Source organism: Cynocephalus volans, chromosome 8 (assembly GCF_027409185.1).
Source record: "Cynocephalus volans isolate mCynVol1 chromosome 8, mCynVol1.pri, whole genome shotgun sequence".
NCBI lineage: Eukaryota > Metazoa > Chordata > Mammalia > Dermoptera > Cynocephalidae > Cynocephalus > Cynocephalus volans.
The window spans coordinates 22,176,224-22,247,329 of NC_084467.1; the positions used below are offsets into that span (position 1 = coordinate 22,176,224).

General features: G+C 43.5%; 3 protein-coding genes and 1 pseudogene across 3 annotated transcripts in view; 3 read left to right on the plus strand and 1 right to left on the minus strand.

Annotated features, from left to right (window-relative positions):
• Positions 1-6,936: 6,936 nt before the first annotated feature.
• Positions 6,937-30,466, minus strand: DNAJC8 (DnaJ heat shock protein family (Hsp40) member C8). Its single transcript, XM_063105351.1, has 9 exons — positions 30,358-30,466; positions 27,362-27,463; positions 18,976-19,032; positions 15,772-15,838; positions 15,154-15,248; positions 13,479-13,550; positions 9,694-9,785; positions 8,521-8,596; positions 6,937-7,418 (listed from the first exon to the last, which is right to left on the minus strand). The coding sequence occupies exons 1-9, from the start codon at positions 30,433-30,435 to the stop codon at positions 7,296-7,298; spliced, it is 762 nt and encodes a 253-aa protein (XP_062961421.1). The 5' UTR covers positions 30,436-30,466; the 3' UTR covers positions 6,937-7,295.
• LOC134383871 (large ribosomal subunit protein uL18-like) lies at positions 25,985-26,876 on the plus strand (annotated as a pseudogene).
• A 2,530-nt stretch (positions 30,467-32,996) lies between the features above and the next one.
• On the plus strand, positions 32,997-35,060 carry ATP5IF1 (ATP synthase inhibitory factor subunit 1). The gene is made up of 3 exons (XM_063106707.1): positions 32,997-33,131; positions 33,223-33,314; positions 34,807-35,060. Exons 1-3 carry the CDS (start codon positions 33,045-33,047, stop codon positions 34,946-34,948), a joined length of 321 nt encoding a protein of 106 aa, XP_062962777.1. The 5' UTR covers positions 32,997-33,044; the 3' UTR covers positions 34,949-35,060.
• Positions 35,061-58,132: 23,072 nt separating this feature from the next.
• The window catches only part of SESN2 (sestrin 2), a 17,351-nt gene continuing 4,377 nt past the window's right edge, over positions 58,133-71,106 (plus strand). The window contains exons 1-8 of the mRNA XM_063105005.1: positions 58,133-58,551; positions 65,000-65,065; positions 66,874-67,071; positions 67,457-67,639; positions 67,749-67,961; positions 68,674-68,824; positions 69,354-69,472; positions 69,840-70,030. Of these exons, the coding sequence (XP_062961075.1) occupies positions 58,462-58,551; positions 65,000-65,065; positions 66,874-67,071; positions 67,457-67,639; positions 67,749-67,961; positions 68,674-68,824; positions 69,354-69,472; positions 69,840-70,030 (1,211 nt within the window). The 5' untranslated portion in view covers positions 58,133-58,461. The remainder of the gene's footprint in view (positions 58,552-64,999; positions 65,066-66,873; positions 67,072-67,456; positions 67,640-67,748; positions 67,962-68,673; positions 68,825-69,353; positions 69,473-69,839; positions 70,031-71,106) is intronic.

Consider the following 71,106-nt stretch of genomic DNA (forward strand, 5'->3'; position numbering starts at 1 on the left):
AGCATGTTGAGAAGAATAAATATAGCATGATACTTGTTCTTAAAACTTTATAACTTTATTATGTTGGAGAACACAATACTTACACATCAATATATAAAGGCAAATTCAGGATATAATTAATTACCTCGGAGGTGGGGGGTAGGATTACTGAGGAGACCCAGGAGACTTCTATTACATCTGTAATAGTCTATTTAACTCAGCAGTGAGTACACAGGTATTTGTAATATTATTCTCTATATGTTCTATATATGTATTTTATATTCTATGTGCAACATATATCTATGTATCTATTTCTATACATAAAAGACATGAGCCTGAGATTAGCCAAGATAGTTTGGAGGCTGAGAAGATGAGAAGTTCAAGAACATGCTGTATCATATATCCAGGCTTAAAGTTATAGTAATTAAAACAGGGTGGTATAAGCACAGGGCTAGACAAATAGTGCAAAGGGACAGAATAGAGAGTCACTGCAGGAAGGGGACTACTACATAACCAGACCTCAGAGAGCCCAAAATAACTCAGGCAGCAGGTTCCCGCTGAGACCCGTCCAAGCCTCAGATTCTTCACGTGTAAAGCACCACCACCCTCAGGGTGGGACTAGGTGTGCGAAGGACAGCACGTGGCTGGTGGCCCTAATTCTCCTCTCTCTCCTCTTCCTCTTCTCCCTCGTCCTTTCCTCCCTGGTCAGGGCTGAGTCCTGCCCGCTCTCCAAGAGCTTCCCCCTCAGCTCCTCACCTGGAGAGATGGAGGCCACTGGCCTTGTCCCTAGGCAAGGAGAGGGCCTGGGCAAGTCCCCAGAGGCTGGGCACTGTTCTTAGAACCCTAAGACTAGAACGCCATGTCAGCAGCATGGAAATGTCATGAGAGATCTCTAAGAAGTAACCCGGATTTCTTCCAGAGAGAGAAATTGGGTGGCTGGAGAACAAGGATAGGAGGGCATCTTTTCACTGTGTACTCTTGAACTTTGCTAGTTTGTTACCTCTTTAAAAAAGTAAAAAATAAATAAAAATTAAAAAGAGGTGGACTCTGGGACCAGACTCACCTAAGTTTAAATCCAATAGCTGCCTCTTAGGTGTAGCACATTGGACAAGTTTCTTAACCTCTCTGAACCTATTTCCATAGCTACAAAATGCAGATAATAGCACCAACTTCATAAAGGTATTACCTACATAGGTAAGATAATGTCTGTAAAAGCGTTTAGCATGGTGTCTGGCTCCAGTAGGCATGTGATAAATGCTAGCCAGCTGTTCTCACTATGAGATTGTGCTGAATCCTGGAGCCGCAGGAAGCAGCACTCAGACAGCTAGGAGAGGCGGCCTCTCCTATCGTGCCCCATGATGTGACTGGGACCCTTGGCTCTGTTCCTGCCCCTCTTGCTCAGCTGTGCCACCCTGGCTGCCTGCAGTGCATGAGCAGCACCCAAGGGGAGGGTGAGAAGTAGGAAGGGTCTTGCTGACCACCAGTCCCTGCCCCTGCCCTGACTGAGCAGCAGCACCCCAAAGATCTTGAGGACCTGTTTGCAGGTGAGGGGAGTCCTGTGATATGTACAGGTGGTTGCATTGATGTGTGGGTGTGTGTAAGGGACATGTTTGTGTGACCATGTCTGTTTGCAGTGAGTGAGTGGAGGGTCTTCCGTGTTGGGAGAGGGGGTGTGTCTGTCAATGCAGTTGCACATGTTGTGTAAGGATGTGTTTCATCCTGTCGCTTCTGATAAGCATCACGTGAGGGGATATTGTGTCAGCTGGTGACAGTTTGTATATGGCCAGTATCTGTGGATGACAAGGGTGTGTTCTGTGTGAGGTGTGTGAGGGAATGCTACGACTGTTGGTGTGTGTTAGATGTCTGTGAGGGGTGAGAGGATGTGTGCTGTGTCTGTGGGTGACAAATTGTGGTTGTTTGTCCATGAGGGGGGTGCTGATGGGAGGGAAGTCAGAAATAACCCAGCTCTGCGGGCCCCTCCAGAGCCTGACCAGCCTCGAGACTTCTGCAGGGAAGCTAGACAAAGCAGCCAAACCTGACCCTCTTACCAAGGCCACCAGCCTCTTACCTGAGAAACAGCAGAGATGGTGGTCAGGGAGGTGACAAAGAGCCTGAGGAGGAAGGGAGCCACTGAGAGCATGTTTCCCGGACAACTTCTCAGGAACACAGGAAGCAGGGCAGGGACGGGGAAGGAGGCAGAAGGCAGGCCCAGACTCAAGTGTGAATCACTTTACGCTCCAATCACCATTAGGCAGAATTAGGGAACGCCTGTGGGCTCTGCTGGCTGGGCAGGGCATCTGAGGTCAGGAAGCCAGCTAGCTCCTTGGGTGAGTCCCCAACCCCAAGGTCACTGGGAATACCTGATCCAGCCAGGGAGTCTCTAGAGCACAACAGGTCTGCCAACAATACCAGGCTGGTCCCATCCGATGCTGAGCCCCTGAGGAAGGGCTGGGCCTGGGCTGGCAGAGGAGGGAGGAACTAGGTCCTTGTCTGAGGGAAGATGGGCTCTGACCCAGAGAAAGTCCCAGCCCTGTCCCTCAGGAGCTCCCAGTCTGGGGGAGTGAGGGGGATACAGCCCTGTCCTCAGGAGCCCAAGCTTCAGTGGGAACAGCCCCAAATCCAGTGTGACCCAAGCGGATGGAAAAGACCCAAAGCTGCTTTCAGAAGACACCCCTGTCTGAGGGGACCCACCCCTGTCTGAGGAAACCCACAGCCAGTCTTGCCCAGAGGAGGTAACAATCCAATGGGTGTGACACAGCTCTGCCCACAGGTGCCCCCAACCAAGGAAGAGACAGCCCTGCCTTCAGGAATGCCCTGTCTGTTGGAAAAGAGAAAATGCTGCTTTCTGAAGCCACCTCCAGCTGAGAGGGAGAAAATGCCATCCCCTGCCCTCATAACCCCCAGTCTGAGAGAGAAGACAAACCCTTGGCCTGACCAAGGCAAAGGACCACAGTTCTAGCAAAAGCCTAGAACTGCACTGAAAGGTGCTCCTTATCTCGACCTCCGCACCACCCCTCCCCCAAATATCTGCTTGGGCTTAACAGGACACATAGGCCACAGAGGAAAGCAAACTGGGCTATGGCATAGGTGGACATTCTCATATAACAATTCTAAGAATCCACTAGAGTGGGGTTTGACTGCTGCCTCTGGTCCTTGGCTTGAGCCCTCCATTGAACATCGCTGCTGAGCCTCAGTTTCTTGGGTCTGTAACATACACACACACACACCCACACCCCACCATGAATCTGGCTTCAGAGAAACCAGAAAATGTCTTTTTTTTTTCTTTTTGGGCTGCTGGCCGGTATAAGGATCAAACCTTGAACCTTGGTGTTATCAGCACCACACTGTAACCAACTGAGCTAACCAGCCAGCACAGAAAATGTCTTCTCAACAATATGTCAGGTGTCCGAAATCTTCAGGTCTTTCACCCAATTCTTAGAGCAGGGAACATCATGCTGCGGGACTGGGACAGGGCAGAGCGGCTACTCTGCACGCAGCTGTGCTGGGCATCTGGCTTCCCTGATCTCCTCAACCCTCAAGAAAACACATGTGAGAGATGAGGAAGCTGAGGCTCAGAGAAGTTTCAAGACTTGCACAAGGTCTCCCAGCTCATAGTGGAGCCAGGATTCACACTCCAGTCTGTCTGACACCAAACCCAGGCCTGTTGCCTCCATTTGCCCGGCTTGTTCTTTTTACAATAAACAGAATCTCACTAGAGTTCACAAAACAGGAAGGGAGGAAGGGTTTTGACCCTCATTTTACCAAAGAGGCAGGACCTGAAGTCCAGAGAGGGCAAATGACTTGCCAGGGTCACAAAGCTAGTGAGTGGCAGAGCAGATACTCAAGAAGGTGACTCCAAGCCCCTCCTGGGTTCATCCCATGATACTCTTTTAGATCTCTGAGCCCCTGATTCCAATGGTGAGAAGTGCTGATAATCTCCAGCAAGGGGGGGCAGAGATGATCCAGATGTACTAGGACAGGGTTAGGAGAGTGGGGAAGGAAATGGAAAGGAGCAAATCTTGCTTCTCTGGGATTCCACCCTCAGAGCAACTACAGAAACATCTACAGCCTCCCACATACTTCCTCTTACCTCCACTGGGGCTTCAGGAAAGCCAGAGGAGCCAGAAGGTCAGGCCTGGCTGTGGCTGCCCCAGGAAGCAGGTGAGAGGCCACAGCCAAGGGGTGGGGGATTAAGGTGACTAGAGTGCCAAAGGTGACTGATGCTTTTGGTGGATACACTTGGTTTTAAAGGTACAAGTGCCAGGATTCTAACCCTACCTGACTGGCGCCATTTACCTCACCTCTGCCCACAGTAGTCCCCTGGGCAGCGATTGTGTGCAGTGGGAGGTGCAGGGGTGATGGTTATCTGCCCCATCATTTACAGCAAACCACAGGAAGAAGAGAGAAGTGGTTCATCCAGCCTTTCTCTCTGGGCCCTGGCTCTCCACCAGCAATCCTTTCCTGCACGAAGAGCTTCACAGATGAAGGGGCTGGAGAGGCTGCCACAACCACCACCACCACCCCGCTCTTGAGGCCAGTGTTGACTATGCTGCCTCTCAACTCAATGCCCAATGCACACCGCTCTCCCTAGCTAGGTCATCACTGAAAAGATTGAATGGAGCAGGGTTATGAGAATGGACTGGGACCACTGCTGATCTTCCAAGTGGGTCTGTGGCTAAAATGTACCAGAAACGATATAGGTAGACTTTGGTCCATTTGGGAAAATAGAATATCCTGATTAAAACCCAAATTCTGGACCAACCCTGTGGCGCACTCGGGAGAGTGCGGCGCTGGGAGCGCAGCAGTGCTCCCGCCGCGGGTTCGGATCCTATGTAAGGATGGCCGGTGCGCTCACTGGCGGTACCGCCGGTCACAAAAAGACAGAAAAAAAAATAAAATAAAATAAAATAAATAAAATAAAATACCAAAAGCCTTTAAAAAAAAAAAAAAAACCCAAATTCTTTAATATGACTTTATGATCCCGCTGGTCTCACCTCAGCCCACTTCTGTGCTCCAGGTATAACAAAGAATGTTCAATTCCAAGAAAGGGCTCTTAGCACTAGGCTTTTGCGCATGCTGTTCCCTCTGACTTAAACCACCTCTGTAGTCCTACCCATCTGTGCCACACACTGTTAGTTGCTCCCAGCAGACATTCTCCCTTTCTTCCTTGCCAACGAAACTTTATTAGAAACAGTTGGTGCCCAGCCCCAAGTAACAAGGCTTGCTCTATGGCCTGTGTATTCGCCTTTGCTGCTTTCCCAAACTTAACATTAGGTGTCCATGCCACCTGTTTTCTGACCAATGACATTTTCTAGGGAAAAACTTCCTTCCTGGATGACTTTTTCCTGCTTGGCAGTTATTATGAGGTGTGGTTCTTCCGCAGCCTTCTTGCAGCAATGGTATGATAAGCCCTCCAGAGAGGATGGAGGGGCAGCACAGTAAGAGCCTGCTTCCTTGGTGGTACTGTTGAGCCCATGAACGATACTTGAAACTACCTGCCTCCAGACTTATGTGAACAAAATATTCCCCTATTTATTTCTGCCAGTTATTCCTTGCAGCTGGAAACATTCCTAACTGATGCATCAGCCTCTAGGTTACAAATTTTAAAAAGATTACTTTCTCCAGGAAACAATCTCTGGCTGCTAAGAACACGATCAAGGGCCGCCTCCTCAGAGCCATGGATGCATTGTTCACTGGCCCAGTGCCCCAGTTGTGAAGTGGGCAGCAGGGGTCCTCTGGCGTTCACTATTTTATTTCTAAACCAGCATATTTGTTGAATGAATAAGCACACTTGTAGCTGATTGCTGGCACAGCCCCCTTAAATGCAGATGAGCTTGCAGATGGTTCAACTGAATGACCACCACCTACCCTTTAAGGAAAGGGTGGGTGTATGTACTCACATGCTGCAGTGAGGTGGGTGTCACTTTGCCTGACTAGTAAAGATCGCTGTTGCTCCCTGCACAGGACAGTCTGCATTATCTCATGACAAGTATCAATTCTGCAGGGTGACTGAACATTTCCCTCCCTCTGCCTTGGTCCCATTTTAGCCAGAGTGACACCCTCCCACCCACCCCTGCACTCTAATTCATGTGGTTTGGATGTGCTCACCTATACTTGGAAGAACAGTAAGACACCAAAACTTCTGTTCCCTCCCACTGAGAAGCAAATCAAAGTTGCAGTATCTCCTGATACCATAAGACACTGTGTCTTTCATAATCAGTATAACTGTCTACTTGTCTACAAGACATTGCAAAAAGCAAAAAGTCTAGTTTCAAGTCACCCAGTTTCTCATAGCTTCGCATTTCACGTGTCACCTTTTGGGGGTGGGGGGGCAGCTGGCCTGTACAGGGATAAAACCCTGAACCTTGGTGTTATCAACACCATGCTCTAACCAACTGAGCTAACTGGCCAGCCAGAGTTACCTTACATATGCCATGGCTAATCCTCCCTAAAAGCTACCACAGTAATTTATATTCCCATTTTGTAGATGAAGAAACTAAGGTGCAGCAAGTGAGTGGCAGGGAACCAGTTCGGTCCAACCCCAAAGCATTTTGGGGTTGAGCCAAGCCAGACAAGGGACCCACCCTTGGAATAATACTTGAGGGAAGAGTACATCAATGGTTTGAGTATAAAAATTTATTATATATCAAGAATATTGCCACTAACAAATGCAGACAGGCTAGGACATAATGGTAGTGGATAGAGGATGGATAGCTCTTTGGAAAGTGAACAGGTTTTGGCTCAGAGCCTCATGCCACACTGATTGGTCAGTCAGACGGAAGAGCCCATGCCAGCCACCACAGGGTGTGAGGGCATCAAGTGACTGCTCTGTGTGCCCATACTGCCTTCCCCATCTGACCTGGGGCTTCCAAGGGTGGCACACCCAGAAGCAAGCAACTGAAGAAAAGGGGATTCCTAAAGTAGCCCAGGCTTGTCTCTGAAGTCACAGCAACACCATTTTAAGCAATATGTTTAATTGGATGATTTCCACAAACTATACACGAAGTTTCTAACCATCACAATTCAGCGAAGTACAAAACATTAAGTTACAGGCCGTAGGAAGAGAAGGCAGCACCAATGGTGACACCTTCCAATCCCGGTTGTTTAGGGGTAGGGGGTAGGGATGGTCTTTTTTAAACTGAGCCCCTTATTTCAACGTACAAAAGAATTACTCTGATCGATATTAAATTGTATTGAAAACAAAATGAACTAAAAAGCAAGTACTACTCTATGTTGGGGTGGAAGTGGGAGAAAAGAATGAGTCCTTCAAAGCAGGAAGGAAGATAAGTGGGGGAAGGTTGTGTGACCCCAGGTGGTCACTCACGCTGCTCCATTTTTACTTTTGGGGGTCTCAGGAAGGTCCGATTTTTCTTCTCTTTCTTCCCCTTTGTATTTGCTTGGAAGTTTCGCCAGCTGTCAACACGACCATCTCGACTTTCCTAAGCACAAAAGAAGTTTGAGGTGAGGAGACTAATTAACAAGAGGAAGGGACTGAACCTGCCCTGCCATCCACCCACCGTCCTATAGCCCAGCCCTTTTCAGCCCTCCAGCATAATCCAAGAGTAGAACACAGCAGAGCTTTTCTCCCACTTCCAGAGGCCCAGGGAAGTGTCACACCATCCCTAGAAAGCAGGATGGCTGCAGGTTGGAAGAGGAGGATAAAATGAGTAATACTCATCACAACACGAGGCCCCATTTGTTGGGAATCTCCGGGCTAGATATTAAGCATATGTTATTTGTTTCTAATCTTCACAAAAAGCTGACCATGTTGTGTATGCCACCAGCACTTCACAAACGATGACACTGAGGCTCAGAGTAGCTAAATTGTTTTCTCAAAGCCATACAGCTAGCCAGCAGTAGAGCCACTCTTTCCACTACACCTTCCTATTCCCCCGCCCCCAACCTTGGATGAATGACCCAAAGCCAGTATAATGCCAAGCCAGTTGTGCTGATAGGGCCGCTAGGATCCCTGCCTCATTTATCATCAAGCCTACTCATTTTCTCTCTTCATACATGAGGTTAAACAGAAACAAAAAGTCATCAACTCTGGTTAGCCGACTTCTACCCTGAGTCCTAAATCCTATAGAAGAAAAGACCAAATGTTGCTACAATCCAGAAATGGGCCTAGCACCTGAAGGATGTAATCAGGGCATCAAAGAAGAGCCAAGTTCAAAAGTCATTAACTCTCTCTCTAGGCAGGATACTGGGGTCACAAGAACTCAGTGGGGTAACAAACCTCTAAGTAGGGCGTTACTCCACGTTTACACTATAAACTAAAGGTGTAATCCATTTTTCTTGAGCCCACTTGACAGCTGTGCTTACTACAATTTCTAAAAAACCATTCAGGGATCCACACTGCCCTTGCTAAGCCTATGGAGCTTATAGGAGGCTGAGCCAGACCAGACTCATTCTTTACAGCTCCCACTCTTCCCCACATACCCCATTTCTCTCTGACTGTCTGCCCCAGTCAGTCCTGGGAATGCCCCAGCAACTAAGTTTCCTTAGTCTGGGATAAGAATCCCCAGCCACCCTGGAAATTACCTCAAAGTTCTTCTGCCACTCCCTTTCTCGTTTGGCTTTTTCTTGAGCTTCAATCTCTTCTTCCCTTTGTCGTTTCCTAGAAGGAAAACCAAACAATACTATTTATATGATACTTATAGGTTGTGTTAATAACACAAGTTATGAAGGCATCTCTACACAGAAGCTAGCATATAAAGTAAACCAATTCCCAGAGGAGAATCTGTCTCACTCTCTCTGCTCTCCCTGCTTCCACCATCTTGCAATGTGAGACCCCTGGGTCACTGTTGCCACCACCAAGACCCTCATCAGACATGTTCCCTGAACACTGAACCTCCTAGCCTCTAAAACTGTAAGCAATACATTTTGTTTTTTCTTTATTAAATAAATAAATAAAGTAAACCAATTCCCTAGAAATCTATGAAGATGGTTATCTGCAAAGGGCTCAAAGCACTTTCACAATGGTCTCATTCTAAAACATGCAGATGAGACCGTGGGCAGGGATGTGGGAAAAGATATAAATATCCCCATTACACAGATACACAGATAAGGTAGTTAAGGCCCAGCCAACAGTGGGGTTTGGGGCTCAGTCAGTGAAAAAGCAATGTCTAGAACACAGGCCACCTTATTTCAGCAGTATAACCATTATAATAACAGAAGTCATAACCCAAGAGGATCTCTGGACAAACCTTATCCCAAAAGAAGGACATTTCATACAACAACCTTAACTAGCAAAATATAGTTATTGCTAAACACCAATCAACAATACAAAATACACAAACCAAACTAACCTCAATATTTCTGATAACCAAGAGAAATCGTAATTTAGAATAAACATTTTGTAAGTGATTATACTGTACAATATTTACCAAAGCTGCAGCCACTAGTCCCACAAAAGGTTCTGGCCAACAATGGCCTCAATAACTCCGCCTACTGCATGCCATGAAGTCAGGAAGAAAACATGCAGCACTTCTGATTATAAATAAACTCCCTAAGGACAGGTCTATCCAATATTTCCCAAAAGTCAAAGAGAAAACTTCTTACCCTGATGATTCAAAAGCCTGGCTGTTTCAGAATAACTATTTTATCCAGTCTCTTAAATAATATACTACATAACTCCTTTGTTAGGAAAATCTCCAAAGATCAATGTTAATCTAGGTATTTAGATATGGTTTAAATGAAATCACTGATATGTACCTTTCGTGCATCTCTTTGGCTTCTCTCTCTTTCCTTTTAATTTCCAGCTCAGCAAAAAGTTTCATGGTCTGTTTATACACTGCTTGTTTGAACTATAAGAAAATTAAAAACAAAAAAAATTAAATATTTTACTAGCAACTTGAGTCAAGTACTTTCAGTTGGATCTCAACACAAAAGCAGATTAGAACCCAGCAAGAAAAAAAGATTCTTCAGAGAGAACCACTAAATGATGTTGTCTCTCTTGGGAGATAAAAAACACATCCACCTATGATATCTTTCCACTTTCACCATGCAGATGACACACAGGAACCTAGCTCTAGTAAAAAGCACCAACAAGAAAAAAATTCTACACCCATCACCACCACTTAAGATTTCGGAGGGTGCTTTCCTCAAAAGAGCTTGCAAAAATAACTTTCATTCTTTCTTTCACAAATATTTTATAATTATCCATACTGTGCCAGTCACTGAGTTAGGAACTAGGAATATGAAGTTGTTATCTAGCAGACCAGTCTCAAGGGTCTACTGACTGTGGCAGAGCTACTAGCTGTCCCCTCTACTATAACCCCATATCTTAAGGCACAAGCAACCCAACATAAAAGGCTGTATTTCCCAAGCTTCCTCATAGCTGGGTGTGGCCATGTAACTTAAGTTTCAGTCAATGGGATATAAAGAAAAATGAGGTATACAACTTCTAGAATGTTCTTAGAGGGAGAAGGCTTATTTCTTCTTCCTCCTTCCCTCTATTCTCTTTGGTACATGGATGAGGTAATGAGACATCCTGGACAATAAGGATGAGGGCAACATCCTCATTGGCAGAGCCACAGAAAGGAGTAGACTGGGTCCTTGGATAACAAATGGTACAGAGCTGCCATACCAGCAGCCATCTTCCCAAAGATTTTGTGTGTGTGTGTGTGCGTGTGCGTGTGCGTGTGCGTGTGCGTGCGTGCGTGCGTGCGTGTGTGCGTGTGTGTCTCTCTCCAATAGGGGGATCCGAACCCTTAACCTTGGTGTATTAGTACCACACTCCCCAAAGACTTCTACGGGAAAGAAAACACAAATCTCTTTCTTGTTCGAACCACCATCATTTTGTGTCTCTGTTGCATACATCTGAACTTATACTCTAAACACACTAACAGAAACAGGTAACACAGCATTAGGTAGAAAACAGTAAGGCAAAGAGCCTTTCTTAAAGTGTATTATAAAACAGTCATTCAAAGGTAGCTAGGAGGCCGGCCTGTGGCTCACTCGGGAGAGTGCGGTACTGATAACACCAAGGCCATGGGTTCAGATCCTATATAGGGATGGCCAGTTAGCTCACTTGGGAGAGCGTGGTGCTGACAACACCAAGCCAAGGGTTAAGATCACCTTACCAGTTAAAAAAAACAAACAAACAAAAAAAACAACAAAGGTAGGTAGGAATGGAGGTTATTATTAGAATTTGTAAGAATTACAGAAAAATAAATGAAGATAACTGACCTAGCTTCTATAATACAAAGTTAATAAAATCACCACCAGCTTTTAATTCTTTACATTCAATAGAGCTTATACTCTTGCTCTATCTTTAAAACTTTTTTCCCCAGATAAAAGGGGTTCTTTTGTTGGTTTTTTTTGGTAACTGGACAGTACAGGGATCCAAAACCTTGACCTTGGTGTTGTAACATTGCACTCTAACCAACTAAGGTAACCAGACAGCTCCATAAAAAGTATTTTAAATATACATGGAAATACAGAAAATAATCCATCATGCAGATTTAGTAGGGCCTATATCCTAAAATCAAACACTAGAGCAAAAAATGATGTACAGAAAAAAAGGGAAATAAAGGAGCCCCCAAATTTCTATCACTTCTCTTTAATACTACTACCAGCCAGGCACCGTTCAGTGAAAGCAATGCTGACTAACCAAATAAGTACAAACATCAAAGGGGTGAAGGAGTCTGTAAAATATTTCAATAGCTCTAAAAGTTCCAGACTCTCCTTGATGGACAGATACTGGCTACTTTTAATTTTTTATATTTTGCTGCTTGTTCAAAATTTTCTGTCATTAACAGATGTTCCTTTATAATAAGGAAAAAGCGCAACTAAAAAGTGTTAAGTTTCTTAACAACTTAGGATGATCAAGGAGTATTCGTAAACATCTTCAGAAAGACTGAGGACAATTAAGGAAAGGGAAAATAGGATTGAGGAGATAATACTAAAATAGTGGAACAGAGTAAACCCAAATCAGGTGGCTAGCAGAAAAGCTGACCTAATTGTTCTCAAGCAGTATCACCATAAAGAAGATGAGACTATTCACTGTTAGCAAAGTCACTGCAGCAAGAAGCTGCAAGGAAGTTTCCCTAGCAAGACAGCCTGTCCTTTATAAATCTTTAAAACACAAGATAAGGGGCCGAGCCTGTGGCGCACTTGGTAGAGTGCTGCGCTGGCAGCGCGGCGACACTCCCGCCGCGGGTTCGGATCCTATATAGGACTGACCGGTGCACTCACTGGCTGAGTGCCGGTCACGAAAAAAAAAAAAAAAAAAAAAACGACAAAACACAAGATAAGTATGTGATAAGATTTAAGATGACTTTAAATTTTTCAGGGGGAGGGATGTTATGGAGAAATTGGGTAAGGGACACAAAAAATAATTACAATTTATAATAATGAACATGCTAATAATATTGATTTGGTTATTACATATTGTACATGAATACTGATAGTCAACTCTGTACACAATAAATGTGTGTAATCAATTTAAAAAAGTATCACTCCAAAAAATAAATAAATAAAATAAAAATTTCAGGCTAGTAGGAGAAGGGTTCAGATCCCCATACTGGTCAACTGTAACACCAAGGTCAAGGATTCAGATCCCCTCACTGACCAGCCATCCCCTAAAAAAATTTTTTTAGGCTAGTGAGACAATCAGATAAATAATTAAGCAGAATCTCTCTCAACTAATCTCCACTAAATAACCCAAAGGATTAATCAATGCTCTCCATTTCCTCTGTAAAACATCACCTGGAGCACGATGAGCTATCTGTTTACCAAGAGCCAGCTGTGTTGTTCCCAAATCTGTCTATGTCAGTTGCAACTACTATTATAGTTAAGTAATTTAATTGGTAAGTGTGGTTATAAAAATAAATGTTTGTTGTTTCTTTGAAGATTCGACAGACAAGAGTCCCTAAAGATAATTGCTATTGAATTAGTTATAGGTGAGACATCTGGAAAAGACTGAAAAAAGAATGATAGAGCTGGCCAGTTAGCTCAGTTGGGAGAGCATGGTGCTGATAGGAGCAAGGTCAAGGATTTGGATCCCCATACCAGCCAGCTGCCAAAAAGGAAGAAAAAAAAAAATCATAATCCAGGATTTTGCTCTTGGTTTGCTTCACAAGTACCTAAGTTTTCAATGTACTTCAAAAGAAATTCCAAGTAGAAACTATAGGGGCTAACCAGCTCAGTGGGTTACAGTGTGGTGCTGATAACACCAAGTTCCAGGGTTCAATCCCTGCTTTGGCCAGCCACCACCAAAAAAAAAAAAAAAAAAAAAAAAGTAGAAACTATAGATAATATTTTATGTATGGCTTATAAAATAGTCAACTGCAAAGTTGTTTACTCAAAGAAAAGGCCATAGCCCTACATCAAAAAGAGAGTAAATGAAAATGAAAAACGGTGAATGAATGTACATTCACATGTTTTAAGTTAAAATGTTTATAGCATGTATTCATCATTCTTTAGGCTTCCCTCTGTTTAACTCACCAATCAGTGGACCCAATCACACAAGGTGGCTTTTCACATATTTAACTTACCAGCTCAGGGTCATCCTCCTCTACATTTGTAGGTTTTCCTTCCTTCTTTAATTGTTTTTTTCGCTCTTTCACCTAAAAAGAATTTTTTTCATCAAAGGATGAGCACCCATACTTTGACAATAGCGACTGAGCAGTACACATATGATATGTGCACTTTTCTGTAGGTAATTCTATAACAAAAAGTTGCATTAAAAAAAGATGAACCTCCCCTCCACCCCCCAAACAGCAATGCAATCAAGGAAAACTAGAACTATGTGTCCTTTCTCTAACCGCATCTAAAATCCAATATACCAGGAAGGATGAAAGGGGACCAGTTGTGGGTTGTTCCCAACTCATCAGATCCTAGCCAGATTCAAAGAGCCTTTGATACATTGACCAGATCACCCAATTATCTTTTTCTGCTTGTGGTTATGTGTTTATGGTAAAGAAAATGTATTTATCAAGTTTTAGAAGATGCTACAGAATTTGTGGCATTAAGTATAAGTAGTGTTTTTCTAGCATATCTACAACTGCATTCTTGATAATTTTCATTGTGAAACACTCATAAACCAATAATTGTCACATCACATTAACTGATATTTTTAATCAATTTGATCGTAACTGAGATCCAAAAAATTTAAATACACCCATTCACACAAGAATGACACTACTCCATTAAGTAACCAGTCTACATCAGCAAAAAGCCAGGTTTCTTCCAAGCTCAGAAAGGCTCTGCTGCCACCTTGTGATCAGGAAGCCTAAAGATGACTTCCTTACAAGCAAAATATAGAGGAAGGGTAATTGCCACAATGATTTAAGGAGAAAGTGTCAGGCAGTTTTCTGAATTCTACCAGGATTGAACCTACAAGTGCCATTTCCAAAACATGACTGGCAGAACATAGGTATAGCCCTGTCTCCTCTTTTTACTCATTTTCCTCATCTAAACTGAATTAATTACTATTATTGACTACAAAGTTCTGTTTTAGATTCCAAAACTCTTCAAATGAAAAGTCACATCCACATTCACTCCCGATTGAAAAAGCTCTTATAAATGGCCTCAAGATTCTTGTCCCAGCAAGTAAAAAATTAAAACAAAGACCTTTCTTACCTCAAGCAAGCCATCTTAACATTCTCCACTACTTAGGAGATTTATGTAATGCCCCAAGAACAACAATAACCACGAAAACACCAGCTATAACTAAATTTCTTTCCACTGAGTCCTTCCCAACCCTGTTGTTAATATGGACACATACCTCCTATTTTTAAAAAAAATTTACTCACTTCCCCTTGCTAGCCTTTCTCAAACCTACGTTCCGAACCTTTCACAAGGATAAGAGTAAAAATCAAGACACGTGTCACCACAGCTGCTTCACTTTTCCATTCTCAGAATGGGGTAATGTGGCAGTCTGTGATAAAAGGGCAGCAAGAGCCCTCTCTTCACAACACAGGACTGGTAGGGAAAGAGGTAAGAGCAGTGTCCCAGTGTCCTAGCACTCCTCATCCTGAGCTCTTCTCTTAGGGCTGAATTATAACTTTAGGCACACACTATTTATGACCACCAAAGCAAAGTGGTGGAGACCATATATGCAGTCACAAGTTATGCCAGTAGGCATTACTATGTTAATATTTCCCTCCTACAAGGTGCCCAAGGCTTGCTGATACTTCCTGTAAATACAGCAGCACTATAAATACTTACAGTGTGTTCCACGTATTCTTTTCCTGCCTGAATTACATCCAGGGCCCTCTTCTTTTGTTCCTGATCCAGTAGCAACTTGTAAGCTTTGTCCACAGCTAATGCAAAACATTGAAGTTAACTGTTTCTGCAAACACCCTCTAAAAGTCTGAACTATACTATACTCAGGCAGTGCAAATGGACTTGTGTCATCTGAAAGCATTCCCTACTTTGTTAATTTATTTACTGTTGATAAGGTAATTAAAAAAAAAAAAAAAAAACTCATAGCAATGACTTTCCTTGAGAGCCTTAAGAAAAATTAAATATGCACTCAAGGCTAAATATACAACATCTAGATTTAATCCGGTGATACAATATTTCCAATATTCTTTATGTTCAAAGAAATAATGATCCTATGTAATAACAGTCTTTGTTGGCACACACAAGTTTTAACAAAGCAAAGTTAAGGTCTACTTAAACAGCAACATTCTGCTTTGGAAGGACAACTGTTCTACTGAAAACCACAGCTTCTTCATGACCAGAACATAAAACTAATACATTCTTTTCTTGATCTAGGACAAGGACCAGTTAGTCCCTAACACTGACAATATACTACTCAGAAGCAGGTAAATTTACAAATACCTTCAAAAGCTTTTTGTGCTCTGTCAGCATCATCTTGATTTTTGTCAGGATGCACCAATATGGATAACTACAACAAGAAAAGTTAGGTTTGTTAATAAGAGAAACACTTAGTAACTCCTAGCCTGTACTGTCTCTCTTTACAACCAAAAGCTCTAGGACACTATGGCAAAAAAAAAAAAAGACTTAGCTAGAAGCATTTTTTTTTAATTATTAAATCTCGGGCCAGCCCCGTGGCTCACTCGGGAGAGTGTGGCGCTGGTAGCACGGAGGCCGTGGGTTTGGATCCTATATAGGGATGGCCGGTACGCTCACTGGCTGAGCATGGTGCTGACAACACTGTGCCGAGGGTTGCAATCCCCTTATCAGTCAAAAATAAATGAATAAATAAATAAAATAAAAATTATCAGATCTCATAAAATGCCCAGAAATACTAGGCTTTAACAAAAGTCAAGCACCAAAAAGTAAATGTACAACTAGGAAACATTCAGGGCTTTAATTACAAAGTTGAGAACAAATGGAAGTCTAGCATTATGAAGATGTTGTAATAATTTGGAGGAGGAGGGAGACTGAAAAGTACCAAGTACCTGTTGTGATCCTTATACTGAGCACCAAGAGGGATAAAGCAGGTATGAGACATCATCTCATTCCTAAAAGAACTTTTTTTTTTTTTTTTTTTTTAAAGATGACCGGTAAGGGGATCTCAACCCTTGGCTTGGTGTTGTTAGCACCACGCTCAGCCAGTGAGCGAACCGGCCATCCCTAATAGGATCTGAACCCATGGCCTTGGTATCAGCACCGCACTCTCCCAAGTGAGCCACGGGCTGGCCCTTAAAAGAACTTCTAATATAAAGCAGTGGTTCTCAGTTCTGGCTATGCTCCAACCCTGTGAAGCTTTTTAAAAATACAGAGGTCTACTTTCTATCCTTAGACCTTCTGAATCCATCTCTGGCATCTGTACTTTGTAAACCTCTACTAGACTGGGTTTCAGATGATATTAAGGAATCAGTTTCAATTCTGCTACATGTGATAAGCAGTTATGCAAGAAAATGTCCTTTTTTATTTTGGTGGAATACAGGCTGAAGCAGTTAGGGGTAAAGCATCATGAGGTCTGCAATTTACAATGATTTACTCAAAACTATATAGGTAATGAAGCAAACAGTTGCATATAGATGGTGGGTATTTATTACTCTGTTTTCTTTTTTAAATACAAAATTTTTATAATAATAAACTTTTAAAAGAAGCCAAGGCTGGCCTGTTAGCTCAGTTGGTTAGAGAGCAGCCTTGTAACACCAAGATCATGGGTTCAGATCCCCTTACCGGCCAGCGCGCGCACACACACACACACACACACACACACACACACACACACACACACACACACACACACACAATTTTCCATAGGTGATTCCTTCAGACATCCACATTTAAGAACCACTGACTCCTTACAATGTCTTCTTCAACAACAAAAAATAAAAGAACCACTGCTGACGTACTGTCATCAACAGACAGAAACCAATTAGTTGGAACAGAAGAAATTGTGTTGAGGGATGACAGCAAATGAGAATCTAATGTTAAATCCAGCATTACTGGAGCCATAATCCTGGGTTCTAATTCCAACAGCAATTATTTACTAGCTATGAGACCTTGAGCAACTCACTTAACCTATCTCTGCCTCAGTTTCCTGCTCTGTAAATGGGACAATAGTAGGTACCTCCATCTAATTGGGTTGCTGTAAGGATGAAATAACGCAAGCAAAGAAATTAATATACTATTTAATACACATTGACAATAGTTAGCATACAATGAGGACATGCTATGCATCAAGACTTATTCTAAGTACATTGTGTGTAATACCTCATTTAAATCCCTATAACAACCTCAAAGGATATACAAATGAGGTAACAAGCACAGAAATGTTGAAAGTAAGTTGCCTGAGTTCACACTGCTTGTAAATGGTACAGTCAAGATTTAAGCTAAAGTCATATAGCTCCAATGCCCAAATTCTTAACTATTAGGCCATATTAACAACTCCATAAGAATTCTTGGCACTTATTAAAGAGTTCTTTACATAGCTACATAAAAAGTTATTTTGACTATAGATCTGAATGCTTGCTCATTAAATTGGGAAAGACTGCTAATGCATTATATTAGGAAACTTGAAATTTTAGAAGAAAATAAGCTAAATATAAGTGCAGAATAGAGCTCAGGAAGAAAAAAAGCTATAAAGTTATATAACGAGAAATGATTGAGCAGGCAAAGATTTTTTAAAATCTTGGCTTGACAGATCAGAAGATGACTATGAGTCAGCAACAGGGGGAAAATTACTGTATTGAAGAAGCAAGCACAACACTGAATATTAACAAGTATGTCATGCAGAAGCTGAGAATTACATTCAACACCGGTCAGGCCCTATTCAAATATGAAATACAAAAGGGGTATAAAAAACTTAAGAAAAGGTTATTATAAAAGGTTACTAGAAAACTTTGTAGGTCCAGTTATTAAACATAAGAATGCACAAGAATCAGAGGAGATCTCCTTTCCTGGAGAACTTTTAAAAAGCACTTTTAATAGTAAACCAGGTATCTCTTTGGTATTCATTTATGTTAGCAAAAAAAAAATTATTAAGAAATGGGGTCTTAAAAGAGTGTTATGAATTATTTGACATGTTCTCTCCTAGAAGCCAGAGGATCTGTTAATTGTGACTCCATGCAAGCTCTATTATTCTACCTTGTTCTTATCCCTCTTAAGTAAGGGTCTGGAGAAAATCTATTTGGATATAAAATTCATTCTATTCAAAGGTAAGCAATGGTAATTAAATTATTTAAGATTTTATGTCACTATGAGTATTTTTTATTTTTTATTTATTTATTTTTTTTAAAAGATGACCGGTAAGGGGATCCTAACCCCCGACTTGGTGTTGTCAGCACCACGCTCAGCCAGTGAGCAAACCGGCCATCTGTATACGGGATCCGAACCCGGGGCCTTGGCGTTATCAGCACCGCACTCTCCCAAGTGAGCCACGGGCCGGCCCACTATGAGTATTTTTTAAAAGAACAGTTACACAGCCTTAAGTTAAAAAATAATAATAAGGTTAAATTTGGCCCCAAAATATCAAGTCATAATAGCGAATCCTGAGAGAATTATGTGCTTCATATGTTTTCAAAAGGTTCAAACTCCATCTATTACTGAGAAATAGTACTGTACCTGCCGAAATCTCTTTTTTATTTCTTCATCTGTCACTTCAGGATCTATCTGAAGAACCTAGAAGAATCAAAATCAAAACTTTAAAAGAAATTGAAAGAATTTATGTTTCTATTTAAAAGGTACCCAATAATTATATATATTATAATCAGCATCTAGAATAATACTATGTGTTCTAGAACACTGGCTGGCACACAGTTCTAAAAACTGCTCGAGAAACATGACTGATCAACCAAGGTCAAAGGTTCAGATCCCCATACTGGACAAAAAAAAAAAAAGAAAGAAAGAAAGAAATATGAATGATCAAATCAGTAACAGAATAACAGCCATATTGTTTTAGGGCTCTCAACTAAGAAAATGTTTGCTTTCTCTCCATCCGAAAAATAATAATTTACCTTACACCCAGAGACGTTTTTACACCACAAGAAAATGTTGTATTTCTCCTTCCTTCATTAAGAAAAAGGAACCCCCCTTTGCCTTTGCAAAGGTGGGGAAAGTATAGCAACTCAAAAGTGAAAAAATTAGTCCAGCTTCTGATTTTCATCTCAATCCAGAAATAGCCACTTTATAATTTACATGGCCTAGTGATTTTTCAACCCAGAATGAACTTCATCTGTGGAAACCTGAGAGCAATGCCTGGGACCCACTCTAGAAAAGTCTGATTCCAATTCAGGAGAACTGGGGTAGGGCCAAATGGAGGGAACATCTTTATATTTTGAGCAACACTACTTTAAACCAATAAACTTAATTTTGTTTTTCTTTTTTTTTGCAGCTGGGCAGTATGGGGATCTGAACCTGTGACCTGGGGTCATAGGCTACACTCTAACCAACTGAACTAACTGGCCAGACCTAAACAAATAAATTTAATCATTTTTCTCTAACCTTGGGTATCTTGGTGTTGACATTCCTCACCAAGGATTCTGACTCCATCACCTCAAATACATTCATTCATTTAAACATTTATACAAGGGTACTTCAGAATTTCTTGGAAAAATAGAATTAGGTCAGCATGAATCTTTCCATGAACTTTCTTATATAGTAACTACTACATGCTGAACACAATGTCATGTACCAGAAATGCAAAGATAAATAAGTAGGGGAAACTTATTTTTTAACATTACCATATATAAGGGTTGGCCCATGGCTCACTTGGGAGAGTGTGGTGCTGATGACACCAAGGCCACGGGTTCAGATCCCTATATAGGGATGGCCGGTTAGCTCACTTCGGAGAGCGTGGTGCTGACAACACCAAGTCAAGGGTTAAGATCCCCTTACCGGTCATCTTTTTAAAAAATAAATAAAAATAAAAATAAAATAAAATTAGTACATAAGTGCTTTTTAAAAACAGGGAATGGTATAAGATATACAATTAAGCAGATATATTGTATATGAAATACACAATTTCATAGTGTAGTCAATGGATTCAACGCAGCACCAGTTGTTTATTTGGTGTTCAAGGCCTGAGGAAGGTGCTGAAAGAGCAGGAGAGAAGGATTTGTTAGAAATACAGAAAACAGGCCCCATTTCACTCTGACTGAACCAGTATCAACTTAGAAATAAGTGCATCCCAACATTAGTAGAACTGGGAACTGGTTTTTGAGGAGCACAAAGAGAAAAAATGAAATGAAAAATACATACCAGAGAAATATAAACTGAAAAATAAACTGCCAAGTTTAGTCAGGTGCTTACAGGGCCTTAGAAGAACCTAGCAACAAGTAATAGCAAGATTTATAGCAACTTTTCAAAACATTCAAACAGCCTAACCTATAGCAGGCAGGCAATGAAGCAGAATAACTGCTGCATTAAATCACAGGCACATACCCGTTCTCAAATACGAGGGTACTTCAAAGAAGTTCATGGAAAGATTTGTATTATCTTTTAATTCTATTTTTCCACAGAGTTTTTGAAGTACCCCCATACTAGGCATAGAATTAGGGGTGAGAGAGAAGGAAGAACAACCACTTTAAAACAAAAATGTTTACGAGTCATTGTGCCCCCATCATACCTTCCCAAGGGAAAAAGAAATTGGGAAAGAGTCAACAGAAAGAAGGAAGCCATATAAGATTTACAGAAGAGAGGAAAGAACTGTACATACAAAAATATTCAAAGAACATTGGTTCTGGGGAAAAGGAATCGACTGAGGCAAACCAAAGTCCAACAAACCCCAGAAGATGTCCAAAATAAATGAGAGAAGATGGAAATCCTCCCACCCTCACAAAAAGCCTCGAAAAAGTTATAGCTTAGAACGAATCATACCAAACGTAATTCATAAACTTTAATTGGTTCCTTTTGTTTAAAATAAATTTCATTATGTATATTTGAGGTTTACAACGTGCTGTAGATTGTATGCCCCTCCAAACTCACTAAAGCTTAATCCCCATTGTAACTGCTGAGAGTGGGAAATCCTATTATGGGCAATTGAAAAGTAAGGTCCTGAAGAGGTGGTTAGATTGTAAGGACCATGCCATAGTGAATAGAGTAATCCATTTGATGGTGTAATGGCAACCGAGGGCATGGTTCTGAGGACTTTAAAAGGAAAGCGCATGAGGAGCTCTCTCTCTGCTCTGCCATTTTTTGCCATGTGAGAACCCTGGGTCACTGTTGTCACCACCAAGGTCTGTTCAGATTCTTGGGAGGCTTTTCTGAACTCCTATTATGTCTCAGTCTTTGAGAATACAGCAATGAGAGACCCACAGTCTTGGACCTCAAAGAGCTCACTGATCATCAGAGAAACAAAAATGCTTAACAGTGGCATTCAATAAGTTCCTGAAGTCAAATAAGCTATAATAGTGGTCTCCTTTTGGGAGCTTCTAATCGAAATAGGAATCTAGTCTTAGGTCACACCTGAACTCTCTGACTTGTTAATAATGTGCAAGTTCTAGAGTCCTGTGGGATAAACACCTTTCTTGCCAAGATGCTGAACAAGATAAGCATAAAAAGTCTGTGTTGCTGACTGCTAGGGCCCTACAGGTTAAATCAAGAGAAGGAACATGAACAACAGAGCCAAACTGAGCAGGGGGCACAGGCTCATCTAAGCTTAAGGAAGGAGACAGGAGAGGGCCCTCAACCTAAGAATAATTGTAGAATGCATAAGAAAGATGCTTGCACCAAGGTCAAGGGTGCAGATCCCCCATACTGGACAGCTGCCAAAAAAAAAAAAAAAAAAAAAAAATGCTTGAATAATGGCTAACAGTTACAAATGTGTCCAAATAGGGAACTGTAGAGATGGCAGGAAGAAAAACAAAAAACAATATACACACACAATGCTCCCTGGGTAAGGATTCCTGTAATAAGATCCCTCCGACTCCCAATCAAATTTCCCCCTTTTCTACCTCTGCTTAGTAAGGTGATGGATAGCAAGACTATTAAAATTTTAATTGATAACTTAGAAGACAGCTATTACTGCATTGTCTCTCCTTACCAGAAAAATACCAATCTATTTACCTTTGTAGAAAAATTTTATTTATTTAGGTATCTCAATAGTTGTTGCATGAAAAACAGAAGTCATCGATTGCCTAAATCGCTAGAAACACCTAATTCTGACTTAGAGTCAAAAAGCAACTTTATAAAAAGACAATGATGCCCACATGTATAAAGTGGCTCACACATTCATATGAAATAGAAAAGACGAACTGTATACTTACAAATGGTTAAGATGGTAAATTTAGTGTTATGTGTATTTTACCATAATAAAAAAAATTTTTTTTTTAATTACTCTTCAAGCTTTTCACCTCCCCCTTTCCTTCAAGCAATGCAATCCAAATCCATTAAATGGGGTCAGGCAACATAGACATCCCCTCTGGGTGGGAGTCATATGGCTTGGAGCGGAGTGTCAGAGCCCACTTGGGACAAAGAAGAGGATGACCACACAGAAAGCAGTGGTTAGTCACAGGGTGCTGGAACCCAAATGGAGTGAGAAGGGTATCTGTAGAAGGGCAGCCTGACAGAGAGTACCAAAGTAGGTTGAGGAGGTCATCTCCATAGACAGGCAACATGGCATAGGGCATCAGAACCTAGGCAGGGTGAGGACGGGAACATGGGAGAGTAGGCTGGTGCAGGGTGTCAGAGCACAAGAAAAATGAGGAAGGATGCCTGTGAAAGTGCAGCCAACCACATGGTGTTTCAGACCAAGCAAGGTAAGGTGGTTGTCCACAAGGGAAGGTGGTCTGGCACAGGGCACAGGAGCCCAAGCAAGGAAATTCCCACAAAGGGCAGCCAAGCACAGGGTGTGGAAACCTGAGCACGGGGAGGAGAGTGCCTAGATAGGAGGGTGTCCAGTGCAGGAAGACAGACCAACACAAAGTGTTAGAGCCCAAGCAGGTGGAAAGAGCATTCATGTGGAAGTATGACCTGGAACAGGGAGTTGCAATCTGAGCAGAGTGAAGAGGAGCCCCACACAGGGAATGACCTGCAGTGTAGAGTCAGAGCCCAAGTAAAATGAAGAGGGTATTCATGGAGGAAGGTGGCCTGACAGAGGGTATCAAAGCCAGAACAGGGTAGGAAGGATGCCTACTGAGTGAGGAGGATCGGTGCAGAATGCTGGAGCCCAAGAGCAGTGAAGAGGACCACCAGAGAATGGAGGACAGGCGCAGGGAGCCAGAGTGGGCTGAGGTACACAACCACAGAGAAGGGTGCCCTGGCACAGGAGTGTTGAGCCCAGGTGTGGTGCGGAAGGTCTCTGCATAGTGAGGCAAGCTAGGACTGGTGTCAGAGTAAAGTGGGGTGAGGAGGGCATTCACAAATTCATATGATGAAATGAGAGGCAACAGGAGATTAGCTGCATATGGGGAGATCAAATAAGTAAATATATATCTACATATATATGTGCATTTATAATATATATATATATTAAAGATAGTGGGAGCCAGATTTCTCATTATTAGAGAAGGAAACTATGAACTAGAATAAATCCTGTAGTGTTGGACTGAAATTAGACATAAATGTCTGTGTGTACACAAACACACACTCTCTCTCTCTCTCTCTCTCTCTCTCTCGCTCTACCTTCCAAAAGGGTCTGGGAGCAGTGACATCCCAATAGCAATGAGTTCACTTGGCACCCAACTCTTGATTTCTATATACCATTCTTCACTAAAAGGAACCAGGGCTAGGGCCAGCCCATGGCTCACCGGCTGAGCGTGGTGCTGACAACACCAAGTCAAGGGTTAAGATCCCCTTACTGGTCATCTTTAAATAAATAAATAAATAAATAAAAGGAACCAAGGCTCCTTGGTAAAATGGTTTAATTTCAGGCTGGACAGGAAAAGTTACAAGAATGTCTATGATGAAGACATATGAAAATATGTCATACAGGAGCTAGCTTGAAAGGTAACCCACTGGACAAACTTGTGACAATTTGAGCATCAAAATAAATATCAAATTATAATCCACTGAATAAAACAGGAAACCCCAAGTCCATGCTGAGTCATAAATGACTTGAAACTTTGATAAGTCATCTTTAAAAAAATAAAAAATAAAAAAATCTACCATTTTATAGGTAGCAAAGAGAAGAATTGATATTCCTGCCAATGTTGCAATAAACTGAATCTAATATAAGGAAACAACAGACAAACCCAAATTGAGAGACATTCAACAAAATAATTGGCCTGTGATCTTCAGAAGTGTTAAGGTCATGAAAGTCAAGAAGACTGAGGAACCATTCCAGACTGAAGTACACTAAAGAAACATGACAACTAAATTTAACAGGAGATTCTGGACTGGCTCCTTTTGCTATAAAAGACATTCATTATTGGTACAATTACTGAAATTTGAATGGGGTCTGAGGATTGTATAGAGACAATTTCTGAATGTCCACTTCCTGATTTCAATAGTTACATTGTAGTTCAGCAGGAGAATGCAGAAAAAACACACTACAGTATTTCAGAGTGCAGGGGCTTCATACTGACTACTCTTAAATAGTTCAAGGAAAGACCTTCATACTGTACTTGAAACCTTTCTGTGAATATGAGATTGTTTCAAAATGAAAAAATTATTGAAAAATTACTCTTCAAAAAACAGAAGCAATGGATAAACCTTGAAAACATGCTAAGTGAAATAAGCCAGATGCAAAAAGACAAATACTGTATGATTCCACCTATAGCAAGTACCTAGAATAGGAAAATTCATAGAGACAGAAAGTAGACAAGTTAGGGGGATGGAAAATGAGGAGGTATTGTTTAATAGGTACTGAGTTTCTATTTGGGGTAATGAAAAAGTTCTGGAAATGGAAAGTGGTAATGGTTGCACAAAACATTGTGAATGTACTTAATGCCACTGAACTGTACACCTAAAAATGATTAAAATGGTAAATTTTATGTTATTTATACTTTACCACAACAAAATTAAGTGGGGGAAAAAGACAGAAGTTTTTTCTAAGTGTTATTTTATTAGATATAACAATATTCATTTCAAAATTATTTATAAATGTGAACAATTAGAAATTCATTTATGCACTGGCCAGCTGCCAATAAAACAACAAAGAAACTAGCTTAAATATCCTACAAGAAAGGAATTAAGTAAGTAAATTATATATAATTATAGAGACTATTTAAAATGTTGTATAAAAATATTTTCTGTAGCAACACAGCATTTAAAATAGCATTTGAGGGGCTGGCCAGTTAGCGCAGTTGGTTAGAGCATGGTGCTGATAACACCAAGGTCCAGGGTTCGATCCAAGTACCAGTCAGCCACCAAAACATTAATTAATTTAAAAAATAAAATAGCATTTGACTCACCTTTAAGGATTTTTTTAAATTAAAAAATAAAAATAAATAAAAAATAAAATAGCATTAAGTGTATGAAGCTCCTTGTTTTTAAATAAAAGTTTGAGCATAAACAGGAGTGGCTATCTCTCTTAGGCAAGATTATACATGATTATTCTTGCTTTTTCTGTATATCAGGTTTTTTTAATAATAAATATGATTTGCTTTTATAATCAGGAAAAATTTAAAGTTATAAAATTATGGAAATCAAAAAGTATATTTGCTTGTCTAAAATCTTGTGAGTGTTCTGCAGGATGGGGTTTGTTAAAGTTGTCAAGAATAAGGCTTACTTTAAGAGATACCAAGTGAAATTTAGAAGAAAACGAGAGGGTAAAACCGATTACTATGCTCAGAAACGCTTAGTGATCAAGGATAAAAATAAGTACAACACGCCCAAATACACGGTGATAGTTTGTGTGACTAAAAGAGATATCATTTGTTAGATTGCTTATGCCCATATAGAAGGGGATATGATAGTCTGCACAGCTTATGCACATGAATTACCAAAATATGGTGGGAAAGTTGGCCTGACAAATTGTGCTGCAGTGTATTGTACTGGCCTGCTCCTGGCCCACAGGCTTCTCAATAGGTTTGGCATGGACAAGATCTGTGAAAGCCAAGTGGAGGTGACTGGAGATGAATACAATGTAGAAAAGCACTGATGGTCAACCTGATGCCTTCACCTGCTATTGGATGCAGGCCTTGCCAGAACTACTACTGGCAATAAAATTTTGGGGGCCCTAAAGAGTGCAGTGGATGGAAGCTTGTCTATCCCTCACAGTACCAAATGATTCCCTGGTTATGATTCTGAGAGCAAAGAATTTAATGCAGAAGTACACTGGAAGCACATCATGGGTCCGAACGTTGCAGATTACATGCGTTACCTAATGGAAAAAGATGAAGATGCTTATAAGAAACAATTCTCTCAATACATAAAGAACAATGTGACTCAGGCACGATGGAGGAGATGTATAAGAAAGCTTGTGCTAGTACACAAGAGAATCTGGTCTATAAGAAGAAGCCCAGAAAGAAGTCAAAAAGAAGATATAGAACTGTCCCAAAATGTCCCTTGCCCAGAAGAAAAATCAGGTAGCTCAAAAGAGGGCAAGCTTCCTCATAGCTCAGGAGCAGGCTGCTGGGAGCTAAACCAAATAATTTTCTATGACGGTTTTTCAGATAAAGACAATAAACTTACTGACCAAGCAAAAAATAAATAAATAAAATCTTGTGATCTTTGTTTTGTTGTTGTTAGGTTTTTGGCATTTTATTATTGCAGTGAAACAGAAAAGTTTTAACAAATAGTTTAAAACAAGGATCCTAAATTTATCAAGACTAGCCACCCCTTCACAGCTAAAATTAAATCCTTTTACATCTGGGTTGTTAAAAGATGACAGAATATTTGATAGGGCAAAGACATTTTCCTTAATATGCTGCCTCTCAGCTCTGCTCCCAATAAAACCACGCAAGTTCAAAGACAACCCACGCACTATACATATTCCATACTTTATTCACTCTACTGCTTTTCTCAATTCCAACTCTGATACAAATTAGGTATGTGTTCTGCTGTAAGTCTGCCTGCAGCTGTGCAAAGCTCTCCATCACAGAGGTCATAGCAAAATCAATCAGCTCACCTCAAATGGGTTCAAATTGAAGTAAGAGGAACCAGGACGGGTCAATCTTTCAATCTGATTTTTGGATGTTAGAACCGAATCTCTCTTCTCTATTTGTTTCACCTAAAATTAAAAGGGTTAAAAACTTCATTAATAACGTTCAATGATAAATTGAATTGTCTATCTTAACACAATACTCACTGACATGTTCAGCAAACATGTGCAAGATATTTTGCTAAACACTTTGAGGAATAATTACAACAGCATTTATTGAATTTTAATAATATAAAAATTTTACATGTATTTACTAATCTGAACAACCCTATATGTAGATATTACTATTATCCCCATTTCACAAATAAGAAAACTGAGGCTTAGAGAGGTTAGCTGACTTGCTCCCAATTACCCAACCTGTAAGCCAGAATTTTGACCCCAACAGTTTGACTCCAGGGCAGGCAACAATAGGATTCAAAGATAAATAAGTCACAGCCTCCAAAGAGCTCCCACTCTTGACGAAAGAGGTAATTGTGTGTGGTTATACTTCATTTACAACTTTTTAAGGAAGGAAAAATACAATTACATTGAAACATGAACTATGAGCAGCATTAAAAACTGTTATGGGAGGGCCAGCCCATGGCTCACTCGGGAGAGTGCAGTGCTGATAATACCAAGGCCACGCATTCGGATCCTATATAGGGATGGCCAGTTGGCTCACTGGCTGAGCGTGGTGCTGACAACACCAAGCCAAGGGTTGAGATCCCCTTACCGGTCATCTTTATTTAAAAAAAAAAAAAAAAATCCTGCTATGGGAGGGAGCAAATACCTCCACCCACCTAACTCTTATAGAGTTGGAAAAATCCCTGACCTAAAGACAATGCCAAGAACACACACCAGATAGTCCCAGGAAAACATCCTTGGTGCCACTGTCAGAATTGGAATACTAGTTGAAATGAATCTCTGGTATGTTATATACCATCTTTATTCCTATAGCCAAAACAAGGTAGGAAAAAATTTCAGTAACATTAAAAAGCCATTCCCGGGCCAACCTGTGGCTCACTTGGGAGAGTGCGGTGCTGACAACATCAAGTCAAGGGTTAAGATCCCCTTACCGGCCATCTTATTTAAAAAAAAAAAAGCAAGCCATTCCCTCTTAGGACTCCCCTTTTCACTCTTTCTGAAATAGCATGACCACTTCCCCCATACTCTCCATCTTCTTTCCCAGATTTATTTTTCCTCATAACACTTATCACTATCTGACACTATACTGTATGTATGTCTGCTTATGCTTTATCTTTCTCTGTAGAATGCAGGCTCTATGAAGACAGGATTTTCTCCTCTGTTCACTACCACATCCAACACCTAAACAGGCAGTACATGTTAGGTGCTCAATAAACATTGGTTGATGGGGGCTGGCCACTTAGCTCGGTTGCTAAGAGGGCAGCCTTATAACACCAAGGTCACAGGTTCAGATCCCCAAATAGGGCACCCGCAAAAAAAAAAAAAAAAAAAAAATTGGTTGAATGATTGAAGGATCCTTCCTTCCTTAGGTACTATCTCACATCCAATTCAAATAAAGGTTGCTTTTTTCTTTTTTTTTTTTTTTTTAAAGCTGAGAGATGGTAAGTGAGATAAGTTCCACTATAATTGCTGAGTAGTCATTAGAAGCCCATAAACTTTGGTACCAGGGCATCAAGACTCTCAAGTGAATTAGGTAGACTAGGCTGGCCAGTTAGCTGGTTAGAGCGCAATGTTATACCACCACTAAGGTCAAGGGTCTGGATCCCCACACCAGCCAGCTGGCTAAAAACAAACAACAAAAGGACAGACTATAAAGGATGTGCTAGCTTCCATGTTTAAATTTAATACTTTAGAGAAACTACTATGTAACAAGCACTGTTACAAATACCAGAGACTGGGCTAGCCGGTTAGCTCAGTTGGTAAGAGCTTGATGCTGATAACACCAAAGTCAAGGGTTCAGATACCCCCACCCGCCAAAAAAACCCACAACGAGAAATACAAGAGAGAAAAGATGAATGTGCCATGGTCCTTAATTTTGAGTACAGTTCACAGTCTGATGGGGAGCAACTCCATTCCTCAAACCATGACAACTTAGAGAGGTCCCATCTTCAGCCTTGTTTTAACTCTAAGATGCTTCTGCTTTATATTTTATGAAAGCCGTTCTTATATAGTAACTCCTCCAATCCTCATGAAAACTCTTGTTTGTTTTGTTGTTGTTTTGGCCGGTCCAGGGATCTATGGCAAAACTCTTAATATTAACCCCTGAATATCTGCAAAATTAATGTCTTGAAAGAATTCAGTCCCAGACAGGTTAACTGCCTTGCAAGAATTCAATCTGAGGTCTTCTGACTGACTCCAAACGGCATGCTTTCATTTCACTTATTCATTCATTCATTTCCTAAACAAATATTTACTGAGTACTGGAGATGCAAAGTAAAAGAGACTCAGACCAAGCTTACTCCTGTCCTAACATGACACCAAGCTGTTTCTTGCTCTAAGAACCCGAACAAATTATTTCACCTCCCTAAAACAGGTTCGTCATCTGTAAAATGCGAGTAATATGCCTACTTGGCATGATGCAGTGCCTGGCGTTCGTGAAAGACGTAAATAGCCACTAATACAACTCATTACTGAGAATGTTTTTGTTTAGAATAAAAACGGAGGCCATGAAGGCTAAGTCACCGCCGGGAAGAGCCCAGCCTCTGCCAGTCCCCCGACTCCGGGAACTTGGAGCACTGTGCCCACACAGAGGGACCTAATTCGCCACACTCGCTGTCTCCGTGCATGCATCGGACACCGGCCGCTCTTTCGTTGCCACAGGGATCCTCCAGCAGCTATCAGTGGGAGACGTACACATACCCCCAACCCCCCGCCGCCCCAAGGCCAGCCAGAAGGAGCCGCCCGACGGTCCAGGCCCAGCGGCCCATTGCCGTCGCCCACTGGGAAAATAGGTCCAGGAGGGGTCGCCCCGGTGCCACTATTCCTCCCTCTGGGTTCACCTCACTATAGAAGGTCATAAACGCTTCTTCTGTGCTGCCTCCGCCGCCCGAAGCCCCACTCTCTCCCGAAGCCGCCATTTCTCCGGCCCAGCCACCACGTGACCCTTCTGCGCAGGCGCTGCCCCACGTGATTCTTGCAAGTCCGCCTCTCCAGCCCCGCCCCACTCTGAGCGACCCTTAAAGGGCTCCCGGCCGGCCTGGCAGTTCTAAACTGGGTGGAGTTTTTTAGAACTTGAGGTGAAATACACATAACATATAATTAACCACTTTAAAATGAACCATTCAGTGGCCTTTCGTACATCCACAGTGTTGTGCAACCACCACCACGATCTAGTTCGAAAACGGTTTGGTTACCTCAAAGGAAGACCTGGTACCCATTAAGCAGTTACTCTCCATTCTCCGTCCTCCCCAGACCTTTACAACAACTAATCTGTGTTCTGTTTCTATGGACTTACCTTTTCTGGATATTTCACGTAAATGGAGTCATACAATATTTGACTTTTTGTTGTCTGGCTCCTTTCACTTAGCATGTTTTCAAGGTTTATCCAAAATATAGCCTATATCAGTACTTCATTCCTTTTTATGGCTGAATAATATTCCACTGTATGTTTATACCACAATTTGTTTACCATTCATCAGTTGATGGACATTTGGGTTGTCTCCACCTTTTGGCTACCAAGTAATACTGCTGCTATGAACATGCATGTACATGAATTTGAGTACCTGTTTTCAGTTTGGGGGGATATATGAGAACACCTAGAAATGGGACTGCTTGTGTACTAGAAATGGAATTGCTGAGTCATATGGTAATTCTATGTTTAATTTTCTGAACAACTGTCAAGCCGTTTTCCACAGCAGTTGATCCATATTACATTCCCACAAGCAATGAACAAGGGTTCCAATTTCTCCACATACTCACCAACAATTGTTATTTTCCTTTTTTCTTTTTTTTTTTTTAATTATAGCATCCTAGTGCTTAGATGTATCTTTTGCACAATCTCAGCAAGATCTTCTGCTGGATGCTCAGCCTAGGAGATGATCAAGAAACAGCAGAGAACTAGAAAAAGTTTCTGCATGGCACTTAAAGATTACCTAGAAACACTGCAAACTATTATCACTAAGTAGTAGACTTATAAGTGATTATTACTTTCATCCTTCTGCTTTTGTGTTTTTCAAAGTTTTCTGCAATGAACATTTGAAAAATGTGCCCAGGGGACATTTCCTTGTATTTAAGTTGTACAAACTAGGGCTGGTATTTTTCCCAACCAAAAGATGATCAGTAAAACCAGTTATACTATTTCATAGAAAACAAAAAAGATATTTTTTTTAAAAAAATTTTTTTAGGGGGGGGGCAGCTGGTCAGTATGGGGATCCAAACCCATGACCTCGGGGTTATAAGGCTGTGCTCTAACCAACTGAGCTAACCAGCCAGCCCTAAAAAAGATTTTTTATAATCATGTATAAGATAAAATAATCTGGCCCGGGCCGGCCCGTGGCTCACTCGGGAGAGTGCGGTGCTGAGAACACCAAGGCCCCGGGTTCGGATCCCATATACGGATGGCCGGTTCACTCACTGGCTGAGCGTGGTGCTCACAACACCAAGTCAAGGGTTAAGATCCCCTTACCGGTCATCTTTAAAAAAAATAAAAATAAAAATAAAATAATCTGGCCCAACCCTCTCATCTAAAGGAGAAGAAACTGGGCTCAGAGAGAGAAAATCATTTAGGCAAGGGCTATAAACTTCATGAAGGTAAAGACTACTATTGCCTTGTTCACATTTATTAGATGGATAAAGGGAGGTCAAGGCAAAGCCTTCTCTAGACTCCTACTTATACTCTTTTAAACTCCATTGTACCATATTGCCGAAAGTGCAGTTATCAAGTCCATTCAACAACATATTAATACAGTCCACATGTATTAATTCAGTGCCTACTTGATCAAGGCCCTGATAACTTCACAAGGTGAAAAGAGCAAAGAGAGAGAGAGAACAAAACAGGAAGATGTAATAGCATCACTGCTGACAGAGTGACTAAGGAGGTTGGAGAAGGTTTGTCTGAGATAGTGAAACTTAAGCTAAAACTTGAGTGAAATGCCAGTACAAAACAAACAAACGCTGACATCTCCTAAGAAATAAACATGATTTTATATATATATATAAGCCGGGGCATATTGGACGTCGGTGTCCCGGACTTAAGCATCTATTAGACATAGCTCCCACATCTTATTGATGATACTAGGCCAGGAAAGAGAAGGCTTCCTTTGGGTTTCTTGTTTTAAAGGTGACCGGTAAGGGGATCTTAACACCTGACTTGGTGTTGTCAGCACCACGCTCTCCCAAGTGAGCCACAGGCCGGCCCTGGGTTCTTATTAATAACGACTTCAAGATTGGTATCATAGGGTGGGGATGGACACCATGCCCCATTCTGACGGACCCAGGAGCCGAAATTCCGTCTTCTTGCACTCTCCCAAACCTGCTCTCCAGCTGCCTCCATTATTCTAAAGTCCTTTGGCCCCCGAGCCCTTGATAGCGATAGGCTAGGAATAGGCCCGCCTCTCGCTCAGGATTCGCTAAGCCTATGTTCATCCCGCCCCTCCATCGAACCGATTGGCTGGTTGGCCATCCTCGCCATTATGAAGTACCGAGAGGCTGACACTCCAGTGACGCCAAAGGCGCAGCACTAACAACGATGGCGGTTACAGTCCTGGCTGCACGGACGCGGCTCGGCGTGTGCGGCGTGAGGGCCATGCAAATCCGAGGCTTCGGCTCGGACCAGGTACGCTGCGGCTGTGTCCTCTGCCCCAGCCCTGAGCGTGGATCGCATCTTCCCTCCGCACCTTTACCGAGTCCCCCGTCTCTCTCCGCAGCCCGAGAACCTCGAGGGGACTGCGGGCGCGGTTCGGGAAGCCGGTGGAGCCTTCGGAAAGAGAGAGCAGGCTGAAGAGGAACGATACTTCCGGTGAGGCTCTCACTGGGTCCCAAGTCCAGCCCTAGATCTCCCAGGGCCTAACAGTCCTTAAATTCCAATCGCCCCACCGACCCCTAGCTGGTGCCTGGGGGCGTCCCATCCTCCAGCGGAACCCCGGGCTCCGAACCCATTACACCCCAACACTCGAAGTTCTTACCGTTGCCACCCAGTCCCCTGCGCAACAGTCCCAGGGCCCCCAAACCATTTCCACTTGCGGGTCTCCAGAACTTAACGCAGAGGTCAAATCCTTCATCATTCACCACCTTCCCCTCCCCCTCTCCACGTGGAATTCTCCCTGAGTCGTGAGAAACCTCCCCAGATTCTTCACACAGTGTCTAGATCTGACCGTCCAATACCTGCAGACCCTCTGAGCCTGACTCCCTCGGCCCTCACCCACCTGTCACACCCTCTACCCTCTCTTTTCTCCCTCACGCGCCTTAGCTTTGCAAACCGCGTGGGTTCTTTGACCCTTCAGATCCTCTCAGTCGTTTCTAGATCCCCACGAATCTCCGACTCCGCCAGAGTGATTGGATTGTAGGAGCTGTTAGCACCTGCTCATGGTTGGACTCCACCCCCTTGTGAAGACTTTTGCCCAACTCAGCCCCACCCAGTCTTTGGGCTGTAGGTTTCTCTCTCCTGTTTAGGAATACGGAGTGGGCTGGGCCTATCTATTCCCTTTCCCAGCCCTTAGTTATCTTTAACTGACTTCTGTTAAAGTCACACTGGGGAGCAGCTAGGAGCTAATCTTGCTTCTGCTTCTTCTTTGGCCTTTCACTCTGCCTTCTTAAGAATTATCACCGTGGCAACTGCCATACCAGAGCCATACCTTAGAGACTGTCTAATTGGGCCCCCACAATTACAGTTAAGGAAAACTGAGACCTAAATGTGGCCAAACCAACATTTTAATCCATTCCCTTCTTGAGACCTAATTAGAACTGCCTAGTACTGCTCAAGCAAGAGACCCCTTTTTGGCCTTTACAGTGGGCCATGCATTTCTCTAGTCAGAAAACCAAAATTTCTCTAGTCAGAAAGTCAAATTGAGATAGGTAATGGATAGGTGTCCTTTAACCACACCCCTTTGTTTGTCTCCCTCCTTTTGCTCCCTTTTTCCCCCAAAAGGGACTCTGGTTCTCTGGGTTGTTCCTCTGATAGAGTATTGGGGACTTACCTCACACCTCTCTGGAGGAGGCTTTTCTACTTTAAAGAGGAATCTGAAAGGAATAGCTCATTAATAATGATGGAATTTCAGGTACTAACACCAGGAAAATGGAATCATTCTGGTCATCTCCTTAAGATGGATACACTTTGATTTAAGATGGGGTGTTCTTTCACTAGTATTGGTTGGGGGATAGAAGAGAATGACCAGCCAGAGTCCCATAGGACAGGGACTCCTGTTCTTTGCCTTAGGTATTGCAGGTCATGCTTAGAGATCTTTTTGAGGTGAAGGATTGGGATTAAACCCTGAGCCACTGTGTCCTTGTAGAAAGAAGACTAAAGAACAACTGGCAGCCTTGAAAAAACACCATGAAGAGGAGATCAGTCATCATAAGAAGGAGATTGAGCGTCTGCAAAAAGAAATTGAACGACATAAGCAGAAGATCACAGTACTAAAACATGATGATTAAGTGCACACAGTTCCCCATAGAATGGCACATATTATTGCCCGCTTCTGTGTAGACATAGTTCTACTTTATACTTGTGTGCTCCCAACAAATTATAATAAATTGTCATCAGTCAGCTGTGTCTGATGCCTTCTTTCTGGGAGGAGGTAAAGGGACAAACACTACTGGACTAAAATGAATTTATGTGTCCCTGCAATAGGGGGCTCACAGACAATTAAAGCATAGTGTAGTAAGTGCTATGAAACAACACATAGGTGAGGGAGGTGACACAAAGGGCCCCTCACTAGTCTAGTTAGAGGTGTTCAGTGAAAGCTTCTTAAAGGATGAACCAGAATCCAAAACAGCCTGGAGAACAGAGAGGAAGGATTGCTTGAAGAGACACAATTCAAGGCATCATCAGTAAAAACACCATTTTGCATTTATAAAATGTTTTAGAGGACTCTTCATATGAACTAATCATCGTTATAATTTTGTAGATTGAGAGAACTAGAATTAGAAATCATTTATTACCTATGGTCACTCAGTATGTTGGGGTTAAGACATCAGGTTTTTTGGACTACTAATAGCAATCTGTTAATAGTGAAAATCAGAATTATTTCTTAGGTTATATTTTGCTTTGCCAAGTGTGCTCTTGATTAAAATTAGACTTTAAGGCCTAGTTTAACTAAATCATTATACAAACTAGTTGTGTAACTCTTCTAGGCAAAAAAACCTGAGGTAACATTAGCCTCAAACTTGAGGCTGTTTTGGGCCATTAGCAAAAAGATTTTTAACTTACAAGTTCAATACATTATTTGCCCAGAATTGTGATGTCATTTGTTCCAAGGCCCTATTACTTATACACCAAGGTGGTCTCAGAGCTATGAGTGATGAAAGCTTCGAGAAGTCATTGACCTTGACCATGCAGTCAAGACACCAGATGGTTGCTTTCAAAACTTACTTGCCCATGAAACTGAACACTTTGAATCATAGTGCTGCTAATAATGAAAGGTTTACAGACACTTCTGAGGTGTGAGTACTAAGATTGAAATGACCAGCAACAAAATGACCTCAAAGATGAAGTGCAAGAAAAAATCATACTAAGTCATATGCCTTTTTTTAAAAAGTTTAAAAATTAGTTTAGGAACAATTTGTAACAAACATCCTCCACACCAAAAAAACAAGGCATACAAAATACCCTAAGTATGTAGATGATAGTGTTTTTCTGACTTCTTTTAATCAACAATTGCCTTATTAGGAGTGATGTTCCTGAGTTGATTCCTCAGTAGGGATGTACCATCTACTCTTGCCATATTTTATTTAAATAAAAATCAGTCTAATGATGATTGAATAAAGCGAGTAGAAAGTTGGAACTTTAAAGTGAAGATGAAGAATCACAGCTAGAATTCTTAAAAAGATTAAAGAAATAATTTTTGGAACAGGCTAATTTAAAAATACTTGAACTTAACACCAAGGTCCAGGGTTTGATCCCTGCATCAGCCAGCTTCAAAAAAAAAAAAAAAACTCTGAACTTTGTGAAAATGGTAACTCATGGTATTATTTTTGTTATGGCATACCTGTGGAAAATTTTTCTATCATGCTGCAATAAAAGCAAGATATAAACATTGAGTAATATCACAAATATATGTTAAAATCCTAAGATAATTTATGTGACATAAACCAGTAACCACAGACAAATAGTACAGGCCATAAGTTCCTGGGACTCAGAAGCACCCTAGGAGTTTCTTAGAATCAGTCAAATTTGTCCCCCCTCCCATAAAAAGGCACAGCACACCAGCGCCTCAGGGCCCACTCGGGGACCTGAGGTATGGAGCTGAGGACGAGACGCACCCCACAACCAGGCACACCACCAGTGCCAAGGAGCATGCCAAAAACATCACTTCCATGTTGTTAATAACCATGGCTGCTGCGAGAACAGCTACACACCACAACCACCAAACAGATGGTCTGCCAACCACTGGAGTGCATTGACAAGGAGAGTCACCAGCAGAGATAAAAGAAGAGGATGTCTCTCTCCACAAAGCCCATTTCAGAGTGACAGAAGAAGCATCTGCTCTATGATAATACTGGGGGACCTGATCACACCTCTCAGCATTGGACAGATGATCTAGGTAACAAATCAACAGAGTAACCATTATTCTTTCAGAAGGAGAGAAGAAGTCTAGGGTAATCAGAGGAGGGAGGAGGGAGGGGGAGAGGGAGAGATTGGACAAGGGGCATAAAGAATAATTACTATTTGTAACAATATATATGCCAGTAATATTGATTTGATCAACATATCTCAATGTTGAACCCCAAAAATATGTATAATCAATTTCGATTCAATTAAAAAAATAATAAAATAAATAAATTAATTAAAATAAAATAAAAAAAGAATCAGGCAAATTTGGAAAATACTACAGTAGTGATTGTGCAAGCCAGCAGCATCAGCATCACCCAGGAACTTGTTAGAAATGCAAATTCTCAGGCCCACTGCAAACCTGCTGAAACTGGGGGTGGGACCCAGAAATCTGTCTTAACAAGTCTTCCAGTTGATTCTGATATGCATTGACATTTGAGGATTTGCACATTGTAATACAAGTAATTTATCATGGAATCTGCTGGCATTCTTGGGCAAACAACACTTTTATAAAGGCGGATTATTAAGTGTAATAAAAACTATACACGTTTAGTATAGTAATTAATATGAATGTTACTTTAGGATTTAAAAATAATATGTTAAGAATTGTTCTTGTATGAAACCGTAATATTTTAGAATATAGCATTGCACAGAATGTAATTTGGCTTTTGTAACTTTTGTTTGTTTTTTCACAGAATGCAAATTGGGAAATGCTGCACTGGTTTATTTCGTTAGTTAAAATCCTTTTTTCTCTGTACCAACCAGCTGCCAAAATAAAATAAAATAAAATAAAATTCTTATTGAGAAAAAGAGTAAATATAGTATTTATTGGAAGAACAGGGGCTATTGTCTCACAGAATCTTAAGAAGACTTGAACAAACAAGACCCATGGAAGGAAGGAAGCATGGTAGCTCCATGAACTATAGGAGCAGATCTGTGTAAGGAGCTTCCGAACCACCTGTGTCAGAATCATTTTAGAGTTCTACAGAATTTTACACAATGAAGTTATTTAACAATTGCACAACAATTTACATTTATGGAACACTTTACAATTATTTGCTCATTAAATCTCATGATATTTTTGGCAAATAGGTTCATTCCATTCGTTAAATTTTATAGGAAAATTAACTGAAGCAAGGAATTGTGAAGTAACTTTCTCAAGGTCATACTTTCAGGTTTCTGCTAAGCAAGGTCTTTACTTCAGGACTCTTGCTCCCACAACCTTGATTTGCAGCTCCAGTGTAGTAGCTGCCCATTAGCTCCCTCCTCAGTGTGGTACAGGTCAGGGTAGGGGGCAAACATGGACATCTGGGTATGGGTGGTAAAGGCAACGGCTCCTGGTGGTAAATGTAGAAGTGCCAGTGATTGGTGTTGGGGTCTTGGCTGTGACATGAACCCCATCAGCGTCTCTAAGCATGCCTATATAGTGTAAACATATGTTTGCAATAGAACCTCGTTTCAGATTTCAAAACAGTAAGTCTAACATTGTAGTTCTCAACCCAGACTGCACATTGAAATACCCGTTGAGCCTTAAAAATAAAACTTCAAGACTAATTAAATCCAAATCTCCAAGACTGGAGTCTGGGTATTGGTATTTTCAAAAGCTCCCCAGTTTGGGCTGGCTGGTTAGCCCACTTGGGGACAGCATGGTGCTGGTAACACCAAGGTCATGGGTTTGGATCCCCCTACCGGCCAGCCACCAAAAAAAAAAAAAAAAAAAGTTCCTCAGTTTTTTCTAATGAGGCCGGCCAGAGTTGAGAACCACTGCTCTGCTGCTTATGGTTGGGCAGGTTGTTCACTGCACAAGGACACAACAGGACTGAAGGGGCCAGGGAGGACTGAAATTTAGTCCACACTGCTCACCAAGCAGTGCACCCTATTTAATAGGGGTGGCATCTGTTCTGAGAATCACCTTTTGCCTACCTCCTACAAAAAGGACCCTGAGTCATTCCCCTATTCTTGGATATGCATTGTATCATATCCTTCATATTTCATTTTCAGGTTTTTTGTTTGTTTTTTTAAAAGATGACTGGTAAGGGGATCTTAACCCTTGGCTTGGTGTTGTCAGCACCATGCTCAGCCAGTAAGCGAACCGGCCATCCCTATAGGGGTTCCGAACCCATGGCCTTGGTATTATCAGCACCGCACTCTCCTGAGTGAGCCACAGGCCAGCCCTGGGGTTATTTTATTTTTGTTGGTAGGTGGCCAGTATAGGGATCTGAGTCCTTGACCGTGGTGTTCACCAGCACCATGCTCTACCAAGTGAGTTAATTGGCCAGCCCATTTTTTCAGCTTTTTTCAATGCATTCAGTAAAATTATATTTAGCATCAACCAAATGTTGGGCATTTGATATACAACTACAAATAATCATAGCTCCTGTCCTTATGATACCCACAGCCTTGTCGGAAAGACAAGTGATTAAACAGGGAGTTAAGCAGCAATGTGGGAAGTGCGCTAATGGGGGTGAGTACAGATTGCTGATGGAGGACACCGAACTTGGGGCTCAAAGAGACCTCATGGGGGAAAAGATGTAACAGTGGCCAGGTAAAAAGGAGAGGGTGGCATTCAAAGCTGAGTGACAGCATTTGAAGAAGTCTGGCATTGAAAGAGACCACAAGGGCAAGCGGGTCACCTCAGGTGGTTAGAGCATGGTGTTATAAGATCAAGGTCAAGGATTTGGATCCCCATACCAGCCAGCCACCAAAAAAGAAAAGAAAAGAAAAGAAAAAGACACAATGAGGGCCAATCCCGTGGCGCACTCGGTAGCGTGCTGCGCTGGGAGCGCGGCGACGCTCCCGCCGCGGGTTCGGATCCTATATAGGAATGACCGGTGCACTCACTGGCTGAGTGCCGGTCACGGAAAAAAAAAAAAAAAAAGAAAAAGACACAATGAGTTATTGCAGGAATTGACAATAGATCAGTCCGTCCATATGGAGCGTGGAGGGAATGGTGGGGGAGGTGGAGGTAGAGTGGTAGGTTCTACCAATCTTCCAAGGGTTGGGGTGGCCATGTGCAAGCTAAATCACTGTGTCCCACTCCTCAGCCCTTCCTTCCTTCCTTCCTTCCTTCCTTCTTCTTTCCATCCTTCCTTCCCACCTCCCTTCCTTCTTCTTTCCAGGTACAGTCCTTAATTGGAGCATAAAATACCTAAACCACTTGCACTCTACTTCCAGGAATCTATAACTTCAAGCACTGGAAAGGGACCAAAAGCTTGGGAACAGGCAAAGGAACAAAGAAGCATGGGGACACACATGCTACCACTTCACTTGGTGCCACCTGGCACGTCCTCACAACTGGCACCGATTCCACAGATTCCTCTTTGCTCACGACTCTCTTTTTCTAATTGAGATAAAATTCACATAACATAAAATGAATCATTAACCATTTAAAATGTAAAATTAAGCGGCATTTAGTATACTCAACAGTTTTGTGCAAACATCATCTCTATGTATTTTGAAGACATTTTCATCACCCCAAAAGGAAACTCCATATCCATTAACAGTCACTCTCCATTCCACCCCTCTACCCAGTCCCTGGCAACCACTAGTCAGCTTTCTGTCTCTACGGACTTGCCTATTCTGAATGTTTCTTATGAATGGAATCCCACCATTTGTGGAGTATGCATAAAGCAAATGTACTTCACAGGGCCTGGTTTTCCAAAGTCTTGCAGTTTCAAATATTGACCTTGCAAAGGACAGGAAATTTTCCCCAGGCTATAGTCTCTGTTGTAAGATAAAGAATTGTAACACAGCAAGGTTGCTGGCTCAAAGACAGACAGGTTACTGATTGATATGTAAAGATACTGGGAAATTGCTGTAAGAAGAGAATGTTTGCTAAAATCAAGCTTTTTTGTTGGTGGATCAACTTAACTTCTTGAAAACTGCATTATAGAATGTCACCTTGCCTGTCTTACTGAATGTTACCAGCTTCTATTGTTAAACTTGTTAAACTATACTTAGCAAAAACCCCACCTATGTTCTCTTCCTATAACTTCCTGGTCTGGAGAATAAATAGGGGAAGAGAACCCCAATTCGTGGTTAATTTCTCAAATGGAAGGAATGCCTCGCTCCTGAAGGTTCTGAGAGATTAACCCCTTTTCGGGGCTTCTCACTGCTCAGAAGAGATGGGCTTTGAGTAATCTTTGGCAGCTCCATCACCCAGAGGAAAAGGGGTGACAAATCCGTGGGAGGCAAAGCAACAACCATTCATCCTACCAATATATGACCTTTTGTGTCTGGCTTCTTTTACTTAGCATAATGTTTTCAAGGTTTATCCATGTTGTAGAATATATCAGTACTTCATTCCTTTTTTATGGCTAAATAATATTCAGTTGTATGGATATCCCAGTTTCACTCATCCATTCATCAGTTGATAAACATTTCAGTTGTTTCCACTTTTTAGCTATTGTAAATAGTGCTGCTATTAACATTCATGTACAAGTGTTTGTTTGAACACCTGTTTCTTTTTCTTTTCCTTTTTTTTTTCCCTGTGGCTAGCAGTAGGGGGATCTGAAACTTTGACCCTAGTGTGACAAGGCATTGCTCTAACTAACTGAGTGAACACCTGTTTCAATTTTGGGGGGTACATACCAAAGAATGAAATTGCTGGGTCATGTGGTAACACTATCTTTAACAAATGGATGAGCCACCAAACTGTTTTCCACAGCAGTTGCAGCATTTTAAATTCCCACCAGAAATGTACAGCATCCTGGTTTTGCCACATTCTTGACCACACTTATCATATCTGACTTTTTGATTCTAGCTATCCAAGTGGGTATGATTTGTATTTCCCTGATATCTAATAATGTTGAGCATCTTTTCATGTGTTTATTAGATATTTGTTTACCTTCTTTGGAGAAATAGCCATTTGAGTCCTTTGCCTATTTTTAATTGGGTTATTTGTGTTGTTTTTGTTGAGTTATAATAATTATATGTTCTGGATACAAGATCCTTATCAGACATATAATTTATGAAAAATTTTTCCCATTCTGTGGGTTGCCTTTTCACTTTCTTAATAATATCCTTTGGGGGCTGGTCGGTTGGTTCAGTTGTTTAGAGCATGATGTTGATAACACCAAGGTCAAGGGTTCAGATGTCCTTACTGGCCAGCCACCAAAAAATATATATATACATCCTTTGATGCACAAGTTTTAAATTTTGATCAGGTCCAATTTATGTCATTTTTCTTTTTTGCCAAAGCCAAGATCATGCAGGTTTACCTCTATGTATTTTTCTAACTACTTAATGGTTTTAGCTCTTACATGCAGGTCTTCGAACCATTCTGAATTAATTTTTGTATATGGTGTGAGGCAAGAGTCCAACTTCATCCTTTCACATGTGGCTATCCAGTTGTCCGAGCAACATTTTTTATAAAGACTATCCTTTCTCCATTGAATGGTCTTGGTACCCTTCTCAAAATGAATCGATCATCAAGATAGATCATATTCTAGGTCATAAAAAACACTTTAACAAATTTATCTGGGTTTTTTTGTTTGTTTGTTTGTTTGTTTTTTGGTGACTGGTCTGTAGGGGGATCCAAACCTTTGACCTTGGTGTTACAACACCACACTCTAACCAACGGAGCTACACTTTAACAAATTTAAAATAATATAAATCATACAATGTATGCTCTCATATCACAATGGAATTAAAGTAAAAATCAGTAACTGAAAGGTGGCTGGAAAATTCCAAAATACTTGGGGATTAAACAACACATTTCTAAATAACAAAAAGAGGGCTGGCCCATGGCTCACTTGGGAGAGTGTGGTGCTGATAAAGGCCACGGGTTCAGATCCCTATATAGGGATGGCCAGTTAGCTCAGTTGGGAGAGTGTGGTGCTGACAACACCAAGTCAAGGGTTAAGATCCCCTTACCAGTCATCTTTTTAAAAATAAATAAATAAATAAATAACAAAAAGAAATCAAAAAAGGGTCAAAAAAGAAATCAAAGAGAAATTCAAAAATATTTTAGGGACAGCCCGTGGCTCACTTGGGAGAGTGCGATGCTAATAACACCAAGGACACAGGTTCGGATACCATATAGGGATGGCCGGATAGCTCACTGGCTGAGCATGGTGCTGACAACACCAAGGTCAAGGGTTCAGATCCCTGCACTGGCCAGCTGCCCCCAAAAAAGAAAACAAAAATACAATTTATCAAAATTTGTGGGTTGCAGCAAAAGCCATTCTTAGAGGGAAATTTATAGCATTGAATGCATATATGTATTAGAAAAAAAAGAAAAATCTAAAATCAATAATCTGGGCTCGCCTATTAGCTCAGTTGGTTAGAGTGGAGGTGTTATAACACCAAGGTCAAGGGTTCAGAGCCCCTTATCAGCTGTTTTAGTCCGTTTATGTTGCTTATAACAAAATACCTGAAACTGGGTGATTTATAAAGAAAATGAAATTTATCACTTACAGTTTCTGAGGCTTGGACGTCCAAAATCCATCTGGTGGTGACGACAGTGACCCAGGGGTCCCACATTGCAAGAGGGTGGAAGCAGAGAGAGCAGAGAGAGCGAAAAAGACAGACTCTCCTCTTCTTTTAAAGCCCTCAGAACCATGCCCTTGACTACCATTTATAATCCATTCACTATGGCACGGTCCTACAACCCAATCACTTATTTAAGGCTCCACCTTTCAATTACATAATAAGATTTCCCACCCTCTTAACAGTCACAGTGGGGCTAAGATTTTAATACATAAACTTTGGGGACACAATTCAAGCTTCAGTGAGTTTTGGAAGGACATAATTCAGTCCACTACACCAACCAGCCACCAAAAGTAATAATAATAATAATCTAAGTTTCCACCTTAGGAAATCAGAAGAGAAAATTAAACCCAAAGTAAGCAGAAAAGAAATAACAAAAATTAGAGCAGAAATCAGTGAAACTGACAACAGAAAATCAATACATAAAATCAACAAAATCAAAAATTGGTTTTTTAGAGATTAATAAAATTGATAGGCCTCTAGCCAGGCTAAAAAAAAGAAAGACGAATTACTAATATCAAAAATGAAAGAGAGGACATCACTACAGATCATAAAGGAATACTACAAACAACTCTATTCCCACGAATTTGGTAACCTAAATGAAATGGACCAATACCTTGAAAGACATAATCTGCCAGAATTCACGCAAGAAAAAATAGAAAATCTGAATAGGCCTATATCTATTAAAGAAACTGACTTAATAATTAACAACTTTCCAAAACAGAAAGCACCAGGCACATATGGGTTCATCACTGATGAATTCTACCAAACATTTAAGGAAGAAATTATACCATTTCTCTACAATCTCTTCCAGAAGACAGAAGCGGAGGAAACATTTCCTAATTCATTTCATGAGTCCAGCAATACCCTCATACCAAAACCAGACAAAGACATTACAAGAAGAGAAAACTACAGGCCCATGTCTCTCAGGAACATAGATGCAAAAATTCTCAACAAAATATTAACAAATCAAATCTAACAATGTATAAAAAAATTGCACACCATGCCCAAGTGGGTATATTTATTGGTGTCCCATAAGTCCTTTAGGCTCTGTTTATATTTCTTCATTCTTTTACTTTCTGTTCCTCAGACTAGATAATTTCTTTCATTTTTAATTGGGTTTTTTTTTCTTTTTTTCTTCTTTTACAGACTAGATCATTTCAACTGACCTATCTTCATGTCTACTGATTCTTCTGCTTGCTCAAATCTGCTCTTGAACCTCTCTAATGAAATTTTCATTTCAGCTATTTTACATTTCAGCTCCAGAATTCCTATTTAATTCCTTCATATAATTTCTATCTCTTTATTAATATTTTCTGTTTGTATAGACCGTTTTCCTGGTTTCCTGTAGTTCTTTGTCCATAGTTTACTCTAGCTCTGTAAGCATACTTAAGACAGATATCTGAAGTTTTTTTTTTTTTTTTTTTTTTAAAAGATGACCGGTAAGGGGATCTTAACCCTTGACTTGGTGTTGTCAGCACCACGCTCAGCCAGTGAGCGAACCGGCCATCCGTATATGGGATCCGAACCCGTGGCCTTGGTGTTATCAGCACCACACTCTCCCGAGTGAGCCACGGGCCGGCCCTGAAGTTTTTGTCTAGTATGTCCAACGGCTGGACTTTGTCAAGGATGGTTTCTGTCAGTGTCTTTTTTCCTTGTGATTTTCTTTCTTTTATCACTTTCCTACTTTTTTGTATGCCTTGTAATTTTTTTGTTGTTGAAAACTGGAAATTTTGAATATTTTAATGTGGTAACTTTGGAAATCAAATTCTCCCCCTTTCTGAAGTTGTTATGGCCTGTTGTGGGCTGTAGTTGTTCATTTATTAAATGACTTTTTCAAACAATTATTTTTGCCAGTTTAGTGGTTCGTATAGGGACCAATTCCTATATCTCCCTACACCATTTTCCATCACTGGGGTGATTTTTATTTATTTATTTACATTTACTTCAGAACAGGGATCCGAACCCATGACCTTGGTGTTATAAGGCTGCGCTCTAACCAACTGAGCTAACCAGCCAGCCCTGGGGTTATTTTTTTTTTAAGATGACTGGTAAGGGGATCTTAACCCTTGACTTGGTGTTGTCAGCACCAGGCTCTCCCAAGTGAGCCATGGGCAGGCCCTTGGCTCACTCCATTATTTAAAATGCACATTTTTTACTTGTACTCCAGACCTTATGTATCAGCATACTGGGGATAACTCTAGAAATCTGCATTTTAACACAGCTCTTATCTTTTTGGTGGGTGGGGGTGGGGGGGGAAGGGAAGATATAGGAAAATGATTAGGGCCCCTCAGATGTTCAGAATCTTGCCGAGCATTTGATGTAAATATGCATGTGCGCCCAGGTGTTCCTTGGCTATTGTCTAATGTAATTGCTTATGTGCGCCCAGGTGTCCTGGGTTATGGACTTAAGTATAAAGGATGAGTGGGTCTAAACCACAGTACCCCCTACCCCCGGGATGCCCCTGGGGGGCTATGGGGAGGCCGCTATTGCTGATGGAGGCTGTTGCTGCCAGTGCCCCCAGGATTCTCCGAGAGGCCACTACCACTGCTGCTTCTGCTGCTGCTCCTGTTGAGCTCATGTCATCTACCAATGGCTCCTGGGATCTTTCCCAATTACCTAGAGTGTGGACCTGCGTGTGAGGGGCCTGGTGACCCAGCCTGGCATGTGAGGGGTCTGTGACCCAGTCTGTGCAATGGGTTTGAAGGGTGTAAATCTACATGACTATGCCAGTTATTGGGTTGAGGCAAATAGCTATGCTAATTGTATTGCTATGGGACAATGCCAATTGTTTGGCTGGGGCTATTCACAACTAAAGCCAAAATGTTTCACTGTTTTAGTTATACTAAGTTTCCATTTGTATTGTCAGGGCTAGGGCTCAGACCCTTCAAACCCATTGTACAGACTGGGTCACCAGAGCCCTCACACACCAGGCAGGGTCATAGATCCCTCACACGCAGGTTCATGCTAAGTAATTGGGAAAGATCCCAGGAGCCATTGGCAGATGACAGGAGCTCAGTCCTCAGCAGTAGCAGCAGCTTGCAGTAGCAGCAGCAGTGGTGGCCTACTCAGGTCATCCCGGGGGCACTGACAGCAACAGCCTCCACCAGCAGTAGTGGTCTCCCTATGTGCCCCTCCCCCACCTCACGGGCACCCCAGGGGTGGGGGGGCGCCATGGATCAGAGCCACTCATCCTTTATACTTAAGTCCATAACCCAGGACACCTGGGTGCCCACGTACATCTACATCAGGCAATAGCCAAGGAACACCTGGGCACACGTGCATATTTACATCAAATGCTCGGCAAGATTCTGAATATATGAGGGGCTCTGACCATTTTCCTATATTTTCCCTACAAAGGGTCTGAGCCCTAGCCCTGACAATACAAGTGGAAACTTAGTATAACTAAAATAATGACGATAAACGATAAAATAATGAAATGTTTTGGCTTTAGTTATGAAATGCCTAGCCATACAATTAGCGTAGCTATTGCTTTGACAATACAATTGGCTACCATGGCAGGAGTCTGACAATAGTCCCAGCCAGACAATTGGGGTAGTCACCTAACTGTATGGGGGAGGGGTGCTGGCCAGTACGGGGATCCAAACCTGTGACCTTGGTGTTACAAGGCTGCACAGCTGAATCTTGTGATTCAGCGCTAACAAGAGTCTACTTTGCAAATTTCCAATTCTTGGGAAAGACTCAGGCCTAGATTGGGTCAGATCAGTCTAAAGAACCAGGGCCAAAAGAAAAAAAAAACCCAGAAAGTTAAAAAAAGAAATGAAAAGAGGCAGGACCAAGGGAGTATGGTTATAGTTCAGTACCAGCTGCTGGCACTCACTATACATGGACAGTTTCCACAGGAAGGATTGTCAGCCAGACATCTCGAGAGTTGTCTATTGTGCTCATTAACTCAAAGGCCCTAAAGAAATCTATCATGTTTCTTATTATCCCTAATCACTATGCTCTCATGTCTGATTAGAAAGCCAAAAGTCGGCCAAGAAAAGTAGAAAATAATATGTGTCGGCAATATATATTGCACATCTGGTAGCAAGTTTCCACTTTTGGACATTCCATTCCACATGGTCTTCTGCAAACTGGCTGACTTTGGCCTGGTCTCATTGTATTGCTAGGGCTAGGGCCCATAGACCCTTCAAACCCATTGTACAGACTGGGTCACAAACCCCTCACGAGCAGGTCCACGAGCTGTGTAGTAGGAAAAAGATCCTGGGTAGCCATGGGTAAAAATTAATAGGCTTATATTCAAATGCAAGCTCAGGTAGCTGGCAGCAGCTGCCACCCTAGCAGCCTCCCAGGGCATCCTGAGGGCACTGTGCATCAGAGCCGTTCATTCTTTATACTTAAGTCCAATAAACCAGGAACACCTGGGTGCATACGCGCATCCACAGACAATACTCAAGGAACACGTGGGTGCACATGCAGTTATTTACATCAAATGCTGGGCAAGATTCCGAACTCCCTCCAATCCCCGGAATCTTGACCATTTACTTTTCATTTTCTCTACACTCGTTAAGAAAGACAAACAATTCAAGTTAATGAGTAAAGAACTACATGAGGTAGGTAAAAAAGCCTGGATGATGAGATGAGAAACCCTGGTTCTAATCCCCATTCTGCCACTGCCTCACACTTTGACCTTGAGCAAGAGTATGTGGTAGTAAGGCTGAGCAAGAGTAGAAGGAAGTAAGATGAAAGGGAAGGCACAGGATCATCATGGGGTTTTGAATGCCATGTTAAAAATCTTGACCCTGGGCCGAGCCCGTGGCGCACTCGGGAGAGTGCGGCGCTGGGAGCTCGGCGACGCTCCCCGCCGCGGGTTCGGATCCTATATAGGACTGGCCGGTGCACTCACTGGCTGAGTGCTGGTCACAAAAAAGACAAAAAAAAAAAAAAAATCTTGACCCTAAGGGCCAGCCCATGGCTCACTTGGGAGAATGTGGTGCTGATAACACCAAGGCCATGGGTTCAGATACCTATATAGGGATAGCTGGTTAGCTCACTTGGGAGAGCCTGGTGCTGACAACACCAAGTCAAGGGTTAAGATCCCCTTACCGGTCATCTTTTTAAAAAAAAAAAGAATCTTGACCCTGCCCAGAGGTTTCAATCAAATGCAGGTGCTTAGGAGGCCAGGCAGGTAATGTAAGTGAGTCAAGTGGTCCATGTGTTACTACTATGGGAACTGTAAACTGGAGAAAACAAGCCTAGCTATTAAGTCTGGCTGATGGTCCCTGGAATGGTAGGCTTTGTGCCAGATCTTCCTGTTTTCTAAGAGAATTCATAAAATGCAGATTTGGGGCTGGCTAGTTAGCTCAGTTGGTTAGAAAATGGTCTTGTAACACTAAGGTCAAGGGTTTGGTTCCCCGTACTCGCCAGCCATCTAAATGAATTAAAGATTTTTTTGTTAAATCTCCCAATTTTTGTTTTTAGGGTTTTGTTGGTTTTTTTAAAACTCCCCATTTTTAAAGGTGGCTGGTACCGGGATCTGAACCCTTTACCTTGGTGTTATAACACCGTACTCTAACTGAGCTAATCAGCCAGCAAAACCTCTCTATTTTTAAATCTTAGCAAGTTATTCAACTTTTTAAACCCAGAGCACAGATTAATATATATTAGCAGATCAAATTATAACCCAATCCTCTGCTACCAAAAACACCAACAAAAACAAATTATGATCCATCGTATGTCCAACCACAATCTGGAGGATGTGAGCCAGAAAGAGTTTTGTACCCAGTAGTAACTTGGTCAGAGTATTTTTAGATGTCTTTGCTTATCCGAGCTATTTATATTTGCTTCTCTGTCATCTGCTTGATCCTGGCAGCCAGATTTTGGGCGTTATTCAGCTTTGTACTCCCCCACAGCCCTCCACTCTGCCCAAGCACAGCTTGGGACCATCTTAAGCATCAGTAATGTTCAACAGAAACAAACTTTTTTCAAGTTTTACAATTAGCAGCAAGAGTCTTATTTTCTTTTTTTTTTTTAAAGATGACCGGTAAGGGGATCTTAACCCTTGACTTGGTGTTGTCAGCACCACACTCACCCAGTGAGCTAACTGGCCATTCCTATAGGGGTTCCGAACCCGTGGTCTTGGTGTTATCAGCACCGCACTCTCCTGAGTGAGCCACAGGCTGGCCCAGCAGCAAGAGTCTTAAACATATTTGTTCATAACCTTCAATTCATGAATTTGCTTCTAGGAATTTAATTAATCAGGGATATAATGCAATATTTTTATAAGAGCTTTATCTCATCTTGATATATAAATCCATCTTGATATATAAATCTTGATATATATATCCAGCAATAGGGATTAATGAACAAATTATAGCACATGAATATTCTGTGACCATTATAAATTATGTTTAAGGAATATTTAATAGGGCTGACCAGTTAGCTCACCTGGTTAGAGCCTGGTGTTGATAACACGAAGGTTTAGGGTTTGATCCCTGTATTGGCCAGATATCAAGAAAAAAAAATTAATATTATGAAAAAAAATTGTTTTTTTAATAAAGATGACGGGTAAGGGGATCTTAACCCTTGACTTAGTGTTGTCAGCATGACGCTCTCCAAGTGAGCCAACTCGCCATCCCTATATAGGATCCGAACCCGCGGCCTTGATGTTATCAGCACCATACTCGCGCCGGTGAGCCACGGGCCAGCCCCTAATATTATGAAATTTTTGTTGTTTTTTGTTTTTAATATTATGAAAATTATCATGAAATGTATTAAGTGGAAAAAACAGGCTACATTACTACACATTTATACTATTAAAAAATCATAAATTAAAGACAACATATAATAGTAATATATTACATAGCATATAATAAATATATGCAAAGAATGAAAACCAGCATGCTAACATTGGTTCTCTCGGTAGTGGGATTAGGATTTGAAGGATTTTTTCCCTCTCTTTATTTTTTTTATTTTTTTAAATTTTATTTTGTCGATATACATTGTTGTTGATTATTGTTGTCCCTTACCAAAACCTCCCTCCCTCCTCCCTCTCCTCCCTCCCCCCTTTTCCCTCTCTTTAAAAAGTTTTTTTTTTTTTTAAGTACAAACGTTATACATCTAAGCATTTAAATACGTAGATAGGTAGACAGAGATATAGAAGTGCAGTTGGCTCAGCTAGTTACGGTGTGGCCTTGAAACGACAAGGTTAAGGGCTTGAATCAGCGTGCAGGCCAACCGCAAAGCAATAAAAAAAAGCCCTAATTTCCCCGCCGCGGAGATGACCGCCGTCTTTCAGCCTTTTGTTTCCTCTTTGTAACCGTGTCCACACCTGAGATCGTTCTATCTGTACCACTGTGCAACTTTTTTTCCCTTCTAACCTAACGTTAAATCCTGCACGTCTTTCCATTCCAGAGCACTGCCTGATCCGTTGTATGGACGGATCCATTTATTACTCTAACTAGTCCCCTTTGATGGGCATTTTGGTCGCTTCCAGTTTCACGCTTTTACAACGTTAGAACAACGAACCGCTCAGGGGAGAGAGCCCGAAAACCACTGAAAACCACAAAGGGGGGAAATATCATTTCGGGTTTTACTTTTCTGTATTTTCTGAGTTTTCTGCAATAAATATAAATCACTTATAATTTGGAAGGAAAAACATAAAACTAAAGCCAAGCAATTATTAAAAAGAAGTAAAGGAAAAGAGAGTGAATGAACAAGGAAACGAAAAGCGGACGGGGAAGTCGCGGCCCCTTCCGCGGGGGAGAGTCCGAGCGGAGGGAGGGGCGGGACTCCACGGTCCAAACCAATCAGAGCCCGGTTGATAGGCAGAGCCCGGAGAATTTGGAGACACTCCCCGCCCCTCAAACAACCACAGGGATTCGCTTCCATAACCAGCCTGGAAACCTGCCTAGGCCTATCCCGAGCGTCGCTGAGAGCCGCTATTGGCGGCCAGAAAGCCCCGCCCATCTTCTCGCTCATTGGCCGTCGAGATATACGTAAGAGGAGCCTGTTGCTGAGCAAAAAGAAGTGCTGCAGCTTTTGCTGAGATGTTAGATCCGAGACCGTGCTGGACGCCGTTGGGTCAGAAAAACACGATACTAACCACCACTCAGCTCCTGCTAAATGCCAGACTCCGTGCTCCAGACTTTTAAATATTAATGGTTAGAGCCACCTTTCTTGAACACCCACTATCTGCCAGTCACTGAGTTAGATACTTTAAAATAAGAACGGTAATAATATAAATAATACCTATAGTTTATTGAACACTTAATCTGTATCAAGCCTTGTTAAGGGGATTGCATGCATTAGCGCTCATCCTCTCTAACAGCCCTGTGGAGGTAAACTGTGTTGCCCCATTTTACACAGCAATGAATAGGTTCGGGGAGGTGAAGTGACTTGCCCAGGTTCACAGCGCTGGAAAGGGTTAGAACTGGAAACTTCGGCTCCGATATCTTGACTCCAAGGACAGCCTTTGGGGGATGGGTGGGTACGGAAGTCTTTTGGGGCTAAAGAGGTGGGACAAGATGGTGGCAAAAGCAAGGGGCGTTACTCCAGGGACAGGCCTCAGGGTGGCTCTCTGATGGCTTAGGAGTGGAGGGGCGGGGAGAGGAGGAAAGAGATAGTTCTTTCTGGAAACGTGAGGCTCCTGTGGCAGCCTGTTACGGCGTAGGTGATTCTGGGCTGGAGACCTGGACCTGAAGAGTCTAGTTTCCACTTTGTGGCCAACTTTCCGGGAACCTTGGGCAAATTCTTTCTTCTCTCCGGACCTGAGGCTTCCTGCCTGTAGGGTGCGGGAGTAAGCCAAAACACTGGGAAGTGCATTCAGGCAGTGAAGTCTTTTGGGAGTCTGGTCCTTGCTGGCAGCAGAGGAATCTTCAGCAACCACAAGATCTTGCTTAGCTGTTGCCTGGCCTCTTTTCAAGACCTTCATGCGATGACATGGGACTTTGACAATCCTATAAACTCAGAACCTTCAGAGGCAGCCCTCAGCTACCCCCTTTTTTCCCCCAGTCCGTTCTGGCTGATCTGTAGCAGGGTCCGGCCTGTAGCAGGGTCCGGCCTGCAGAGGGCGCTGAGGGCTCACTCAGCCGATGAAACTAAGCTGGAACTCTAAGCCAATTCCCAAAAAGCATCCAGCGGGTAGTTTCCTTCCTTCCTTCCCTTCCTTCCTTCCTTCCTTCCTTCCTTCCTTCCTTCCTTCCTTCCTTCCTTCCTTCCTTCCTTCCTTCCTTCCTTCCTTCCTTCCTTCCTTCCTTCCTTCCTTCCTTCCTTCCTTCCTTCCTTCCTTCCTTCCTTCCTTCCTTCCTTCCTTCCTTCCTTCCTTCCTTCCTTCCTTCCTTCCTTCCTTCCTTCCTTCCTTCCTTCCTTCCTTCCTTCCTTCCTTCCTTCCTTCCTTCCTTCCTTCCTTCCTTCCTTCCTTCCTTCCTTCCTTCCTTCCTTCCTTCCTTCCTTCCTTCCTTCCTTCCTTCCTTCCTTCCTTCCTTCCTTCCTTCCTTCCTTCCTTCCTTCCTTCCTTCCTTCCTTCCTTCCTTCCTTCCTTCCTTCCTTCCTTCCTTCCTTCCTTCCTTCCTTCCTTCCTTCCTTCCTTCCTTCCTTCCTTCCTTCCTTCCTTCCTTCCTTCCTTCCTTCCTTCCTTCCTTCCTTCCTTCCTTCCTTCCTTCCTTCCTTCCTTCCTTCCTTCCTTCCTTCCTTCCTTCCTTCCTTCCTTCCTTCCTTCCTTCCTTCCTTCCTTCCTTCCTTCCTTCCTTCCTTCCTTCCTTCCTTCCTTCCTTCCTTCCTTCCTTCCTTCCTTCCTTCCTTCCTTCCTTCCTTCCTTCCTTCCTTCCTTCCTTCCTTCCTTCCTTCCTTCCTTCCTTCCTTCCTTCCTTCCTTCCTTCCTTCCTTCCTTCCTTCCTTCCTTCCTTCCTTCCTTCCTTCCTTCCTTCCTTCCTTCCTTCCTTCCTTCCTTCCTTCCTTCCTTCCTTCCTTCCTTCCTTCCTTCCTTCCTTCCTTCCTTCCTTCCTTCCTTCCTTCCTTCCTTCCTTCCTTCCTTCCTTCCTTCCTTCCTTCCTTCCTTCCTTCTTCCTTCCTTCCTTCCTTCCTTCCTTCCTTCCTTCCTTCCTTCCTTCCTTCCTTCCTTCTTCCTTCCTTCCTTCCTTCCTTCCTTCCTTCCTTCCTTCCTTCCTTCCTTCCTTCCTTCCTTCCTTCCTTCCTTCCTTCCTTCCTTCCTTCCTTCCTTCCTTCCTTCCTTCCTTCCTTCCTTCCTTCCTTCCTTCCTTCCTTCCTTCCTTCCTTCCTTCCTTCCTTCCTTCCTTCCTTCCTTCCTTCCTTCCTTCCTTCCTTCCTTCCTTCCTTCCTTCCTTCCTTCCTTCCTTCCTTCCCTTCCCTTCCCTTCCCTTCCCTTCCCTTCCTCTGCTGGCTGGTACCCATATTTTATTAATTAATAGGGGTGAGCTTTTCCAAACCTGAAGGTTTCTGTACTAGTATGCAATCGAGGAAAGCACTATATGCGTTGCACAAGACCAGTTCTCTCCACAGTGGCTCTGAAGAGTTAGAACTCGTTTCCATTCCTCTGTTTTACAGATAAGGAAATAGATCATAAAAGCTGGGGTGGGGTGGGGGGAATGCAGTTTGGGTCATATGTCTAAAATCTAGCACCTGAATTGCCTGATTCCTGGTAAGTGCCCTCAGGAGATATTCGACTGTTTCCAAGACTGTGGTTGTCCTGCCCCCTAATGCACAGCTCCAGGGGATAATTTTTGTTTTGGTTGTGTAGCTTGACAGCTCAGGACCTGTCAGCTCCGTGCAGGAAGGACCTTCCTCAGCACCTATCACAACGCCTGCTTAATGAGTAATTGAGTGAATGTGTTTGAATAAGCCTTGGAGGGTGGGTCTCCTCTGGCTTTATCAAACCAATTGAAGTGGGTCTTCTTTCCTGAAAGCTCCCCCTGGGCAGGAATTGTATTCCGAGAGTGGGAGTATAAGGGAGGAAAACAATATGAGCTCAGAAAATGACATCTGGGGGCCGGCCTGTGGCTCACTCGGGAGAGTGCGGTGCTGATAACACCAAGGCCACGGGTTCTGATCCCATATAGGGATGGCCGGTTGGCTCACTTGGAGAGCGTGGTGCTGACAACACCAAGTCAAGGGTTGAGATCCCCTTACCGGTCATCTTTAAAAAAAAAAAAAGAAAGAAAGAAAATGACATCTGGGGTGATAAATCACAGCCCCTGGAATGGTCCCAGTACAAGGTCACTATAATGTAAAGTGATCTCAGAATTTTAATTCAGAAAATTAATTCAAGAAGAATAAAAAACAGATAAGATCCATTAGGATCATAATCTGAGCAAGGATCTAAAGCTGAAGAAATCTCAAAAACATTTAAAACCTAATCTAGACATATCTTCAGGACTGTAATGTGATTGAGGAATAGAACTAGCTTTGGCCAATCAGTGGCCTCAACATAGCTGATGCAATAGTTGAAAGAGTATGGCAACAGAAGGAAGAGATCTGCACTGAACCAAAAACATAACGCATGGGGGAGGGGAGGAATGTGCCCAGCCAGTGTCACACTGCCATACCCCACTGGGCTGGTGGCTTCAACTGGATTTCCAGAGCTCAGCACAGTGCCTGGTACACACTAGATGGTCAATAAATATTTACTGAATGAAAGAGGAGCATAAGGAGCTGGAGCCCTGACCAGCAGATTTGCTCTGAGTGAAGCCGATTCAATAATTTATCTTTTCACTGGTTCCTTTTGCTCAGATTCCAGCTGCCCTAGCCACCTTCAGATGATAACTTGTTAAAACACATGCACACGCGCGCACACACACACGTGCACACACACACACACACACACAGAAACAAAACCAAAAAAACTACAGACATACACACAAACAGATGATGACTTGGCTTTTCATGGAGGTTCTCCTACAAGGAGGGAAGTGCTGGCTCATCAATTCTAGGCCACTTGACAGTATGTTTCTCACTCCCATTTAATATATCTGCTTTAAATATCAGTTCCAGGGCTGGCCGGTTAGCTCACTTGATTACAGTGTAGTGTTATAATACCAAGGTCAAGGGCTCAGATCCCCAGACTAGCCAACCCCCCCCCCAAAAAAAAGCATCAGTTCCTTGTGCCAGCCTGCTTCTTACATATTGATATCCTCCTCTCATCATTGGTGTGGTGGCGTTTCTTCAGTGGAGTCATTCCTGCCTTGGTTTGAATCCTTACTCAGCATACTACTAAGCTATCTGATCTTGTCCAACACACCTCTTGAGCCTCAGTTTTCTCATCTGGCAAATGAGGACATACTGCCTACTTCATGAGATTGTGGCAAGAGTTACATGAGACAACAGTTGTGTATACTGGACTCTTGCTGGAGCTCAGTAAACGTTAATATCTTCACCTATTCCTATCTTTCCTTCCTTGGAGACTGGGGTCACAAAAGATTGTCCAATTTAGAATATCAGCATCTTTTTCTTTTCCTTTTCACAAAATTTCTAACTTTGTAAGTGAAGCTTTGGGAATGATTTAGTTACTTCCTTGAAGAGTCTAAAGGGTTGTTCTACAGAGGAGAGTAATTCATATTCATTCATTTAAAAATATTTGCTGAGTACTCACTATGTACTAATGGAGGATATAGTCACTTCCTGCACTGAAGGAGTTCTAACATAGCCTGGTGCAGTCACAGTAAAGATATCATATGAACTTGATGAGCAATTTTACCTTTCTGAGCTCAAGTTTTCTCACTTTGCACAAATGGTCAATAACATATTCCCCTGGTAGTTGGAGGGAAGCGGTAAGATATGCAGACATGATAACTAGGTAACATCAAGTTTGGAGACTAATGGTCTGAAGAGGGAGAGTATTTTGAAGGTTTGAGTACATGAGATTACCTTCAGCTGAACTGAAGAAGCAAGGCTTTTGAAGAAGCAGCATTTGAAGACTTCAGGCCACAAACAAAAATAAATGAAGGCAATGAATGCTAAATACAGTTTCAATGGGCAGAGATTTGCAAAGAAGAGTAATGAAAGAAAGGTTTGAAGGCCAAGCAAGGAACACGGGTGATAAAGCTAGAGAGGTAAGATGAGGCATGATCTTGGCAGATCTTGAATATCAGTCTAGGGGTTTGATACTTATTCTGTAGCTGATGAAATACCAGTGAAGCTTTTTGATCTGTACATTGACATTACAGAGTAAAATTTTAAATGAAAGCTGAATTTGAAAGAGGGTACTTTAGAGGGGAATTGAATTCAAAGGAAGATCCAGTGACCAAGGGCATAGTATTGGCATGACATTGTGCTAGGTGGCATAGGGCAGGAGACAAAGATGTTCAGATGTGGACCTCACCCTCAAGGAACTTATAGTAAAAAGAGTCAGATAAGACATGTACACAGAAAATTAAAATACAAGGTAGAGTGTGATAAGTGTTAAAGTAGAGACCCAGCCCAAATGCCTTGGGGAGCTCAGGGGAGAATGAAATTAATTTCCTTCTCCCAAGAAGGTGGAGGCAGGAAACCAAGTCAGAGGCTCATCTTTGGAATCATAAGCCTAGACTCAGAATGTCTTGGAGGGGAACTTGGAGGTCTAGTCTGCTGTCACCTCTGCCAGGATTCCTTGTTCAGAATAAACAATTACTTTAAAATTAAAAAGAAGAGCTCTAAAGAAAAACTGTGAAGGAATAGGTTCTGTGGGGAGTGAATAGGAGATGAATTCTGCTTTGAGGTGCTGTGGTGCTGGTAGAGGCAACTTCCTTGCAAAAGGAAAACTGAAGGCCAGGAAGTGGATGAGATCAGGGAGAGTGTGTCTGGAGATAAGGATAAAAACAGAAACTAGGGGAGCACCCAAGTTTTAGGGAGTGTGAGGAGAAAGAGGAGTCAGAGAAGGAGTGGCCAGAGGGAGAGGTGAGAATAGACCCAGCAGAACGCCTTGTTACAAAGTTTCGAGGAGGGTGGAAGACAGAACTGGAGGCCTCAAGGGAGTAAAAGGGGGGAAGTGGCAGCGATAGGAATTGAGGTTAGATATGAAATTGCCAATGACATTTCAATGAACGAAGGCTTTTCCAGAGATTCCACAATTAAGATGGAGTTCCTGTGTCTGGCATTTATGGAGGTGGAGGCCTCACCAAGGCCAGGGGGATCAGGTTTGTGTCCACCGACCTCCAGAGATCTGGCGGTCAGCTCTGTAATTAGCATCAGTGGATACGATGGGGCCAAACCTCTCCTAACCCTAACCAGTCCTTCCAGGAACTGAAAAGCTGAAGAACTCACTAGGGAGGGATTTCACACCCGGCTCTCTGGCCCAGCCCGGTGAAGTCCAGTTTCATCACACAGTCCTTATGACTCCCCGGGCTGTCACTCTCTGGTATTGCCAGCGATCTGACTAAATCCCTCTTGCAAAAGTTTGCAGCATTCGTCCGAGCCCGACTACAGCTCCCAGAATGCTCGGGCCCTTCCTGGTGCCGATTGGCGGAGCAGTTGGCTCTAGAGGGAGGGGTCGCCCCCGCCTCCCCGGGAAACAGGCATCTGATTGGCTGCTCCGCGGGGCTTTCGTGTCCCCGCCCTCCCCCGGGGACCGCAGCGGGTTGAGCCGCGCTGCTGGTGTCAGAGCCGGGCGAGCGCTGGCAGTTCCGCGGCGGGGATGCTGAGGGGCGCTGGGTCCGCGAGCAGCCCTGGCCACTGCGGACTTCCGAGGCACTCCGGACCGTGAAAGCCCTGCGCCGCGGCCAATCCCAGGCCCCCGAGGCCATTCGCCGATCCAGAAGCCAGACTCGGGGAAGAGTCCAGCGCAGCAGCGGCTGTTCGCTGGCTTCGCAGCGTTCTGGAACCCCGAGAGTCACCCCGGTGTTTTAGAACCTCCCCAGCAGCCCCCAGCCGCGGATTCCTGCGTGCGTCCTCCGAACCCCCCCACCCCCGGGTGCACGGGTCGTCGGCGAGCCGCGGCTGGGTCCCGGCGCGCACCATGATCGTTGCAGACTCCGAGTGCCGCCCGGAGCTGAAGGGCTACCTGCGGTTCGCCCGGGGCGGCGTCGGCGGCCCGGGGGCCGGAGAGGTAAGCAGCGGCCGAGCGACGCCACTCTTCTCGTGAACCCCCGAGCCGCGTCCGAGCCTCAGCCTGTCCTGAGCCAAGTCTGTGCGCCCCCCGGGCTTGGGGAGGGGGAGTGCAGCGCGTAACCTAGGACTGGGGTTGCATCAACTGGCAGCCTCGGCCCGTCCACCCCTCCCCCTCCGCTCGGGGCTGTGGAGCCCTCCGTGGCTCCCTCGGACTCCTGGCCAATGGGAGGGAAGCCTTCTCGAGGCTCTCCCGGGCTTGGGCTCTTGTCGAGAGCGTTTTCAAGTCCAGGCAAATCCCGGCCGGAGCGGCCCGACCACTCCTCCTCCCCGCCCCTTTCCGCAGATTCCCGTCCTCCTAGCGGGGGCTGGCGGGCAGAGAACTCTTTCTAGGATGCGTCTCCGCTCGTCTCCCAGAGCGGAGAATGGGGACCCGGGCTGGCCAGCGAAGATTGACCCCGACCCCGCACTCCTGAGTGGGGGTGAGGGGTGGGGGGCGCGGTTGCCCTGCCCGGTCGGCGGCGGCGGCGGCCAAGGAAAGAAGGGAGCAGCTCTGGCCAGGGCTCCCGAAGCCAACACCGATTAGTCTCTGCTCGGCTGAGTGGTCTGAGGTCCCAGAAGTTTGTTTCTCAGGGACTTCTCCCCCGCCCCGCTCCCGGCAGATCCCGGAGGGACTTTGCAAGGAGGCGAGGCATAAGACTGGTTCTAATCTAACAATTTGTCCCCACCACCACTACCACCAGCAGCGATAATGGACATCTTATCATTTATTAAGGCCCTACTAGATGCCAGACTCAGGAGTTTGCCTTTTCTCTGAGTCCTCAAGCAAAATGCAAGCTATACTACAGCCCCATTTTACAGGATGAGGAAACTGAGGCCCGGCAGGCGCTTGGGGAGAGGTTTCCTCCACTAACCCCACCGCGAACCTTATTCTTTGGCCTGGATGTCTCTAGAATTTCCGAGAGTGCTTGGCACTACAGGGAGTTTTACTTCTTTAGTTTCCAGGCCTCGAGCACGGTGGAGTTGTATTTCCGGGGGCTGGGAGTTGGTGGAGTGCTTGTCCTAAGCTGTGTGACCCAGGGAAAATCTCTGCTCTTCTTTGAGCTAAATGATTTCTGGGGGTCCAGACTCCAGGTGGGTGGTTTGTGGCCTGGGTTTTCTTTCAGTTTGTTTACCCTTCTCAGCCATGACTTAGGATCCGCATGTGGAGAAAAAACCCTCACTTGTGAGCTATGTGACTTTGACCAAGTCACTTTATTCTGAGTCTGTTTCTTTGTGAAAAATGGAAATAATATTGAGAGCACCTGGGCACTAGAGCCAGTGATTGGTGGGTTCATGTCCAAGCCCTCCCTCTCACATGTGTGTGACCTTAGCCAAGTGACCACTTCTGTGATCTGCACTGTTTTCCCATGGGGGGTTGATAGTTTGGGAGGACTAAGTCAGAGTACAAGCAACTGCCAAGAAGGACAGTGCCTGGAACATAGCAACTGCATCAGACATGCTAGCTATTGTCAGGATGTGGCCAGAGCACACATTTCCTTTTCCCCAGAGGTCTCACAAGGGGGTGCCTGAGCCTGTTGCCTCCTGCCTGAGGTGAGAGTCAGTACATTCCATTCTGGGACAGTGCCTGGTCAAGAAAAAAAGGACCTTGGGAATGTGTGTGCTTTACAGAACCTGGTGCCCAAGGCTGAAGAAAAAGACCCAGATGTGCAGCCCCCTCAGTACCCCAAACCTCCTTCCAGGGGGTCAAGGCCTTCAGATGTGTATATGTCCAGAAAGTCCTGAGGGCAGCAGTCTACTACAGGTAGTATAGCATAACTTCCTCAAACATCACTTCCTCAGGGAAGCCTTTCCTCCTCCACCACATAAGTCCCCTTGCATACCCTCTGCCTGTCCCCCTTCTCCATTGTAGGAGCTTTTGTCCCAATTATGTGAAACAGTCATGTAATTAGGTGCTTCTTGTTTATCTCCCTTGCTGGACTACAGGCACCCTGCAGGTCTCGTCCCCAGCACTGTTCTTTGCACCTAATAAGTGCTCCTATTTGCCCCTTGTTGGCTTAGCTGACCCTTTTGAACTATTCAGGCTTGGAAATCAGATCTGAGTTGTGCCTGTCTGAGAGAGGACCTTTCTGATCCTCAGTGGCCTGTCTATAAAGAAGGGATAACAAAAAAAAAAAAAGATAATAAGTATTTTCCTCTTTCCCTCCACGTGGTTGTGAGGAATCTGGCGAGATCAGGTGTATCATGATGAGCATACAATTGCACGGCACCACTCACACCCCTCCCTCTTCCCCCCAAGGCTGGAAGGCAGGGGCTGCTTGTGCTGTATCCTCCTCTCAGGTGTAAACCCAGGCAAATATCTGAGTTCAGCTGACTGGGAAGGGGGGGAGTTTATCCTTCTTTCCTGCTGGCAGAGTGACTTAGCAGGTATCTGTAGTTGAATCCCAGGGCTCATAGGCTCTAGATAGGATACTAAAAGTAACGGCTGGTGCTTCTCCGAGAGGCCAGTGCAGGTAGTAAGGGTGGTAGACAGAACCCTTGGAAGCCAGACTGAACTGGGCTCAAATCTGATTGGCCACTTGTCACCTGGTACTTAACCTGTGAATCCTTAATCTTTCCTTATGTGCAAAATAGAGGACCCCACCCCCACCCCTAAACTGATGAAAATTAGATGGAACCTGCTTGCAAGTACCTGAGCCAATATAGAAGTTAAACGTTTAATGAGCCAGGCACTGAGATCTAAGGCAATTATCTTTTTACAACTTGCCTGGAGACCTCTCTATTGAGTGGCCACCAAGAGGGCTGTCTGACTTCGGTGCTTCTGCTGCTCCATGTGATCCTTTCAGCTGGAACAGCCTCCACTGGTTCTCCCTCTGCCCACACTAGCTGTGTTACCTTGAGCAGGTGATCTGCCCCTTCTGGGTTTCGCTTTCTTCATCTAAGTGGGGGTGGAATCATGCCTTTATCAGGTGTGCCAAACCTATGCAGTCTAATACAGTAGCCCCTAACCAAATGTGGCTATTTAAATTTAGATAACTTAAAATTATGTAAGATGAAAAAATTCAGGTTTTTTTGTTGCACATCACATTTCAAATGCTCAGCCACAGTGACTAGGAACTACCATATTTATTGGACAGTGCAGATCTGAAACATTCCATCATCACAGAAAGTTCTGTTGGGCTGTGTTGTGTTAGACACTGGGGTAACAACAGAACTAGATCCACTCTCTGCATTCAAGGTGAGAAACAGTGTGACAGGTTCTGTGATTGGGGGTAGTGGATCCAGGTACTCTAAGCAGAGAAAAGGAGCTCCTCACTTCTGGTGAACCACAGATAAACAGGCCTTGAGATTACTGAGACCTTGAGAAGTTTAGAGAAGGGGGAACAGTTTCTGCACTTTCAGGAACCTGGTTTGTTTCCCAGCTCTCCTTCCTACCTCCTTCCTGGCTGAGTGACCAGAGGTGACTTTACCTCTCTGAGCCTTATTCCTCATCTGTAAAATAGTGTCCCCAGTAGTAGCTTCTACCTTAAAGTCTAGGTAGTACATATGGAGTCAATGCTGAGCCAATGGCAACAAGTGTTGTTACTTTTATTATTATTATTATTATTAACTCTCTCCATCAGGAAATGGGGGGAGGGCTGATTTGGAGGTGTGATCTCATGGCAGTGGGACCCTGCCCTGCCTTTTTCCCCAGGTGTCAAGGTCAGGGAGGCATTCGAGGTATTGGTCTTGCCCTCGGGGCTTTACACTTGTCCACTCCCTCTGGCAGAAATGCTGGTCTAGATCTTTACAGGCCCTTCTCATCATTTAGATATCAGCTCAAAGGTCACCTCCTCAGTGGCTTTTCCTGTCTACACACACTAAAATATTGCACATTCTCCCAACCCATCATACATTCATTGCTCTATTTCATTCACTTTATAGATTCTATGATTTGAAATCCTATTCATCATTTGTTTGTCTTTCTCCATTGGATCCTAAATTATATGAAGGCTGAGATTGTCTTTTCACTGCTGTATTCTTGCTGCCTACAATACGGTCATCAAAAATATTAGAACAAATTGAGTCTGGTTCCACCTGGAAAGCACTTAGCATAGTGCTTTGTACTTGAGAAAGTGCTGAGTAAATGGTGCGAACAATGATCTTCACCCTGGCTGTACGTTATACTGGGGCTCCACCCAGACCAATTAAATTAGCATTGCTGGAGGTGGGACCTTGGCATTGGTATTTTTTTAAAAGCTTCTCAAAGGGACTCTTCTGTACTGCTTGGGTTGAGAAGCCCTTCTTTGAAATAACTCATGGCTACCCAGTGAAAGTAGGTACTATTATCTGCATTATTTGGTGAGGAAACTGAGGCTCATAAGCTAACAGATAGTAGGAGGCCAAGCTGTCATTTCAGCCCATGTAGTTTGTATTAAGTGCCTCTATCTTTCAACTGCACTCTACACTGTTATTATCATTGTTGCTGGAAAATGCTGATGGATCCAGAGCCATCACTTAAAGACCCACAGGTATCACCTCCTTCCTTTGACAGCTCCTGGGTCAGGTTTTGTAATGAGATGGGATTCCCAAGGCTGTTCCTTATCCCTCCCCAGCACCTCTGGTGGGCCTTCCCTTCCCCCATCCTGGTTCTGCCCTGCCCCACCCGCTGTGGTTTTCTATCTGTCCTCAGGTCCCCCGAGGGGAGGCCCAATTTGTAGAGTCAGCAATCCTTATCTCTCAGACAGAGCTGTTGAGCTTTTTCTCTGGTGAGGGAGGAGGGAAGCTGAAAAGGGAGTGCTTTGGGACTGTGGTGGTTACTATGCTGGACTTGGATCCGCCTGGCCTGGTAGCTCCCAGAATGTGGGCTGAAAGGGGCCTGAGCAGTCAGCCCAACCTCCTCCTTTGTCCAGGATTAAGGCCCAGAGAGTGTAGGTAACTTTTCCAGAGCCACACAGCAAGTTAGTGGCAGAATTTTCACCCACACCCAGGACTTCCAAGTTCCATAGTTCCTTCCTTTGTAGTCTTCCAGAGCCCCAGAGCTCTGCCTCCCTAGGTGGGCTTTTGGCCACCTAAGAAGGAAGGTTCGATTATAGTTTTTAGTCCCTGGATGCCTGAGGGCTGGTGCTAAGTCTGGATCTTCACGGGGAGGTTCGAATTGGGGGCGGGGGTGTCCCTGTCCAGTGAGGGCATGACCCTGATTTGGGTAAACTGTTTTCAAGGCCAGTGCTAAGAGCTCCCTGCCTCTAATTAACAAAATAAATGAATAAATAAAACCTCCTCCCTAAATCCCACCTCTAGGACTAGGAGAAGCAGATTTAGTGAGTACATGATTCTAGTGGTTTCTAAAGAGGCTCAAATATATACATGTCAGAATAGCTGCTACCATCAGCCCCATACACCCTGCTGAGGTTCCCTCCATACCTCTCTACTTTCTTTATTTTCATTCACAGACTAATATAAATGACCTGGCATTGCTCTCCACAAAATGTGACCTGGTAGTAGGGAGACTTAAAATAGACAATTAGAAGACAGCGTTTTTAGAAGCAAAAGCACTGGGAATTGTGAGGTCACAGATAAGGATCAGAAAAAGGTTCTTATTCCCTAAAGGACTAAAAAGATGATCAGTGGGAGGGCATTGGGCCTGGGAAACTAATATATCTGGAAGGCCATGGGAGGGGGAGGTAGAGTTTTAAGCCAGTCGATCAGATTTACACTTCAGAAAATTAATCTGCTGGGTAGAGGATGGATAGGAAAGGGCAGGGCTTTGGAGGCATGGAGACAACTGGTGCGGTGCTAGTGGTAGTTCAAACAAGAGATGGTGGGGGGCCAGCCCGTGGCTCACTCGGGAGAGTGTGGTGCTCATAACACCAAGGCCACGGGTTCGGATCCTACATAGGGATGGCTGGTTGGCTCACTGGGTGAGCGTGGTGCTGACAACACCAAGTCAAGGGTTAAGATCCCCTTACCAGTCATCTTTAAAAAAAAAAGAGATGGTGGTAGACTTTCAGGCAGTGGTGGATGGGAGGGATAACTGAAGAGAGATTGAAGCTGCTTCATAACATCTGGAGTACTTGGTTACCTGGCTTTGGGATACAAACGATGGAGGGGGAGTGGTCTTGTGTGGGTTCTCTGGGCTGCTTAAAAAGGTGGCTTCCTGGAGATGTACAACATGGTAGCTGTATATTTCCCTTCTCTGGGCCCCTCCCACCCAGCAATGCTTGGGCTCCCAGGTTCTTGCCCAATTCCTGAAGAATTCAGCCTGGGGTGAGCCCTTTCTCTTGCTTACCCTTTCACCACCAGCCAAACCAGTTGTATCTCTCCTATCTCCTAGCTCCTCCATGCAACGTGTGCCAGAAAGGTGGTTTTAAAAGCTCAGCATAGCCTTTGGGGTTGGAGGAGGAGCTGGAGAGATAACAATCCTCTTTATCCTTCCTTCTACTACTAACCTTCAGTGTGTTTCCATCCAGGAGCAGAGGGAGAGCAGGGCTCGGAGAGGCCCTCGAGGGCCCAGTGCCTTCATCCCAGTGGAGCAGGTAAGCTTGGAATCTTTGGCCCCTGGAAAGAAAGAGCATGTGGGGCATTGGTGGACGGGATTCTTTTCCTGTTCCTTAAATTGCAACTTTGAAACTACCCCTTCCCGTTTCTGATTCATTTAATTCACAAAACAGCACTGTGAAACAAGCACTATCACCCTATTTTACTGGGAGGAAACAGGCTCAAAGAGATTAAAGTGATAATAACAGGCAGGTAATGACCAAACTTTTGATTCCCAGATCAGTGCCTGGTTATCTGTGTTTATCTTCTCACTCTTGACTGTGCATATATATTACAAGATTTTCTTCTGCTTCAAAAGTATATTCATTATTTTAAAATTTTCAGTGTTTCACAAAGCTCTGGTCTCCTGTAATCCCACTCTTGAAGAGATCATCACTACTAACCATTTGGAACTTTTTTCATACAGATACTTATTACTTTTTTTTTTTTTTTAAGATGACAGGTAAGGGGATCTTAACCCTTGACTTGGTGTTGTCAGCACCAGGCTCTCCCAAGTGAGCCGGCCCTCAGATACTTATTACTTATTTCTAGTGCAGAACTAAGATTGGTTTTTTTTTTTTTTTTTTTCACTTAATAACAACATCTCTCGTCTACTGAGTCAGTTCATTCGTTTATTTAATAGATATCTACTGAATGATTAATCTGGGGCAAGCATTGTTCTGGGTGCTAGGCATACAGCAGTGAACAAGACAGACAAAAATTCTTGCCATCATGGAGCTTACATTCTAGTTTGTGGATGGTGGGAATACCTTCAAAACACATGCACAGAAAATTTTTTAAATAGTTTTCTCATTTTTCTGTGGCCTTTAGTAAGCAAGGATTAATTTTTTGTTTCCTGTCCTCTTAGCTCTTCTAAATGTGTAGGCCAAGTAGTTAAAGAGTTATTAATATGGGCTGGCCAGTTAGCTCAGCTGGTGAGAGCACAGTCTTATAACACCAAGGTCAAGGGTTTTGATCCCCTTACCAGCCAGGCGGCAAAAAAAAGAGTTTTTAACAGAAGTCTAAATTCTCCCTTCCCCCCGCCCTTTGTAAATGTAAGGTGAACAATGACCTGCTGATTATTTGTGTCTGTAGCCCAGACTTTTAAGCTCAAGTAGTGCTCTAGTATTTTATTTTTTCATTTATAAATAACCACTCTTTTATAATAAAAAAAAAATGGGTTTTAGAGTTCATCTAGATTTGAAGCCTGGTTCTGTAATTTACCAGACCTGTGGCCTTGAGCAAGGAGCAACACCTTTCTGGTTTCTTCCTCTGTCAATAAGGAAAAATAATAGTATTCACCTCACAGGATTATTGAGAAGATTCAATGAGATAATGCAGGGAAAGCGCCAAACTCAGACCTGGCATAAAGCGCTCAGGAAATATGAGCTATTTGGCACTCAACCCCCCAAACCCCATGGTTGTATGCATTCGCAGTGCTAGAAGCTCCATGAAGGCAGGAGAAATTGTACTTTAATCTCTGTGCCTGAGTTTTCCTATCTAAAAGTAGAGAAAATAGAATTCCAATTTCATAGTTGTGAGGATTAAATGAGTTAATCCATATAAAGTGTTTAAGCAGTGCTAGCACATGGTAAGCATTATGGAAGTATTGGCTATTATATAAGGTGCCTAATAAGGGTTTGTTTAATCACTTATTGAAATATCTTTTCCTTCCTATTGCCCTTTTTTTGGACATGGTGGTTGTTTTCAGTTTCTTACCATTATAAACCCACCACAAAGAATATGTTGGTCTCTTTGGCGGGGTGGGCAGGAGGGAAACCATGCTCTCCTCCCCTTTGCTTGGCAGATTCTTCAGGAGGGGGCTGAGAGCCTTGAGCAGCACCTGGGGCTGGAGGCACTGATGTCCTCAGGGCGGGTGGACAATCTGGCAGTGGTGATGGGCCTGCACCCTGACTACCTTAGCAGCTTTTGGCGCCTACACTACCTCCTGCTACACACGGATGGGGCCCTGGCCAGCTCCTGGCGCCACTACATTGCCATCATGGTAAGCCTGTCTGGGTCTGACACTTGTAGGGGTGGCCACATGGGGGCTTCTGTCCTTGGATCCCTTTGCCAGGGGTGTCCTGTACTGATTTCACAGATGAGGAGAAAAGGCAACATAGAGCAGAGGAAAGCCCTGGCTTTATCTGACCATCATAGAATTTTAGGTTTTGAAGAGAGGCATCTTTAGTGCCTACTTCACAGATTGGAAAACCGAGGCACAAAGGGGTCAGGTGTCCTGCCAGCTGGTGTCTGAGCTGGGGTTAAAACCTAGGTTTCCTGCCTCTTAGGCAACAGTGGGCTATATGATATCTTTCTCCATGGGGTACCCACCCCAAGTGTGGTATGATGAAGGAGGGGGACCCAGGCTCTGTCTACTACCTCTACAGGCTGCTGCCCGCCACCAGTGTTCTTACCTGGTGGGCTCCCACATGGCTGAGTTTCTGCAGTCTGGCGGTGACCCTGAGTGGCTGCTGGGCCTCCACCGAGCCCCTGAGAAGCTGCGCAAACTCAGCGAGATCAACAAGTTGCTGGCACATCGGCCATGGCTCATCACCAAGGAGCACATCCAGGTGCAGTGGGACGGAGTGGCGGGTTACCGAGGGAGCACAGGGGCCTGGTGGGATATGGTGGGCAGCCCAGGGGCAGGCACTGAGCAGGTCTGGCCCTCTCTCCATCCAGGCCTTGCTGAAGACAGGCGAACATAGCTGGTCCCTGGCTGAACTCATCCAGGCCCTGGTCCTGCTCACCCACTGCCACTCACTGGCCTCCTTCGTGTTTGGCTGTGGCATCCTCCCTGAAGGGGACGTGGAAGGCAGCCCTGCCCCCCAGGCACCTTCGCCTCCCAGTGAGCAAAGCAGCCCCCCCAGCAGGGACCCACTGAACAACTCCGGGGTAAGTCACGGGCCTGGGTCTTGGTGGAGGAAGAGGCTGGCATAGCCTCTGGTCCTTGGGTGGAAGCTGCTACTTCCCTATCTCCTCACTTTGAGGAGCCATAGAAAAGTTACTTGACTTGAAGCTTGGTTTCTTCATTTGTGAAAGGGGGATAAAGACCCCTACACACAGTGGGTGGTGAGGATTAAAGGAAATACCACGTGACTGGCTTTTCAGAGTGTAGCACCATAGGCTCAAAGTCTGCTCATTTTTAGTGCCTTAATAATACAAAGTTTGTGGGCCGAACCCGTGGCGCTGAGAGTGCGGCGACGCTCCGGCCACGGGTTCGGATCCTATATAGGAATGGCCGGTGCGCTCACTGGCTGAGTGGCGGTCATGAAAAAGACCAAAAAAAAAATAATAATAATAATAATAATAATAATACAAAGTTTGCCTCTTCCTTCATTCTGTGGTCTTGTTTGTTTTAATATGAAAATACAGATACCTTAACTTCTTACCTGTGAGGAAAGTTGATGCTCAGAGAAGACGTGTCTATTCTGTAGCTTTGTAAACTTTACTCTGGGAAGCACAAACCACGTGAGCTGCCCAGCACCGTGGCTGGCACAGAGGATGCGCTAGGCCTTTATGATCATTCAGGAAGGCCTGGCATGTGGGGAGGTGGGAATGGCCGAGAGAGGAGGAGCAGTTGGTCACCACCAGGCCCCTCCTCCAGGGCTTTGAGGCCGCCCACGACGTGGAGACCCTGATGGAACGCATGAGGCAGCTGCAGGAGAGCCTGCTGCGGCATGAGGCAGCGTCCCAGGAGGAGATGGAGAGCCGCTTTGAGCTGGAGAAGTCAGAGAGCCTGCTGGTGACCCCTTCAGGTACAGACAGGGGCAGCCCCTTCTTAGGCCCTCTCTGGTGGGGAGCAGACCCTCCATGTACTGCACCTCCTGTGTTCCAGAAGCAGCTACCCCCTCCACCTCCCTTCCAGGAGGTTCTGAGCATGGTCTTTAGGGTCAGACCTGGTTTTGAATCCTGGCCTGTTGGCTTTGCTGGCTGTGTGACCACTGACAAGTCTCTTCCTGCCTCAGGGCTTCAGTATTGGTGTGGAGGGTAAACGGGACAGTGGAAGCAAAGATCTTAGTACAGAACCTGGCTCAGGGTGAGCAGTTCCATGGATAACTGCCAGATTATTGTGACTGGGGCCTCGCCTCCTGAGTCTACAGGCCTGGTTCACCTGCTCCTCCAGGCCCAGCTCCAGCTGAAGTACTGCTCCACTCACTGTAGCAAGGGGCTTTCTCTGGCCTTCTACTCTGCCTTCCCCAGCCCCTTTTGATGATTGATCAGGAGTGGAGCTCTGTATGCTCCATGCCTCGCCTCACTGTGATCTCTTTCTGACATGGTCCTCAGCTGACATCCTGGAGCCCTCTCCACACCCAGACATGCTGTGCTTTGTGGAAGACCCCACTTTTGGATATGAGGACTTCACCAGGCGAGGAGCTCAGGCGCCCCCCACCTTCCGCGCCCAGGTAGGGCTCCCCCACTAGTCTTGGCCATTGCTCCAGATTTATGAACAAGCAATAGGTAGATGGTTTGAGTGTTTACAGAGTTGAGTACCTTCTCTCCCTCAAGATTCCATGAGGGCAGTGGGCTCCCTGTGGATCTTAAAGAGACCCATCTGTGCCTTAAGCTCAGCCTTAAGCTGATCATGGGGAGAAGGTCATGACCAAGATGCATCCTCCCTGGCTTCTCAGGCCCACAGCAAGCAGCATGTTAGATTTGTGGTGTTGAGAGAAAGCATTCTGGAGAGCCAAGGTGTGCTCCAGAGATCCAGAGGATGGGGTCCCTCTGGCTGGCCTTGGGCTCCACTCACCGACCCCATCCTGTGTTCCTCAGGATTATACCTGGGAAGACCATGGCTACTCGCTGATCCAGCGGCTCTATCCTGAGGGTGGGCAGCTGCTGGACGAGAAGTTCCAAGTAGCCTATAGCCTTACCTACAACACCATCGCCATGCACAGTGGTGTGGACACCTCCATGCTCCGCAGGGCCATCTGGAACTACATCCACTGCGTATTTGGCATCAGGTAAGCACATGTCCCCTCATCCAGGGCAAGTGTGCACTACAAGTCTTCACTCTGAATTCACAGTTGTTTCGTTTTTCTTTTTCTTTTGTTTTGGCTGCTGGACATTACGGGGATCTGAACTCTTAACCTTGGTATTATAACAACTAGCTCTAACCAACTGAGCTAACTGTCCAGCCCTCATTTTTCTTTTCTTTTCTTCTTTCCTGTAGCATTTTTCAAAGCAAGTGTATTTCTTTGCTGATTTTAAGAGGTAGTGGAAGTGCTCATTATTTGAACCTTGTAAATGAAACTCCTTAATGCCACCTTCAGAGATCACTGTGGTAGTTTATATATGTGTGTGTGCGTGTATATATATACAGTTATGTTTGTAAGTTTGTAAGTATATGTATGGTTATGTTGCATACATATAGTTATGTTTGTATTTCCATTCCAGCTAGCAGTTCTTCTCTCATAATTAGTAAAAACAACATAAATGCCATAGGAGACTTTAAATAATGATATATTCATTCAGTGAAATATTAGGCAGCTATGAAAAATTACAATAGAAGTTTATTTATGTTCCTGTGGGAAAATATTCAAAACGTACTGAGAGAAAAGAAAGGTGGTTACCAACCAGAATCATCTTTTTGTTCCTTTTTTACCAAATGCTTGTGCATGCATGGAAAATGTGTGGAAGGCTGCACACTAAAATGTTATTTAGTAATGGTTGTCTCTGTATAGTATAATATAATGAATTACATTTTCATCTTGTTGCTTGTTAAATCTTTTCTGCTTTTTTTAGTAGGTTCTTTTTAATTGATGGGATCATAATCAACATATTCTGCAACTTGCTTTTTTCAGCTAATAAACTAGTGTGAACCACCTTTCTTATCAGTATGAATACATTTTTTTAAAATGCTTTTTAACCACTGCATGACATTCTGTCACAGATGTATTATAATTATCCTGTCATTTCCCTATTGTTGGGTATTAGGTTGTTTGGAGTTTTTCACTGTCACAAATACCATGTGCACTGACTAGTCTTACGTATAAGTCCTTGTAGATAAATCCTAGATGTGAAATTACTTGTCAAGGAT

Bases quoted from the DNA above. Each gene is read 5' to 3' on its own strand.
- ATP5IF1 (XM_063106707.1), top strand. From the start codon at position 33,045: ATGGCGGTTACAGTCCTGGCTGCACGGACGCGGCTCGGCGTGTGCGGC. The intron at 33,132-33,222 runs GTACGCTGCGGC...CTCTCTCCGCAG, and splicing joins GAGGCTTCGGCTCGGACCAG to CCCGAGAACCTCGAGGGGAC. The intron at 33,315-34,806 runs GTGAGGCTCTCA...GTGTCCTTGTAG, and splicing joins GAAGAGGAACGATACTTCCG to AAAGAAGACTAAAGAACAAC.
- DNAJC8 (XM_063105351.1), bottom strand. From the start codon at position 30,435: ATGGCGGCTTCGGGAGAGAGTGGGGCTTCGGGCGGCGGAGGCAGCACA. The intron at 15,249-15,771 runs GTATTTGTAAAT...GTTTTGCATTAG, and splicing joins AGCACAAAAAGCTTTTGAAG to CTGTGGACAAAGCTTACAAG. The intron at 13,551-15,153 runs GTAAGTATTTAT...AATTCTTTTTAG, and splicing joins AAGAATACGTGGAACACACT to GTGAAAGAGCGAAAAAAACA.